Genomic DNA, 72,089 nt, shown 5'->3' with positions numbered 1-72,089 from the left:
CAGCAGTAGGACCCTCACCGATCTAATAGTTATCCTCTATACTGTGAATAGAGGATAACTTAATGTAAAAGGAATACCAGGGTTTCGTTGATCCAGGGAGTATTATCATTGCCTGATTGGAGTCAGTAAGGAATCCCCCTTCCCCCCTCCCTCTTAAAAATAAAATAAGGAAAATAGGCTTCCACCTCGTGTGGGTGTTTTTTTTTTTTTTGTTTTTTTTCTCCTTCCTCTGAATCAACTTGCAGGAGAACAGGCTGAACTGGATGGACAGAGGGCTTTTTTTCAGCCTTCTAAACCGTTACTATATTACCGCTTTAATTCCTGGAAAAACCCCTTTAAACCTTCTGCCTCTTAGATGCAGGCACATATATTGTGCTGTGATGCTTGGCTCTTCCCCATTTTCTGCGTAGAAAGTCTTTAAATGGATCTTATTTTGCAGAGGGCCCGTCAAGAAGCTGAGAAGACGGAGAGACTGCGACGACAGGGTCTGTTCCAGCTGAAGTCCATCCAGACCTCTCTGAAGTCCAGACAAGATGAGCTCTTAAGACGCAAGAAGCTGCGCGAGAAGACTCAAAAAGCAAAGGCCTTACAACCCAAGAGACTGGGCCGTCTAAAGTGAGTGGGCTGTGACTGGTGGTTTCATAGTGGAGTAAAGGTTCATACTTGGCAATCATGTACCCATTGAGCTGGTCCCCGTCTGTGAATTCACACGTAGCCCTTCTGGTTTTTTGTTTTTGGAGAAACTTCTGTGACTCCCTTCCAGATAAGTGGGAGAGAGTCACAGAAATCCCTGCAATGAATCTGTGTGGGTTTGCCCTTATTGAGGTGAGGTTTATTGGATTGTATCTTAAATTCAGAGAGGCGTTTATAAGAAGCTACATTATGAAAAGTAAAGTCTCCTCGTGAAGATCTGGGGCTTTCAAGACTACAGTATTGATGACCTACTGTCCTATCGGGTGATCGGTGATGGTAGGGGCAATGTGCTCCAGCAAACGGTGTCCCATTCGTCCTGTACTTTTAGTCCTGAAACCCCCTTTGCTCACACTTGATAAACATGGCTGCTTTCTTAAGGACAAAACCGTCCACAAGGTATCGCAGCTCAGGCCCATTCACGTCAGTGAAGCCAGGTTGCAGTACCAGGCACAGCCCATGGACAGGCGTGGCACTGTTCTTGAAGAAAGCAGCAGAGTTTTTCTAGTACTTGACCGTAGGATCAGAGCTCTGCCCAATGATGAGACACATCCTTGCGCTGCGAGAATTTTCGGCTTTGCTGGAAATGTGATGCCAACACTGGGTGCCCTGGAGGCGGGTGTGTTTACCTATTCTGGGGCCTGAGGGCAGAGGACTGATTTATAGCAAAACCTTTAAGATACAAGCCTAGCTATTAGATAACGAACCCCTCGGATAGGCGTACTTTCGTGTCTTGGCTCCCTTTTTTCTTCCTGTGTGAGTTGACCTATAGCTTCTTATTTAAAGGTATCAAGAACCCGACGTGGATGTCCTGCTAAGTGAAGAGCTAACAGAGTCGCTGAGGAAACTCAAGGTAAAACTTCCACCCAGGCTTCTTAGACTACTGTCTGCAGTAAAATCACGTCCTCCAGTCTTAAAGCCTGCTGATGGTTTCGGGAGCAGGGAATTTGGAAATGGATTATATTTTGTAAGCACTTGACGTGCTCAGCTAACCACTAGAGTAACACGGGAATGTTGTCTGCTTACAGCCGCAGGGGAACGTTACCAAAGACAGGTTTAAGAGTTTCCAGAAGAGAAACCTCATTGAGCCAAGGGAGCGTGCAAAGTAAGTGTCGGGGACAGGTGGGCCGAATATTTTGAATGCATATGATGGTATCCCATTTAACCAGCAGCCAATTCTGTACCCTTGCTTCAGTAAAAGAGCTGACAATTTTTTTTTTTCCCCAACTTAAAGGGAACCTGTCACCAGTTTTATGGTGTCCTAACTAAGGACAACATAAATAAGTGACTTGACTCTCTTAGCAAAATGCTGGGTCACTTTCTTTAATTGACCCAGTCAATCTGCCAACATCTTGTATTGAAAAGCTCCAGCTGATAATGATGAGTCCTGAATATTCATGAGCTCCTGACTCTCCCCGCCCACCTGCTGCTGAATGACAGTTATTTTCCATATGAATCAGCAGCAGGGGAGTGGCTATAGCTCTGAATTAAATATATGCTGGACTCAATGACATCATGCTGGACTCAAATCAGCTCATTAGCATGCTGCATCTTTGTATGTATATTATGAGGTAACCATCTGTCACACCAGTAAGTGAGTATATCTAAGGCACTTTTTTGTAGTTAATGATTGTATATAATTAGATTATAATCAAATATCCACCTTTTTTAAAGGGGTTCTCTCACTTCAGCAATTGGTATTGATCACATATAGAAGTAGTTAATACATTAGTAAGTGGTTTGTATTGTGATTGTCAATATTGCATCGTTCGCTGACTGGATTCATTTTTCCATCACACTAGAACACTGCTTGTTTCCATGGTAACGACCACCTTGCAATCCTGTAGTGGTAGTCGTGCTTGTACACTATAGGAAAAAGCGTCGGGATCGTGGGAGCTCATAGACTGGCACTTTTTTCTATCACGTGCAATCACGACCACCCACCACTGATGGATTACAGGGTGGTCGTAACCATGGAAATGGGCAGTGTATAATGTGATGGAAAAATTAAGCCAGCCAGCAAAGGAGGCAATATGGAGAATCGCAATAAATTAGTGCCTTGTATTAGCATTTAACATGTAGATTAAGTTATTTGCCAACGTGAGACAACCCCTTGAAGTGGTGGCATGTCACTAGGATCTTGTGAAAAGGGACACGGTGCTGGTGTAGAGCTTTATCTTTTTCTCCGTTTTTCCTGTCAGTGCTTCCCCGACCACCTGCTAAGCAGCCTAGTGTTTAGAAGCACAGGGGAAAAATAGGGATTTAGTGCTATACCAGTGCTGCATTCCCGGGATCCGTGGGGGTTCCAGATCTCTGGCCACCACTGATCAAAAAGTGATGTTCAGTCTTGCCATCAGTACTCCCTTTAATAGTCCAGTCTACAATATTTGTAGTGTTATGTGAGATTCTAAGACTCGGGACCTCCGTCCAGAAACGGTACCACCCTTATCCATAGTTTCACTGGTATTGCAGCTCTTTTCTTCCCCCCCCCCCCCCTTACAACTGAATATGGATGAGTGTTGTATCTGAAAAGTCAACTTCTGGCTGTTAGCCATCGCAGATTTCTCATCTCCTACAACCCCGTTAGGTTCAAGCACCTGCTTTTGTCTTTTTGGGAAGTCCTTTTTGCAGACAATTCACCGGCCTTTGCTACCAATATTACCTTTGAGGCGTCTCTGCAAATATCCTGTCGGTAGTTTTCAGTTCCCTCTCGTGTAAACCAATCATTGCGTCCATTTCTTGTTACGGGAGGTCTGACCTGTTGGTTATTTTGTTATGCAGATTCAAGAGGAAGCTGAAGGTCAAATATGTGGAGAAACGAGCGTTCAGAGAAATCTCGTAAGTAACAGGAGGATTGTTTCCTTGTATACCACCAACGTATTGCTTGCAAAGGGACCTATTTCATCGAGCGATCTTTGGGTCAGTTTTTGGGAACACGCTCGTTCCTGATAATTTGCTCGTATAAACACGCCTTAGTAAACAAACGCACATTTGTAGGCCTATTGCATCTTTTATGCAGAATAAGAACACATCGCCCTGTGTAATCCTACAACTGAATGGGGGGAGAAGTCACTGCAGTAGCAATTGTGTGTCGTTTCCCCCCCCCCCCCCATCATACTTTTCTTGGCCAATGGAAACCCGCACATATCGGGCAGTATAATTGTACCCTTATAACAGTCCTAGTCCCCAGTGCATCTTAAGGACCATTTTCCTTATCTGGTGGAAAGAATATGTAGTCATACAAACCCTAGGAGATCCTATAAAGTGTGAATTCTGCATATAATATGTGGGGATTTGTGTCTGTGTGTGCATACTGTTAAAGGTTCTTGGCTGCAGCAGTGATGTGTCATGCACACCAGGTCACCATGCAGCCAGTTGGTGGCTTCAGTATACAGCACGTGACTGCTGAGACCATTGATTGGCTGTAATGGAAGGTGACGTGTACAGGAAACACCAGCGTGAAGGACTGGGGTGTGACTCTAGAAACTGCTGGGGAGAAAAGGGTGCAGTAGCATGTTCTAACATTTACTGCTGCTCTGCCATAGGCCGGGCCCCTCACACTGATTCTACTTACCTGGTTCCCGCAGCATCTGTTGTCAGGGGGGGGGGGGGGGGGGGGGGGAGAGAGAGAATAACCTCCCTAGCATTGATGGGGACTCTAGGAAGCTAGTCACTGCCCGCCATTGCCTTACAATTACGATAGAAAACCATGCAAGCTGCATCAGATTGGTTTGGTATTGGATCATTGTTAATGGCCATGCAGTTCCTGGTCATGAACAATGATGGTACGACCCCATGGCATGTTTGCAATGTAGCCCTGCTGTGATCCAGTACAGGTTGCACTAAGCTTTAATTAAACTACTGAGACCGCACTGTTCACGGTTTCTTTTTTTTTAATGGCCGCGTAGGATCAAAGGTCCCGTGTGGGCTTTAACAATACAGAATCGCTGAACAGTGCAGTCTCATAAGTTTTTATATAGAACCATGTCTCGAGTACCACGTGGCCATGCCATGTGGTCGTACCCTTAGGGCTGTTTCACATGAGCGGGTGCAGTCTGGAAATCGCACTCCACGTGTGAGCCTGATCCTCCGTCCTGGACACTGCTCGTCTTGCAGGGTCGCACAGCATTATCCTGATTTATAATGCTATGTTCTTCTGCTTGACCTTACTGTTACAGAATCAACGTGACATAGAGCGGTCAGTATTATTCTGTAGAAGTAAGGTCACGCAGAATCACATGGCATTATAAATCCGTATAATGCCAGCAGGGTCCAGAATGGAGGATCACGCTCGCATCGTGATTTCCGGCCAGCATACGCTCATGTGAAAGGGCCCTTAGAGACCAGCATGAAGTAACTAGGTTAACAATTTAAAGGGAATGTGTCACCACATAGTTTGGTAAGAAACCATTTGCACACTTCTCAGTACAGTCTAATGGTGTTGGTCCTATTGTGGAGAAATTAGGCTTTTAATTTTATGCTAATTGGCCTCCGGGTGCACTTGAGACTCCACTCCTTTTTCCTTCCCAGCTACACCCCATCTCCTTGACTAACAGTGCCAGGCAGTGAAGATGTGCTCATGTCTGGCCCTGTAGTCTCGCGATTGCTCATTCGCTGAACAGTGACCGATTCCCTTTTAGATGTCCTGTTAAAGGTGCATTTTGAAATAATGACAGAAGACCCCCTACAAGCCGTGCCAGGGATTGTAGATTTGGAGATGCTGCAGAGCTTTGCTTTGTCTGCTCAATCTCACCTGTTAATATTTCACACTATTTTAATTTTATAATGTTCTTTGCTCTTTTTAATCAGCGCCTAATTTGGACTTCCCACCCTGGACTGGATCTGCTCAGAGCTTTCATCTGGATGAAACCCCTCCATTATACTGCATCTTTGGTCTCCAGTCCCTTCACTTGCAGGCGGATCATTCTGCCTATTGGATTAACAGGATTCATCAGGTCACAGTCGGCACTTTCCAAGTTCATCCAAATTGAATTATTTCACTTCTGTCTGCCGGAGATCTGGTATAACAGCTCTGCATCTCATTCCAGTACCTGTAATCCTGCTAAATTATGGGTTCACACGCCATCTCTTAACCCCTGCAGCAAGCACTATGCTCCTCAGAGTGAGTGGGCGTTACTGTACTTGTCTTAAGCTGATGAGGAGACTCCGAAAATTTGCAAGAGACACACGACCTGAAAGGCGATTGAAGTCAAGCTGCATCTTTGGTTACGTCGGACATGAATACCTTTGTACACGGACTTCATTACGTACCTCCTGTGCAAATAAATTTATCTATTTTGGAGTTCAGAATATTTTCTGTTCCTCACTATGTAGCATGAGAAAAATACACTGACAGTGAGCACACAGTCGAAAAGTGAGATTTAAAAAAGATATTGATCAGACATTGATGGTCTATCATAAGGGTAGGCCATCCACTCTATAGTACTGGGATACTCCTTAAACTGACCCCAAATGTAGAGCATCATAGAGCCACGTGATGCTACCTGATGGATGCAGCTGTTTACTGCAGCACTGCCCCCACTGAAGTGAATGGGAGCAGTCCTGCAGTAACTATCTCCATCCAATACAGAAATGGACAGATCTGTAGTTTCGACACGGGAACAATTGCAGAACACCTGATTGGGGGGGGGGGGTGTCGGACCCCGCAGAGCTGATATTGATGGCTTATCCTGAGGATAGGCCATCAATATTAACCCCTTAGTGACCACTAATATGCCTTTTTACTGACGTAAACAAAGGGGTTTTAAGACAGCTGGTGTTAATTGATGATTATATGTACCCAAAATGGTGCAGTGGAAACTATAATTTGTCCTGCAAAAAATAAGGCCTCATAAAGGTATATTGATAAAAAAAAAAAAGTTATAGCTCTTGGAATGCAATTTTGAAAAAATTTGTGTTCACTAAGGGGTTAAAGTCCCAGAAAATTCCTTTACACCTACTGGTTGCGGCTGCATAATGCACCTGTACTACACACGTGTGGACCTGACCTCAAGACAAGGGTTCCATGGAGACTTTTTGAAGAGCTACTAATCTTTTATCTATTGTGACCCCCTGCAGTCCACCAGATTGCATGCGACTTTGGACTGCAGTTGTAGCATGTGGATTTTACCTACTAAGATACAGGTAGCCTGTGTATCCCTAGCCTAAGGTGTCAAACCCTGACAATGTAGTGACCTATAGGTGGCACTGGAGAGTTTTCTAGAAAACACCTATTTTGCACATTTTTCCCCAGGATGCACGGTGGCAAATCTTCTAACCTGCTCAATTACGTTAGACACTGGTTGTGGAAATAGTGCACCGCCAAGCTGTTTTTCTAAATTGCTTGGCGCCAACGTGTGTAGTGCAGTACTGCGGCATGGCCATGTGCTTGCAGGAACGGCTGGGTGTTATATGAGCCATCGCTGCGCCATATGGCACATTACTAGGTTGGTCGGGAAAAGGAAGTGCTCTGATTAAATTACAGTGTGGCAGGTATCGGGAGAATCCCAATGGAGTCTGTAGAAGTTCACGGTCTCTGCTTAATGCAGTAATGTCCTTTTTTTTTTTTTTTTCCCCTCTAATCCCCCGGCTGCTCATTCACTGCGCGTCTGTCTGCTGATGTGAGGCATTCTGGCTTTTCTCCATGTATTATTCAAGGGATTAATGCGTTTTCTATGTCTTCCATTCGGTTTTGCTTCCTTCTTTCCTGCTGATGCCTCAGAAATAGAAACACTGAATTTGTAATTTTATTTTTTTTCCCAGTCCCCCCTTCCCTTGTCCTTTCTACATTCTAAATTTAGCTGTGAGGCTGCCCTGCGGTTCTAGCAGCGGAGAGCAAGATGGGGGCTTGCGTGTAGAGGAGCGAGCGTGCTGGTCTCCGAGGCTACCTTGCTCTGATCTGCTGATGCAATATTAACTATTGAGAGGCCGAAACTGGAAATAATCCTCCGCTCTCTAGTATCTTCCATTAGGGATAAGGGAATGAATTCTGCACCTACGTTATAGGCCAATCATTAGAATTAACGTGGTTCTCCGGGTTACAGATATTGATGACCTATCCTCAGGTTAGGTCATCAGTATCAGATTTATGGGGTCTGACACCTGGCACACCCACCGCTCAGCTGGTGCAGTGTATGAAGTGGAAGCAGAAGGCTGCCTGAAATATCGGAGTGTCAGACCCCCATCAATCTCATGTTGATGACCTGTCCTGAGGATAGGTTATTGAAAGCTATAGCCCAGGGAACCTCTTCAATATCTTTTATTGGACTGCTTAACAACTGGAGAATGAGCCCTACACAGATATTTGCTTAAATGGGTATTCCTATCTCAGACAATGGGGGCATATTGCTAGGATATGCCTTATTGTCTGATAGGTGCGGGTCCCACCTCTGGGACCCGCACCTACATAAAGAAAGGACCCCCTGCAAACACAGCCACCTGCCATTAAGTTACATGGGGCTGCCGAAAATAGCCGAGCACTGGCTCGGCTGTTTCCGTCGGTCCCATGGATATGAATGGGAGCCATGGCCAGACCCTGGGAGAGCTCTTAGTGGTGGCTGGACCCTGGAATACCTGGGCTCCTCCTTCCCCGCTCTATTCTCAGTGTAGCTATATGCCCCCATAGTCTAAGATGGGCATACCACTTTAAATCCATACTACATGTTGCATTACCATATTATGCTGAGTTCCCATCGAGATTATCATTCATGTAAAAAGTTTATGGTGTCAGTTAAAGGGGTTTTCCAAGACAAAGATCCAACCAGTTGACTGGATCTTCTGGACATGCAATGATCGACAGGAGCCGAAACCTTTTTGCTATGCACTCTACTTCCCCCCCCCCCCCCCCCCTCCTGACATAAGTGACATGAAGAAGACACATATCAGCATTTATTATATTATTTCATAGTTTCTCCATAGAATTCCTGAGACTTGTTCTTCTCGGAATATTGCACCTGTATTACAGCTGAATTCTGCATTGCATCATCTGTTCACCCCCATCCCATGACCCTGTGCCAGAAATGTGATGATAAGAAAGTCAATGTCTGGAACAGTTGGATAATTCTGTACATTTGGTTGATACAAGCACCGTTGAGTTTCTTCTGTTTGGCTGTGTCCTGAGTCTGACCTGAGGCGCACGTCTCAGGCCGGCTGACGTCACTGCGCTGCCTGCAGTTGAAGGCGGGTGTAGCATAGAAGAATGGTTTGACTCTTAGCGGAGAGTTCCCTATAGATCAGTTAGTTAAAGACGTCCATTGACTTGTCTCTCCTGAGGAAGAATTTACTAAATGGGAGGCAGTGATTCCTTCAAGGGAAATAAACATCAATTTAAAGAATAAAAACCCTCTGGATTTTCCCAGTTGCTGATCTGTGTAATAGTCATCAAACCACTAACATAACATTCTGTTACAATACTTTCCACTTTTTATAAAAATAAATAAAAAAACAAGCCATAGACAGGTATTAAACACATGCTTACATACCAACTCATGATATTAGAAAAGCGTAGTGATACATGACACTGAAGAGGGGGCACAAACATCTGGATGGTTGGAATCTACGCTGAAGGACAAGCATCTGTTTTAAGTTATTAAATGGGTTGTCTGACACCGATGACCTATCCTCAAGATCATCAATGTCCGATCAGCTGGGGACTGACTTTTTGTTTTTTGATACTGGGGTCTCTACTTAGGACAGTCATGTCACATTCATTGGTCACGTGGCCTGGGCTGCAATACCAAGCACAGCTGCTCAAAGGGAGTGCTAGGTATCAGACCCTCGCTGATCTAATATCGATGACCTACTCTGAAGATAGGTCCTCATTATCAGAATCTCAGAAAGCCCATTTAAAGAAATTCCTTTAAAAATGATCTCTAAGGGGGCAGAATAGGATGGAGGGGGAGACCGATTTGTTACAGTATTTCCATAAGGCTATTTAACTGATTTCAGGACTCAAAGCCTTTGAGTTCTGCTTCCCCGTCTGCTCATAAAGAGAGCCTGTGAGTCCTGCTTCCCCGACCATAGAGAAAGGCCTCATGCACACGGCTGTTCTGTGCATTGGGGACCGCAATTTGCAGTCCCCAATGCACGGGCAACGGATCGAGATCCATTCAACTTGAATAGGTCTGTGATCTGTACGCACTGCAAAAAAATAGAACATGTTCTATTTTTTGCGGTCTGGAGGCACGGACAGAAAAGCCACGGAAGCACTCTGTAGTGCTTCCGGGCCTCCATTCCTCACCGCAGCTCTGGATTGCAGACCCTTTCAAGTGAATGGGTCCGCATCCGTGATGCGGGGAGCACACAGCCGGTTCCTGCATATGCGGCCATGACAGGACAACAGCCGTGTGCATGAGGCCAAAGCCTGAGTCCTGTTTCCCCCGTCCACTCCTACAGGGAGCCTGTGAGTCCTGCTTCCCCCGTCCACTCATGGAGAGAGCCTGTGAGTCCTGCTTCCCCCGTCCACTCATGGATAGAGCCTGTGAGTCCTGCTTCCCCCGTCCACTCATGGATAGAGCCTGTGAGTCCTGCTTTCCCTGCCCACACAGTGATTGACAGCCCTCCTCCTGTGACATTTAAAATCTGGGGACCCAGGCCACACTCAGTCCATCCTTGGATCGATTCTATGATACTGATTGGTATAATACGTTAAGGTTCTCTACCCCTCCTTCAACTTGAAATCGGCCATCTTGAATACATCTTAAAAAAATAAAATTGAAAACGAATCATGGTCTTGACTTTTGATTCTGATATTGAAAACTTATTTTTAAAACTGGGCAGTGCCAACTCTTTATTACTGACACTTGTTTTAGTAGTATCCCTCTCAAGACCCTACCTCTTTATTGAGATTTAGCACCACAGTTGTTTTCTAGATCAGAAGGTTACCACTTTATCTGGACTTATATGATAATCGGAGACTATACAAAAAGTGCATTGAAAGAAAGTGTCTTTTGGGAGGTACTTATACTTTGCTAATGCAGGCACAGTATAGGATTGTAGCCTTAAAGAGGTTATGCCATGATTGATGTAAAAAATGAAAATCAGACATCATATAGTACATGCCAATCTCTTTCTAACAAAGCTAGAACCAGCCCTGTACCTCACATGGGTCCAGAGATCGCTCCATTCATTACTGCAATTGTTTGCCAGACTTGTTTTAGGCTGGCAGCTCAGGGGCGTCTTCTTTCTGCTGTAGCTCTTTCCCTGGAACAGACACAACACAGCTTCTAGCAGAATAAAGGGCTGAGCAGTGTACGACCACCTCAGTGAGGCGGACAAGAAATAAGGAAAAGAACAAACAGCAGGTGGCGCTATACATATACATTTTATCAAATAGCTTAGTGGCTATACTAAAATTTTAATTACAAAAGTATTCAGATCCAGGTTCTGGTTTAAAAAATATAGAATATGTTTTGTGGCACAACCCCTTTAAGGGTACATTGAGATCATTTCTTTGAGTTGGGAGATATGGTTTAGAAATGTTGAGAAACACTGGTCCAACACATGAAAAAGTAGATATCTTTCTCCTATTATCTGTGTATATCTAGAATGTTTCCCGTAGTAGATAGCTGTTGTGAATCCATAGCTGGTACTTTAGTCAGTTAGCACCAACTTTATTCCCCCACCTTCCCCAGTCAACAGTTACTGACACTTCATTGGGAAGTCATCTTGAGGAATTTTCAAATGACTGGATACCTTTATTACGAGATTGGCATCTTCATATAAAGAGCAACTGATTAAAGAATACTCTCCTTGTTTAACTGAGTTTTTGTAATACCTTCTTTAGAATTAGTATATTTAAAGTAGGTCAAACTAGGTGGATGTGCCAACTTTAAAGAGGTTGTCTACTCTGGATGTCCAGCTGTTGGAACCACCATCGATCATCTGTAATCTATAGAGCAACCTCCAACCCTCCACTGGGGGAATGAAGCATTACGTGGTGTCCATGGAAATGAATGGCTGTTTATGGAATGCACAGACATGCTGGGTCCTCCCAGAGCAAGAGACACTCTTTGTTGCCACTCTTCACTCTATTAATCCCAAATTCCCTACACGGTTTCTAAACCAGACAACCCTTTAAAACTTAGTATAGGTTAAAACCCCCCCAGTTCTTGATGTCCTCCATGCTAGTGCTGGTTGAAATCCCCACCTATGAATCTGGTGCCCTCAACCCATGCCAGGTACTCTGACAATTTGTCATTAATTGAAAAATGCAGATAATTTATATATAGATATCAAATGAAGATCGCACCACAACATGCCAAATTTACAACCACTAAATGCACTCCTGGTTTCCCCAAGCAAGACATTTGTGTCCTTGGAGGCATCATCAAATCTTGCAAATCTTAATATTAATCTTTAACATGCAAATTTACTTAAAAATTAGGTCGAGTCGTTTTTTTAAAATTGTCAATCGTCATGCTACTCGTACCGTCCGCCAGTCTATGAAATCTGCCCTGAAGCCTTGCGTCTCAACAGCTTGGTGTTTCGGTGCTCCCTCGTTGTGTATCATGTATCCTCATTCTGCTTGCTTAATGTTTGCTCTTGTTTAGGCCAGTAGACTTTGTGTGCCCTTTGTTTGCATGATGCACCCTCAACATTTTGGGAGCTGTAGTGCTCGATTTGTGAGGTTCTTGGCCCTTTCTGTGTTTCGCCTTGCAGGATTTTGAGTCTTTTCAGGGCACCCATTATATAAATTGCACTATGGTTTGTAATACCCCCCTCTCCACCCCCGCTTTCCTTCTCCCACTGTCTACAGACAGATATAACTGTAAATATTTCTATGAGTACGGCTTCACTATGGGATCACTACGCTGGCACTGAGAGGAGGAAGGGAGCAGAAGTAGAACCAGAAGGTGGACCAGAAGGAGAAACGGCAAAAGGCGCTACCAGAGAGGAAAATGTACATTAAAACCTTACAGTATTTTTATTGCATGTCTGTTGCACTTATTACCCCCTTTGAAATGCCCTGTTCATTGCATAGTTATACTTTTTCATGGGAGAGCCCCTCTAAGGTGGCCATAACCATTAAATTAAAGTTGGCCAAACTCGCTGATTTCAGCAGTACTGGCCAACCATGTAATGTGTTTTAGAAGTTCTTTTGGCAGATGTCGGGGAAAAAATGGATTGAGCAAGCTGAATTTTCACATACCAATCCTTTTTGCTCTAAGGGGAGCTTACTTGGCCAGCCCCTGAGCTTGTGACGACCCATTGTCCCTTGCTAAATGCAAAGAGATATCTCCCAAGGAAAGAGAACCATCTTGCTAGTGCCATCTTGTGGAAGTGGCTCCATATGAGTCAAAAAGCTTTGGGACATGACAAGGGAAAACAGCCAAGCCAAATGCCCCCTTTTACTTTGCCATGTCCCAGGGCTTGTTAAAAAGTTGGATTTTGGGATTTTCACTCGTAAGGAGCCACTTCAACAAAGTGGTGCAAGAAACATTGTTCTCTATCCTTGGGAGACACCTCTTCACATATTGTTTTCCCATGGAGCACTTCCAGTAAACCTCCATACAGGGCTGGTCTCTTTAAGGAGAGCCAGTACCCTATCTAAACTGCATCCCTTACTAAATCAAAGTGTTGAAATCATGAGGAGTGTTGGAGTGTTTCCTGCACCTGCCGGTTGGGAGTAGTGTCATTTACCCTGTATGTCTATGTCAAGATACAATGTTCCTTCATGATGTCTCCTTGACTTTGGTGTTTCCTCACCATTTCTTCTTGGCTATCTTGTGTTTGGACCTTCACTGGTTCTACCTTCGTGTGTGTAGGTCCTCTGCCATAATACCCATTGAGTTTCGGTCATTGCTCTTGCAGTGTTACGATATTTCCTTTACCCTGTTTGCTACATTATTCTCTCATCGTGCCTGCTGGGTGTTCTTGTGCCCTTCTGAGATACGTGTTAGCTTAAAAAAAGAAAAGCGAAGCGAAGAAATTCCTGGCTCCTTAACAGGTTTTGTAATTGGCAATTCTGTTTCGGGAGCAGGTGAGATGTAAATGAGGATTTTTTTTCGGAGGGAGTTTGCAGTGTGTGGGAGGTGAGAGGTATATAACAGTCGTGAGAGGTTGTTGAAACTCCTCTCTTAAAGAACCCCTATTCATCTTATTTGTCCTCCTCGTCTGTCGTTATGGCTTCTTATAAGTTAGTGCAGATTTTCTATATTTATACACACCCTGGAGAATACATATATATCACTTTCGATCATCATCAGTCCGTCAGTGGCTGGCATTATAAAAACGAGAAGTTGCAGAATATAGTAATACTAAGCAAAACTCATCAATGTACAGGCCCAGTTGTAGTTATTGTAAAAAAAAAAAAAAAAAAAAAAGCAATTGTTCATATTTGCATCTCCCACCCTTTACACGTGTCCCACCCGTCCTCCCCATTAAATTGAAACTTTTCTGCCCCCGATAAGCCAGCAGCCATCATTATTGACAGACTTGTTAACGCAGTTTTGAGGGTCTCCACTGGTGGTTGGAAGACTGGCACCGTTCTCTGCCATAATCATGTACCAGTTACATTCTCTATAGCATTGAGGAGATCTCTAAAGCACTAGTATTGACCAAACATGCGGTCAAACATAAGCCGACTCACTGGACTGTGTCCTCCCCAACGTTGGCACTTGAGCCAGGGTGGATGGCTCCTTTTTACGCACCTCGCACACTGACTTCCTGCGAGCCTGTACTCCCCTCATGGCCGTCTTGATCTTTCGCCAACCAAGGTGGTTTAGCTCGGCTAAGTTAAGAAGGACACAGATGCCACTGACGGCAAACATGAAGACCAGGAAGACTGTCTTCTCGGTTGGCCGAGATACATAGCACTCCACCTCCTTTAAGCAAGGGTAGCGGTCGCACTCAAAGATGGGTGGAACACTGAAGCCATAAAGGAAGTATTGTCCTGCAAGGAACCCAATCTCTAAAGCATTCCTAAAGAAGACCTGAATGATGTAGAAGCGGGAAATGCCCTCTTGACGTTTCACCTTGGGGCTTTTGGCTGCTTTCTTGGGAGTGTTCGGGATCTCTTTTACTTCCAAGCAGTCTGGTTCATCCTTGGAGGACAAGTCTGGGTTCTGCATTAAGATCCCATTGATATTTTTCATTCTCCTGTTTTCTCGTGGCAGTTCCTTCTCTAGCAGGGGGTAGAGAAAGGAATATCTCCGGTCCCTCTGCTTTGCAGACTGATGGACAGAGTATGTAATGAAGCAGAGGCTTGGTGTGCACACAAGGATTATCTGGAAGACCCAGTACCGGATGTGGGAGATTGGGAAAGCTCGATCGTAGCAGGCTTGGTTGCAGCCAGGCTGAAGAGTGTTGCACATGAACATAGTCTGCTCGTCTTCGTAGACCGTCTCGCCAACGATGGCCACAATTAATATGCGGAAAATGACCACTACAGTCAGCAGAATCCTACCGGGAAGAGAAGAAGATAATGAGTACTCAACATATGTTGCACTGCATAACCAAAGTCTACAATGTTCCTCTCTTGTCAAGCAGAAGCAAACCCTTACAAGTAAAAATTCACCATAAAACTCCTTATGAAAACTTGAAATAATTAGGGAAAATACTTAAAGATTTATAAATATTTTACTCAAATTAATCCGATAATTAAGCCCCATGTCAGCATGACCAGTGGCATTGCCTGGGACAATGAGTGGACGTTGAGATTTTTCTTTTGTTCCTGACATAAACACTGCATTTTCTTGCAGCCACCAATAGGGGGAACACGGTGCAAAGAGAATTTTACCAGTGGTTTTTGTATAAATTCCAATGTACTGAGCTCCCCCTAGTGGTGGCTTCAGGGAGACAATTTTATATAAACTGTATGAGTGAAGCAGCAGATATATGCCTGCATAGGGAGTTGTATCCATGTACTTATGCTAGTTGTAAGGTGTAAATGCATTGATAAATGAGATGTTCAGAACAAGTGCCATTTTGTCCACTTTTTCCAACATAGAAATAGGATAAAGTGAGTGAGGGTGACTTTTTTTATTATTACTTTTTTTTATTGAAATGTCTTCTAGTTAATAACAAAAATGGTAAATGCATAAGAAATCTGGGGGTTTGAGGCACACGTAGTGGGTCGAGCCCATACTAAGTTTTGGTATGGGACCCTATGAGATCTGTACAAGTTAAACATGTTCATGGTAATAACAGAATAGTAATAAGAACATCCAGATGGGACCATGTAATTGTCCCGGGACCTCAACCAGCTGGCCCCATAAAGGGACGATTGTGGACAGATAGAAGATCAATCCCTTCCCTATGGCGCTACCCTCTCCTTTAGCATGACACAGATTGGGCCGGTCAGAAGTATATTAAAGTTGCTTTGTCAGACGCATTTCAAGACTGAATCAGCCTCTTCTCCAGACTGGCTGCCCAATCTGCATATGTAGAAATAAGATTACTGAACACGAAGACTTCTGAATCTGCTTAATACCTCGTCATCTGCAGAGAATGTATCATTATCATGCGCCCTCATACGTCTTCGCGAAGAGCACTATGTACCGCACAGTCGTTTTGTCATTATAATTGTTGATTTGATTAAAATCTTTAAGTAATCCCGAACGTGAAACCACCCTGGCATATTTTAAATTGAGCACGATTTATCTAGCCGCCTGTGTCTTAAAACAAATGCGCTTATATATAATTACCTCTTCCTCTCCATTGCTTCGGCGGCAGGGGATTGCTTTATTAACCCTTGCTCTGCCATCAAACTAATCCAGTGCAGAAAATGAGAGTGCAGTGAGGGTGTGCTGTCTGAGAGGAAGACATTCCCTGCAAAATAGCGTATGAAGAAGCGGGGGCGACACGCGGTGACACTTGTCAGATTGTGATGTTTCCATAGCCGTAGGACAAGCTGTCGGCTACCGCACCCCTGACAAATTGGTTGTTACATTGCATTGTACCTTTCAATGTCACAGACGCCATGGAGGCATGTGCAATCATTGTGATATCTTTATGCAATATGCGTAGCATCTAACCAGTTTCACTGTAAAGGGATACTCTGCCCAAAATCAGTTTTGGGCAAAATATTTATTTTTTATTTTTAGATATTTCCAACCATCAAATATATACATTCATTGCCAGGACCGCCCATACAGCTACTATGGTGCCCTTGGTCAGCCTAAAGCCCATCTGTCAGCAGTTTTGTCCCTATGACACTGGCTGACCTGTTACATGTGCGCTCAGCAGCTGAAGACATCTGTGTTGGTCCCATGTTCATATGTGCCCGCATTGCTGAGAAAAATAATGTTTTAATATATGCAAATGAGCCACTAGGAGCAACGGGGGCGTTACCGTTACACCTACAGGCTCTGCTCTCTCTACAACTGCTGCACCTTCTCCACTCCAGCAGTTGCAGAGGAAGTGGAGCCTCTAGGTGTAATGGTAACGCCCCCGTTGCTCCTAGAGGCTCATTTGCATATATTAAAACATCATTTTTCTCAGCAATGCGAGCACATATGAACATTGGACCAACACAGATGCCCATTAACCACCTCAGGACCGCCGTACGCAGGATTGCGTCCTGCCGGCGGTCCTGCTCTTCTGGGTGGACGCATATACGCGTCCTCCCGCGAGAGCCGAGATTTCCTGTGAACAGGAACGGAAGGTAAGCGAGTGGATCTCCAGCCTGCCAGCGGCGATCGCTCGCTGGCAGGCTGGAGATCCAAATTATAATTATAACCCCTAACAGGTATATTAGACGCTGTTTTCATAACAGCGTCTAATATACCTCCTACCTGGTCCTCTGGTGGTCCCTTTTGTTAGGATCGACCACCAGAGGACTCAGGTAGGTCAGTACAGTAGCACCAAACACCACACTACACTACACCCCCCCCCCCCCCGTCACTTATTAACCCCTTATAAACCCCTGATCACCCATGATCACCCCCCTGTCATTGATCACCGCCCTGTCATTGATCACCCCCCTGTCAGGCTCCGTTCAGACGTCCGTATGATTTTTACGGATCCACGGATACATGGATCGGATCCGCAAAAAGCATACGGACGTCTGAATGGAGCCTTACAGGGGGGTGATCAATGACAGGCGGGTGATCACCCATATACACTCCCTGATCACCCCCTGTCATTGATCACCCCCTGTCATTGATCACTCCCCTGTAAGGCTCCATTCAGACGTCCGCATGATTTTTACGGATCCATGGATACATGGATCGGATCCGCAAAACACATGCGGACGTCTGAATGGAGCCTTACAGGGGGTGATCAATGACAGGCGGGTGATCACCCATATACACTCCCTGATCACCCCCCTGTCATTGATAACCCCCCTGTAAGGCTCCATTCAGACGTCCGCATGCGTTCTGTGGATCCAATCCATGTATCCATGGATCCGTAAAAAATCATGCGGATGTCTGAATGGAGCCTTACAGGGGGGGGTGATCAGTGACAGGGGGGTGATTACCCTGATCACCCCCTGTCATTGATAACCCCCCTGTAAGGCTCCATTCAGACGTCCGCATGCGTTCTGTGGATCCGATCCATGTATCCATGGATCCGTAAAAAATCATGCGGATGTCTGAATGGAGCCTTACAGGGGGGGTGATCAGTGACAGGGGGGTGATCACCCTGATTACCCTGATCACCCCCTGTCATTGATAACCCCCCTGTAAGGCTCCATTCAGACGTCCGCATGCGTTCTGTGGATCCGATCCATGTATCCATGGATCCGTAAAAAATCATGCGGATGTCTGAATGGAGCCTTACAGGGGGGGTGATCAGTGACAGGGGGGTGATCACCCTGATTACCCTGATCACCCCCTGTCATTGATAACCCCCCTGTAAGGCTCCATTCAGACGTCCGCATGCGTTCTGTGGATCCGATCCATGTATCCATGGATCCGTAAAAAATCATGCGGATGTCTGAATGGAGCCTTACAGGGGGGGTGATCAGTGACAGGGGGGTGATCACCCTGATTACCCTGATCACCCCCTGTCTTTGATAACCCCCCTGTAAGGCTCCATTCAGACGTCCGCATGCGTTCTGTGGATCCGATCCATGGATCCGTAAAAAATCATGCGGATGTCTGAATGGAGCCTTACAGGGGGGGTGATCAATGACAGGGGGGTGATCAGGGAGTCTATATGGGTGATCACCCCCCTGTCATTGATCACCCCCCTGTCATTGATCACCCCCCCCCTGTAAGGCTCCATTCAGACATTTTTTTTTGCACAAGTTAGCGGAAATTTTTTGTTTGTTTTTGTTTTTGTTTTTGTTTTTTCTTACAAAGTCTCATATTCCACTAACTTGTGTCAAAAAATAAAATCTCCCATGAACTCACCATACCCCTCACGGAATCCAAATGCGTAAACATTTTTAGACATTTATATTCCAGACTTCTTCTCACGCTTTAGGGCCCCTAAAAAGCCAGGGCAGTATAAATACCCCACATGTGACCCCATTTCGGAAAGAAGACACCCCAAGGTATTCTGTGAGGGGCATATTGAGTCCATGAAAGATTGAAATTTTTGTCCTAAGTTAGCGGAAAGTGAGACTTTGTGAGAAAAAAACAAACAAAAAAATCAATATCCGCTAACTTATGCAAAAAAAAAAAAATTCTAGGAACTCTCCATGCCCCTCATTGAATACCTTGGGGTGTCTTCTTTCCAAAGTGGGGTCACATGTGGGGTATTTATACTGCCCTGGCTTTTTAGGGGCCCGAAAGTGTGAGAAGAAGTCTGGGATCCAAATGTCTAAAAATGCCCTCCTAAAAGGAATTTGGGCCCCTTTGCGCATCTAGGCTGCAAAAAAGTGTCACACATGTGGTATCGCCGTACTCAGGAGAAGTTGGGGAATGTGTTTTGGGGTGTCATTTTACATATACCCATGCTGGGTGAGAAAAATATCTTGGTCAAATGCCAACTTTGTATAAAAAAATGGGAAAAGTTGTCTTTTGCCAAGATATTTCTCTCACCCAGCATGGGTATATGTAAAATGACCCCCCAAAACACATTACCCAACTTCTCCTGAGTACGGCGATACCACATGTGTGACACTTTGTTGCAGCCAAGGTGGGCAAAGGGGCACCTTTCGGATTTCGCAGGCCATTTTTTACACATTTTGATTGCAAGGTACTTCTTACACATTTGGGCCCCTAAATTGCCAGGGCAGTATAACTACGCCACAAGTGACCCCATTTTGGAAAGAAGACACCCCAAGGTATTCCGTGAGGGGCACGGCGAGTTCCTAGAATTTTTTATTTTTTGTCACAAGTTAGCGGAAAATGATGATTTTTCTTTTTTTTTCTTTTTTCCTTACAAAGTCTCATATTCCACTAACTTGCGACAAAAAATAAAAAATTCTAGGAACTCGCCATGCCCCTCACGGAATACCTTGGGGTGTCTTCTTTCCAAAATGGGGTCACTTGTGGGGTAGTTATACTGCCCTGGCAATTTAGGGGCCCAAATGTGTGAGAAGAACTTTGCAATCAAAATGTGTAAAAAATGCCCTGCAAAATCCGAAAGGTGCACTTTGGAATATGTGCCCCTTTGCCCACCTTGGCAGCAAAAAAGTGTGACACATCTGGTATCGCCGTACTCAGGAGAAGTTGGGCAATGTGTTTTGGGGTGTCATTTTACATATACCCATGCTGGGTGAGAAAAATATCTTGGTCAAATGCCAACTTTGTATAAAGAAATGGGAAAAGTTGTCTTTTGCCAAGATATTTCTCTCACCCAGCATGGGTATATGTAAAATGACACCCCAAAACACATTCCCCAACTTCTCCTGAGTACGGCGATACCAGATGTGTGACACTTTTTTGATGCCAAGGTGGGCAAAGGGGCACATATTCCAAAGTGCACCTTTCGGATTTCACCGGTCATTTTTTACAGATTTTGATTGCAAAGTACTTCTCACACATTTGGGCCCCTAAATTGCCAGGGCAGTATAACTACGCCACAAGTGACCCCATTTTGGAAAGAAGACACCCCAAGGTATTCCGTGAGGGGCATGGCGAGTTCCTAGAATTTTTTATTTTTTGTCGCAAGTTAGTGGAATATGAGACTTTGTAAGGAAAAAAGAGAAGAAAAAAAAATCATCATTTTCCGCTAACTTGTGACAAAAAATAAAAAATTCTAGGAACTCGCCATGCCCCTCACGGAATACCTTGGGGTGTCTTCTTTCCAAAATGGGGTCACTTGTGGCGTAGTTATACTGCCCTGGCAATTTAGGGGCCCAAATGTGTGAGAAGTACCTTGCAATCAAAATGTGTAAAAAATGGCCTGCAAAATCTGAAAGGTGCACTTTGGAATATGTGCCCCTTTGCCCACCTTGGCAGCAAAAAAGTGTCACACATGTGGTATCGCCGTACTCAGGAGAAGTTGGGGAATGTGTTTTGGGGTGTCATTTTACATATACCCATGCTGGATGAGAGAAATATCTTGGCAAAAGACAACTTTTCCCATTTTTTTTATACAAAGTTGGCATTTGACCAAGATATTTTTCTCACCCAGCATGGGTATATGTAAAATGACACCCCAAAACACATTCCCCAACTTCTCCTGAGTACGGCGATACCAGATGTGTGACACTTTTTTGCTGCCAAGGTGGGCAAAGGGGCACATATTCCAAAGTGCACCTTTTGGATTTCACCGGTCATTTTTTACACATTTTGATTGCAAAGTTCTTCTCACACATTTGGGCCCCTAAATTGCCAGGGCAGTATAACTACGCCACAAGTGACCCCATTTTGGAAAGAAGACACCCCAAGGTATTCCGTGAGGGGCATGGCGAGTTCCTATTTTTTTTTATTTTTTGTCGCAAGTTAGTGGAATAAGAGACTTTGTAAGAAAAAAAGAAAAAAATAAAATCATCATCATTTTCCGCTAACTTGTGACAAAAAATAAAAAGTTCTATGAACTCACTATGCCCATCAGCGAATACCTTAGGGTGTCTACTTTCCGAAATGGGGTCATTTGTGGGGGTTTTCTACTGTTTGGGCATTGTAGAACCTCAGGAATCATGACAGGTGCTCAGAAAGTCAGAGCTGTTTCAAAAAGCGGAAATTCACATTTTTGTACCATAGTTTGTAAATGCTATAACTTTTACCCAAACCATTTTTTTTTTGCCCAAACATTTTTTTTTTATCAAAGACATGTAGAACAATAAATTTGGCGAAAAATTTATATATGGATGTCGTTTTTTTTGCAAAATTTTACAGCTAAAAGTGAAAAATGTCATTTTTTTGCAAAAAAATCGTTACATTTTGATTAATAACAAAAAAAGTAAAAATGTCAGCAGCAATAAAATACCACCAAATGAAAGCTCCATTAGTGAGAAGAAAAGGAGGTAAAATTCATTTGGGTGGTAAGTTGCATGACCGAGCGATAAACGGTGAAAGGAGTGTAGTGCCGAAGTGTAAAAAGTGCTCTGGTCATGAAGGGGGTTTCACCTAGCGGGGCTGAAGTGGTTAAGCTGACCATACACTTCAGATAGCTGTAAGCTATTTCTTCTGATGCCCATATACACATGCACAGTGATGGTGAGTTCGCAATGTTTGCCAGCGAACACATGCGGGCTGCCATCTTTAGTAAGGTAGACTCACCTGTCCGGCGATACACAGGTGAGCCCTTAAATGTGCCGGGAGCCGGTCTGAAATCAAGTGCAGTCACCGGGAGCAGGCAGTTCATAGAACAGCCGCCGGGGGCCTTCATCAGGCTGTTCTCGGAACTGCCTGCTCCCAGTGACTGCATTTGATTTCAGACCGGCACAGGCAGAGGTAAGGGCTCACCTGTGCATCGCCGGACGGGTGAGTCTACCTTACTAAAGATGGCAGCCCGCATGTGTTCGCTGGCAAACACTGCGAACTGACCATCACTGCACATGCTTGCTCAGCTTGGCAGTGCATGCATGTATTTTCAACATGGAGAGGACGAAATAAGCTTCTGCCAGGAACCTCTGGTTGTTGCCTATTTCCCTTGAGAACAAAAGGACTGGGTATCTTGATTTCCAGCCGATCCTTCTTTCCCCCCGAGTTAAGAGGCCGCCATACACATTACATGGTCGGTTACAGTAAGTGTTATCCATGTACTTATGGCAGTTGTAAGGTGTAAATGCATTGAGAAATAGGATGTTCAGAACAACATAGAAATTGGATAAAGTGGGTGAGGCGGAGGGTGACTTTTTTATCACATTTTTTTTATTGAAATGTCTTCCAGTTAATAACAAAATTGGTAATTAGCGGGCTAGGCCAACAATAATTTGCCACCATTCGTCCAATGTCCAATGTCATTTTCCCATGGCAATGGAAACCTGCTTCAGACTCCCTACATTTGCAAATAAAAAAGAAAGACATATCTTCGGGGGTTACGCTGTACCCCAATGAGAACTCTGACAAATGTACTATGCCTTTATTAATGTCTATCACTGAATTTTTCAATTGTCTGAATTTTAATAGCTGATTTAATTCCATTATATATTTGTAGAGAGGAGCTCGGTCTTTCTAACTTCATAAATTATTTAATTCTGACTGCATGCAGCCACCACTAGAGGGAGCTACTGTAAATTTATATCAACTGTTACAGCTAGTATTATGTTCCATGGGAAGTGTATAAAACCATATCCGCCACTAAGTAAACCTGTACAGTACCATGCCTCCTCTGTCTTGGACCTCCTTTATGGAAGGTACCTTATTGTACATCATACCTTTATACCTAGGCCTTGGAAACAATGGTTGTATTGTTTAATATATGAATAAGCTCAGAGTCTCATCCAGATGTTGTTGGACCCGGCACATATGTGGTGTCTGTCTCATGAGATCTCCAGACATTACAAGAACGCCTTCATGTCATGTCTCATTTGTGCTAGAATAGTACACAGCGGTACCTGCACCACCGGATGGCGGGGATGTGAGAAGAAGGGACAGAACATTTGTTTAATTTCCCCCTGATTTCATCAGCGCATATACAATATATATGTATTTTATATTCTGTAGCCTCATGGCCGCTATGTGTATATTCCAGCTGTACATACTATAATGTAACACGACAGGGGGTCTCTATATATACCATACATACTGCTGCCCCTGCATTATACAGTATATAGAATCATTACAGGGTGAATGTGTCAGTGATACCAGAGAAATAGAGTGGCCACAAGTGTCTGGTCTGGAGGCTGCATTTCTTTACGGTCTGTATTTATTTAGGGGGTCTGGAAAGATTTAGTAAGCTGTTTGGTCTGGGAAATGCATGTTGGGGTCTGTATTTAGTGAGTCTGGGCTGGGTTATGTATTCTGCTCCGTGGTTTATTTAGTTAGGGGGTCTGATCTGGGGTCTGTGTTTAGATAGGGAGTCTGGTCTGGGGTCTGTATTTAGTTAGGGGTTCTGGTCTGGGGTCTTTATTTAGTTAGGGAGTCTGGTCTGGGGTCTGTATTTAGTTAGGGGTTGTGGTCTGGGGTCTTTATTTAGTTATGGGATCTGGAAAGAGTAAGGTGTTTGGTCAGGGAACTGTATTTATTTTGGGGTCTGTATTTAGTTAGTGGGTGTGGCCTGGGTTATGTATTCTGCCCTGAGATTTGTATTTAATTAAGAGGTCTGCTCTGGGGTCTGTATTTAGTTAGGGGGTCTGGTCTGGGGTCTGTATATAATAGGGGCTTTGGTCTGGGTTGTGTATTCTGCTCTAAAGTCTGTATTTAGTTAGGGGGTCTGGGGTATATAATTAGTTACGGGCGCTGGTCTGAGTTATGTTTTCTGCTCTAGGGTCTGTATTTAGTTAGGGGGTATGGTCTGGGGTCTGTAAATAATAGGGGCATTGGTCTAGGTCTAGGATTAGGTTGTGTATTCTGCTCTGGCGTCTGTATTTAGTTAGGGGGTCTGGGGTATGTAATTAGGGGGGCTGGTCTGGGTTACGTTTTCCACTCTGGGGTCTGTATTTAGTTAGGGGGTCTGGAAAGAGTCAGTAAGATGTTTGGTCTGGGAACTGTATTTATTTTGGGATCTGTATTTGATTAGTGGGTTTGTCCTGGGTTGTGTATTCTGCTTAGGGGTCTGTATTTAGTTAGGGCGTCTGGATTTGGGGGTCTGTATTTAGTTAGGGCGTCTGGTCTGGGGTCTGTATTTAGTTAGGGCGTCTGGTCTGGGGTCTGTATTTAGTTAGGGCGTCTGGTCTGGGGTCTGTATTTAGTTAGGGCATCTGGTCTGGGGTCTGTATTTAGTTAGGGGGTCTGGTCTGGGGTCTGTATTTAGTTAGGGCGTCTGGTCTGGGGTCTGTATTTAGTTAGGAAAGCTGGGTTGTGTGTTCTGCTCGAAGCTCTGTATTTAGTCAGGTGGTCAGGTCTGTGATCTGTATTTAAGGGATCTCGACAAGGTTTGTATTAGTTTTTAAGAATACGGATGGTCTGTATATATTTAGTGGGGGTCTGTATTTGTGTGCATACTTTGCAGTGTAAGTTTGCGGTATGCAGCAGCTGGGGCAGTGTTCTCAATCTGCTTAAAGAGACCAGTCCTTTATGGAGACTTATTGGCAATGCTCCATACAAAGAAGTTTTTCCCAAGAAAGAGGACCATCTCACCAACACCACCTGTTGGAAGTGGCTTCCTATGAGTCGAGATCCAATTTAATTCAAAAGATAAAATATGTGTCTGTGGGACGACTCACCCCTTACTAAACGCGGAGTGGTGCTCCAAACTGTTGATGCACCTTAATCAATAATCGTGTTTGAAAAAATATCAGTATAGATGGGCACTCATACACCTGGTACCACCTGGAAGCAATGTCAATACACAATTTAATAAGCACTGAATGCAATAATCAATAACCTATAGCATATAAAACCGCTGATAAAATATAGCATAAAAAAAATTGCATAAAAAACATAGATAAAACACTATTGAAAAGCAAAAGTGGTCTGTAGTGTTCCAATGTATTACTAGAACTAGTGCTGACAGCTAGCCACCCGGGTAATATAAAGGATCAGCAGACAAAATGTCATACACTATGCAGTAGAATATCGAGGTCGATCCAGAATTTAACTAAAACAAAGTATCCAGAATTTAGATAAAGCCAAGGAATGGATAACAATGTCGCTTATTGAAGATACATCTTACGCCATAAAATGAGCACACATGTGGAATCGCGATATCACTTGAAGATAGACGTTTTCGTATCCAAATGTCTAGGGTTGTCTAATGATATATAGTAGTTATTATTGTCCGTGATGGAATAGAGTTGATGATATGACAATTGTGTAATGCCGATACTCCAACAGAGTTGATATAAATATGTATTCTAACAGTAAACGGTTCTGATTAGTTGCTTGTGAGATCCATTATTGGATAAATTGTTTATTGTGCTCTGGTCTACAGTGCACAGTGCCGTATTGTCTTCCATATACTATACTCACTGTTCTATGAAGTATATACCGTTCGTGGCGTCCCACGTGGTGGTTAAAATGGTAAACTTACTTCTATTGGTATAGTATAGATAGCGGAGATAGATACTGATCTTTTGAAGACATAGTTTCCCAGTCGGCTGTAAGGAGATGCGTTGTGCGCTGCCCAGTAGGTGCTCAGCATATTCTGTGTCCCGGCAAGTAGCTGAGGGACTATGGGTTGCAGAGTATAGGCAGTGCGCGCTCGGCGTCCCACGTGTCTCAGATCTTTTCTGGCGCGGTGATGGTGAGAATCAAATAGTTCGCGCCTCTTCCTGGATCCGGTGGATATTGCCTGAGGCTTCGTGCCTTCTCTTATCAGTATTTTCTGTGAAGCGCTTCACTAATCTTTGCATATAGGGTTATGAATCATATCTATGATTAATGGCCATAACTCCTATGGATGTGCAAGTGTATAAAGAACGCCATACGCGTTTCGGAGTGTCACCTTACTCCATCGGTGGCTACACTTGCGCAAAATGACTGCCGGTTTTATGTCCTTAATTTTCAGACTGTTTGGAAAAGCTGGACCGGATTTAGGAATGCAAAGACGCATATTTAATTACATTGCAGTTCCTATGCGATTCTTATGCGTTTTTTGGGTGTGTACCATTTGAGTCAACTATAGAACATTTCTGATAATTTAGTTAATGAAACATACTTTGCTTTTCTTGGAAATCAATCAAAACACATAAAAGGTTATACAAGACATATGTAAAATATATGAAATATAATATAATCATATAAATAAAATATTATGATCCGTTCCCGATGTTTATTTCAGGGAAAAAGAGGAGAAATAGATCTTAGTGTATTGTGTTGGTTTTCCATTCTTCTACGAAAATATAATTAAAGTAAATGTATTCAGGGTATGGCTAATCCAAACGAGGTTGAATTTATTCGCCCGAAGTGTAGGGGATGGGGGCCTCCACCGAGAAGGGATCGTGACTGCGATCCCTCGTCGGTAGGGGGCACCCACCCAATGAATCAGAGAAACCCGTCAAGATCTGCATTCAATCCATCTGGTAAAAGACTGCCAAAGTCAAAGATCCGTCTGGATTCTGCTCTTGTGGTCGCCCCCCCCCCCCCTCCAATGATGTTATATTTGTCCTTCCAATGTATTGTTTAGAACACGGGCATTGAATGATATAAATAACATTGGAGGAATTACATGTTAGAAAATATTTTATATCGAAAGTGAAGGAATTTTGTGTCGAATTGTTTTAATTTTTTTTTTTATAATGTGTTTCTGCAATTAATACATCTTTCGCAAACCACTCATATTTAGCCACTTATGTATGGATTGATTGTTCTTTGTAGGATATTTAATGGAGGGGGCTATCTTTAATCCCAGATTTCGGGTCTCCGTATAAACAATTTGCTGTAAGTCAGGTATTGTAGATCCTATTAGTTGATCTTTTTGAATGTAGTGCCAATGTTTTTTCATAATGCGTTCAATTGTCTTGAATTGTGCGTTATAAGGCAAGATTATACGGGGTTTCTCTTATTATTATTTTTTGTTAATTTTATCTGAATCTGTTGCAAAGAAGGTTGTTCTGTCCATCTCTCTTTTACTTTTTGTAACGCATTATATAACAATCTTTCTGGATATTTTTCTATCTTAAATTGTTCCTTCATTTGAATGGCTTCTTCCTCAAATTTTTCATTGTTGGTACAATTTCTTTTAATTTGACCAAGGGTAATGTTAATTAGCCATCTGGGTAAATGCAGCTTGAAAACAGAATAAAACTATTCCTTGCAACAGGTTTCTGATAGGTATTACAGATGTACTGATCTCCATGATTGACAATCTGCAAATCCAGAAATTCTGTACATTTGTTGGTAATATTTGATGAAAAGGATAAATTATATTGATTAATGTTAATTTCATCCAAAAATGTTTGTAATTTTGGTCTTCCATTTTGCCAAATAAAAATAATATCATCTATGTACCTGTGCCAGAGCACTAAATCCGCCCCCGGTATGGGCACAATGTAGTGGAGTTCCCACTGTGCCATGAATAAATTGGCATAGCTGGGGGCAAATCTAGTGCCCATTAGTGATGAGCGGCAGGGGTCATATTCGAATTCGCGATATTTTGCGAATATTTTGTAGAATATTCGTTGAATATTCGCAAATTCGAATATTCGTTATATTCTACGATTTTTTTTACTCGAAAAATCGGCAAGGTAATTATTGTGTAATATGCGAATTTTCGTAATTCGAATTTTCAGATTCGATTTTTTATTGCGAATTTTTCAACTTACAACTATTAGACAAAGAAGATTATAGCACTATATTAGCTAAATTGCTCTATATTAGTTTTTTTTTGAATATTCGCTATATTGCTATAACTTCGTTTTTTCGAATATTCGTAATATTCTAAAACAAGAATATATAGCAATATAGCAAATATTCGGAAAAAAACGAATATAGAGCAAAATTCGCAAACACTACTACTCCTAAAGTCAAGTATATTGCAGCCTTCTTATTGGCCCAGAGGGATCATGTGTACTGATTAAAAAACAAAAATCGAAAAAAAAGGAATTATTTGCGAATTTTCGAAGTACCTATATTCGCGATAAAAAAATCGAAATTCGAATATTCGTGATCAACACTAGTGGCCATGGCAGTACCGCGAGTTTGAAGGTCTTTCTCAAAATAAAAATAGTTGTGGGTCAGTATATAATTTACACCCTCTTTTTAGAAATTGTATTTGTTTCTCACCAAAATCTCCACTGAATTCCAGTTGAGACTTCATCGCTGCCATTCCCTGATTATGATCAATAATTATTGTAGAGTGATTGGACATCTAATGTTCCAATTATCCAGTGGGGTTGTACTTTAAAATTTGAAAAAATTTGGATAATTTGTGTTGTGTCCTGAATCTGTCACCTGGTTTGAGGATATTAAGCTGTCACCATTGCCACGTACAATAAACGACCTTATTTCCTGCAGTCGTCTTCTTTCTTCTCTTCATGGTTTAATTCTGATAAAAAAGTGTTTTTTGTGATATGCAAATAAACCTCGAAGGTGCCCAGAGGGGCGTCATTCTTCATCTCTTGAGCCCAGTAACGCCCCCTGCAGTGCGCATCTCGCCTTAATTTAAAGCCCAAGCACGCCTACTCATTAAGAAATATCGCCCCACAGCCGAGGTGAACGGCGCCGCCCCCTCCGCTGCGTCAACTAATACATTCAAGTAGTTTTGTGTTTGTAATTGTTTGATCGCACATATCTCCTGTTTTGTTAAATTATTTCCATATGAATCAGTTCTGTATCTTTGGTCGATTCATCCATATATTTTTTAGCATTTAAAGCGAACCTTTCACCTCATTTTCACTTTTTAAACTATCAACAGTACGTTATAGATTACCTTTAGTGTGTTGTTATCCATGTTAGGTGCGCTTTCCTGCGCTCTTTATTCATCCAGAAATCGGCTTATAAAGTTCAAATTTTGTGCTGTAACAGTCAAGCAACAAGTCAAGGGGGTAGCCCTTCCCTCTCCTCTGGCCGTACCGCCCCTGCCCTAACGCCGCCTCTATGCCATGTAATTGACAGCAGGCTCACTCGCAGGGACGGCGCTTCTGAATCCTGCGCATGCGCCGTCCTCCTCATTCGCCGCTCGCTCCCGTCTTTCTTGCGGACACAAGCTCCGCTCCCGATGATCACTGGCTTGCAATCTGGTTACAAGTCTACAGTGATCACGTGGGGCACTTGGAGCATGAAGATAGTGGAGCGCGCGCACGGGAGGTAGAGAAGAGAAGCAGGCAGGAATCGCGTACGGCGCATGCGCTATTCTCTTACATGGTCGCGCTTGTGTCCGCAAGAAAGACGGGAGCGAGCGGCGAATGAGGAGGACGGCGCATGCACAGGATTCAGAAGCGCCGTCCCTGCGAGTGAGCCTGCTGTCAATTACAAGGCATAGAGGCGGCGTTAGGGCAGGGGCGGTACGGCCAGAGGAGAGGGAAGGGCTACCCCCTTGACTTGTTGCTTGACTGTTACAGCACAAAATTTGAACTTTATAAGCCGATTTCTGGATGAATAAAGAGCGCAGGAAAGCGCACCTAACATGGATAACAACACACTAAAGGTAATCTATAACGTACTGTTGATAGTTTAAAAAGTGAAAATGAGGTGAAAGGTTCGCTTTAATGTCACGGGTACATCGCCAGAATGTCAAGAACAGAATCCAGACGGATCTTTGACTTTGGCAGTCTTTTACCAGATGGATTGAATGCCGATCTTGAGGGGTTTCTCTGATCCATTCGGTGTGTGCCCCCTACCGACGAGGGATCGCAGTCACGATCCCTTCTCGGTGGAGGCCCCCATCCCCTACACTTCGGGCAAACAAATTCAACCTTGTTTGGATTAGCCATAGCCTGAATACATTTACTTTAATTATATTTTCGTAGAAGAATGAAAAACTAACACAATACACTAAGATCTATTTTCCCTCTTTTTCCCTGAAATAAACATCGGGAATGGATCATAATATATGTCTTGTATAACCTTTTATGTGTTCTGATTGATTTCCAAGAAAAGCAAAGTATGTTTTATTAAGTAATTTATCAGAAATGTTCTATAGTTGACTCAAATATTACACACCAAAAAACGCACTAGCATCCAAAAAAACGCATAAGAATCGCAATGTCATTAACCACTTAAGGACCACAGGTTTATACCCCCCTAGTGACCAGGCCCTTTTTTACAAATCGGCACTCCACAACTTTAACGGTTTATTGCTCGGTCATGCAACTTGGCACCCAAATGAATTGTACCTCCTTTTCTTCTCACAAATACAGCTTTCTTTTGGTGGTATTTGATTGCTGCTGAGATTTTCAGTTTTTCTGATATTATTCAAAAAAGACAGCAATTTTCAAAAAAAATGTGTATTTTTTACTTTTCTGGTAAAATTGTTCAAATATAATTACATTTCTATACAAGTTTGTGTCAGAATTTATTGTGCTACATGTCTTTGATAAAAAAAAAATCCAATAAGTGTATATTTATTGGTTTGCGCAAGTTATAGCGTTTACAAACTATGGTACAAAAATTTTAATTTCCGCATTTTGAAGCAGCTCTGACTTTCTGAGCACCTGTCATGTTTCTTGAGGTGCTAGAATGCCAGGATAGTATAAATACCCCCCATTTTAGAAGGAAGACACCCCAAAGTATTCGCGGAGGGGCATGGTGAGTTCATGTATGATTTAATTTTTTTTCACAAGTTAGCGGAAAATGACACTTTCTGAGGAAAAAAATATATATATAAAGTTTCCATTTCTGCTAACGTCTGGCAAAAAAAAAAAATCTACCACGGACTCACTATGCCCCTCAGTGAATACCTTGGGGTGTCTACTTTACGAAATGGGGTCATTTGTGGGGTGTGTTTACTGTTCTGGCATTTTGGGCGAGGCTAAATTGTGAGCAACCCTGTAAAGCCTAAAGGTATTCGTTGGACTTTTGGCCCCGTTACGCATCTAGGCTGCAAAAAAGTGTCACACATGTGGTATCGCCGTACTCAGGAGAAGTAGGGCAATGTGTTTTGGGGTGTATTTTTACATATACCCATGCTGGGTGAGAGAAATATCTCTGTAAATTGACAACTTTGTATAAAAAAAATTAAAAAGTTGTAATTTACAGAGATATTTCTCACACACAGTATGGGTATATGTAAAAATACACCCCAAATCACATTGCCCTACTTCTCCTGAGTACGGCGATACCACATGTGTGACACTTTTTTTCAGCCTAGGTGCACAAAGGGGCCCAAATTCCAATGAGTACCTTTAGGGTTTCACAGGTTCATATTCTGAACCACTGGATTCAGCGGGTGAGGCGTCCCCATCGCTTTCATCCATCACGGCCAGAATCCTGTAGGCCTCTTCAGCGGAATACCCCTTTTTTGACATTTTGGGCTAACTAAATTTAGGGGGTATTCCTCTGAGACTACCCAGGAAAAAGAGCAAACCTACCTAGTAAAAAGGAGTGCTTGCGAAGTAAAGCTGCGATCGCTAATAAAGATCCAGAAAGCTCAAAAGTGATCTTTATAGCGCCGCAGCGATTTTACTGTGTTTTTGCAGTGATCAGAAAAAAAAAATTCTGTCACTGCGGTGGGGCGGACTGAACGCAAGTGTGCGCACAAGATCAGGCCTGATCGGGCGAACACTGCGTTTTTTGTAGAGCCTAAGGTGACCCTAATGTACTGATATAGATCTGATTGCGATCAGTCTTGATCACTTACAGATACTATATAGTACTAGTGCTGATTAGCGACAGCGATGACGCTAATCAGCCACTAATCAGTGACTGCGGTGCGGTGGGCTGGGTGCTAACTACCTAACAAGTAGCTAACTAACTGGCGGTGATAAGGGACCCTTACAGGGGGGTGATCAATGACAGGGGGTGACAGGGGGTTGATCAGGGAGTCTATATGGGGTGATCAGGGGTTAATAAGGGGTTAATAAGTGACGGGGGGTGTAGTGTAGTGGTGCTTGGTGCTACTTACAGAGCTGCCTGTGTCCTCTGGTGGTCGATCCAAGCAAAAGGGACCACCAGAGGACCAGGTAGCAGGTATATTAGACGCTGTTTACAAAATAGCGTCTGATATACCTATTTGATTGGTTCTTTTAAAAATCTACAGCCTGCCAGCCAATGATCAGCGCTGGCAGGCTGTAATTCAACTTGTGAACTGCGCAATCCTGTGAACGCGCGCTCCTGTGAGCGCGCATTCACAGGAAATCTCAGGTCTCACGAGATGACACCAATAGGCGTCACTGAGACCTGAGAGCGATGCCGTCCGGACGCCTATCAGCGTTACTGTGACGGCAAGCGGTTAAATATGCGTCTTTGCATTCCTGAATCCAGTCCAGCTTTTTCAAATAGTCTAAAAATTAAGGACATAAAACCGGCAGTCATTTTGCGCAAGTGTAGCCACTGATGAAGGCGTAAGGTGACACTCCGAAACGCGTATGGCGTTCTCTATACACTTGCACATCCATAGGAGTTATGGACATTATGGCCATTAATCATAGATATGATTCATTACCCTATATCCAAAGATTAGTGAAGCGTTTCACGGACAATACTGATAAGAGAAGGCACGAAGCCTCAGGCAATATCCACCGGATCCAGGAAGAGGCGCTAACTATTTGATTCTCACCATCACCGCGGCAGAAAAGACACGTGGGACGCCGAGCGCGCGCTGCCTATACTCACTCTGCAACCCATAGAATATGCTGAGCACCTACTGGGCAGCGCACAACGCATCTCCTTAGAGCCAATTGGGAAACTTTGTCTTCAAAAGATCAGTATCTATCTCCGCTATCTATACTATACCAATAGAAGTAAGTTTACCATTTTAACCACCACGTGGGACGCCACGAACGGTATATACTTCATAGAACAGTGAGTATAGTATATGGAAGACAATACGGCACTGTGCACTGTAGACCAGAGCACAATAAACAATTTATCCAATAATGGATCTCACAAGCAACTAATCAGAACCGTTTACTGTTAGAATACATATTTATATCAACTCTGTTGGAGTATCGGCATTACACAATTGTCATATCATCAACTCTATTCCATCACGGACAATAATAACTACTATATATCAATAGACAACCCTAGACATTTGGATACAAAAACGTCTATCTTCAAGTGATATCGCGATTCCACATGTGTGCTCATTTTATGATCGCGATTCCACATGTGTGCTCATTTTATGGCGTAAGATGTATCTTCAATAAGCGACATTGTTATCCATTCCTTGGCTTTATCTAAATTCTGGATACTTGGTTTTAGTTAAATTCTGGATCGACCTCGATATTCTACTGCATAGTGTATGACATTTTGTCTGCTGATCCTTTATATTACCCGGGTGGCTAGCTGTCAGCACTAGTTCTAGTAATACATTGGAACACTACAGACCACTTTTGCTTTTCAATAATGTTTTATCTATGTTTTTTATGATATTTTTTTATGCTATATTTTATCAGCGGTTTTATTTGCTATAGGTTATTGATTATTCCATTCAGTGCTTATTAAATTGTGTATTGACATTGCTTCCAGGTGGTACCAGGTGTATGATTGCCCATCTATACTGATATTTTTTCAAACACAATTTTTTATCAAGCCTTTGAATTTGGGAATATAGCCAAGCCAGATATCCATCCGTAGACAGCTGTTTTGGGGCGCATCAGTATGGAGTAGGATTCTGGCTGGCTTAGTGCAATGACTTGGAAGCAGCTTAGCCAGGGTGCTGAATCTCCTTAAAGAGACCAGTTCTGTCTGCAGACTTACTGGCAATGCACCATGGGAAATGAATATGCAAAGAGGTATCTTCCAAAAACGAGAACCATCTCGCCAGCTCCACATGTTGGAAGTGGCTTCCTATGCAGAAGGAAAGTCCAATGTATCCGTGGGCCCCACTCACCCAACAGTCCTTTTGGCCTCCATATTTGGTAAACCTCTATGGATTAGTGTTGTGACGTATGGTGCTGTATGTTGGAAGTAAACCTAGGGATATCCTCCCAATGTATACCTCTAACGTACACTTGCAAACACAGCTTGAATGTAGCCTTAGGGGGTCTTGTTTATGGTCTGCATTAGTTTACGGGGTCTTATCTAAGATCTGCATTCATTTTGTGGAGTGATGACGGGGGTCATATGTACTTCTCCATAATTCAAATACCCTACGTTGGCGGTGTAACCTATATAAATAGGCGCCACATAAGGGCACTTTTCAGAAACTCCCTGCTGTCAACACCCCATGTCAGATATTTCCAGCTAGCCCTCATATGTAAGATATATACAGTACAGACCAAAAGTTTGGACACACCTTCTCATTCAAAGAGTTTTCTTTATTTTTATGAAAATTGTAGATTCACACTGAAGGCATCAAAACTATGAATTAACACATGTGGAATTATATACATAACAAAAAAAGTGTGAAACAACTGAAAATATGTCATATTCTAGGTTCTTCAAAGTAGCCACCTTTTGCTTTGATTACTGCTTTGCACACTCTTGGCATTCTCTTGATGAGCTTCAAAAGGTAGTCACCTGAAATGGTTTTCACTTCACAGGTGTGCCCTGTCAGGTTTAATAAGTGGGATTTCTTGCCTTATAAATGGGGTTGGGACCATCAGTTGCGTTGTGGAGAAGTCAGGTGGATACACAGCTGATAGTCCTACTGAATAGACTGTTAGAATTTGTATTATGGCAAGAAAAAAGCAGCTAAGTAAAGAAAAACAAGTGGCCATCATTACTTTAAGAAATGAAGGTCAGTCAGTCCGAAAAATTGGGAAAACCTTGAAAGTGTCCCCAAGTGCAGTCACAAAAACCATAAAGCGCTACAAAGAAACTGGCTCACATGCGGACCGCCCCAGGAAAGGAAGACCAAGAGTCACCTCTGCTGCGGAGGATAAGTTCATCCGAGTCACTAGCCTCAGAAATCGCAGGTTAATAGCAGCTCAGATTAGAGACCAGGTCAATGCCACACAGAGTTCTAGCAGCAGACACATCTCTAGAACAACTGTTAAGAGGAGACTGTGTGAATCAGGCCTTCATGGTAGAATATCTGCTAGGAAACCACTGCTAAGGACAGGCAACAAGCAGAAGAGACTTGTTTGGGCTAAAGAACACACGGAATGGACATTAGACCAGTGGAAATCTGTGCTTTGGTCTGATGAGTCCAAATTTGAGATCTTTGGTTCCAACCACCGTGTCTTTGTGCGACGCAGAAAAGGTGAACGGATGGAATCTACATGCCTGGTTCCCACCGTGAAGCATGGAGGAGGAGGTGTGATGGTGTGGGGGTGCTTTGCTGGTGAGACAGTTGGGGATTTATTCAAAATTGAAGGCATACTGAACCAGCATGGCTACCACAGCATCTTGCAGCGGCATGCTATTCCATCCGGTTTGCGTTTAGTTGGACCATTGTCACGGCTGGCGATGGGGAAAACCCCCAGCCGTGCGGTGCCAGGAGATGGTAGGGTTACCCCTTGGCCGGGACCACAGAGTTAGGGAGCAGGTCAAGGGGTAACCCTACCATCTCCTGGCACCGCACGGCTGGGGGTTTTCCCCACCGCCAGCCGTGACAGTATGACCAGAAGGTTGGTCCTCACCAGGCAGATGGAGGAGACAGGAGGCTGCTCCAGCCAGCATGGCTGAGAGCAACCTACTGAAGCCTGCAAGAGTCTCAGGCTATATAGGCCGAAAGGCCACACCCACCAGTCAACCACACCCAGTGACAACACACACACTGGGAAAGGAGTTAACCCTTCCTACACCACAGAAGGGAAAACACCAACTTAAAGGGGAATAGCACACACTCACTCACCTGTCACCGCTGGCAACGGCATGCGTGGCCACCGTGTCCTGCAGAACAACCAGCAGGCAGAGACCCAGCCACCACATGCACAACACCAGACGTTGCCGCGGACAACCACAGGTGAAGGGAGGTGTCCAAGTGCATACAACCTCGTGCACAACAAACAGACCAGGAAGTGCACACAAACACAGACGAAGGACGTGCACACCAAAACACGATGCCAAGGGCAACCGCACGCATGCCTGTTATTCGCGGCAACCGCACCTGAGGCAAACCACTAAGTGCCCCCAGCTGCGGTTGCGACAACACCAGACCGCGGATAACTGCATGCGGCTCCCAAGGAGTCACGACCATGACCAGGGGTCGTGACAACCATCATTTATTTTTCAACAGGACAATGACCCCAAACACACCTCCAGGCTGTGTAAGGGCTATTTGACCATGAAGGAGAGTGATGGGGTGCTGCGCCAGATGACCTGGCCTCTACAGTCACCGGACCTGATCCCAATCAAGAAGGTTTGGGGTGAGCTGGACCGCAGAGTGAAGGCAAAGGGGCCAACAAGTGCTAAGCATCTCTGGGAACTCCTTCAAGACTGTTGGAAGACCATTTCAGGTGACTACCTCTTGAAGCTCATCAAGAGAATGCCAAGAGTGTGCAAAGCAGTAATCAAAGCAAAAGGTGGCTACTTGAAGAACCTAGAATATGACATATTTTCAGTTGTTTCACACTTTTTTGTTATGTATATAATTCCACATGTGTTAATTCATAGTTTTGATGCCTTCAGTGTGAATCTACAATTTTCATAGTCATGAAAATAAAGAAAACTCTTTGAATGAGAAGGTGTGTCCAAACTTTTGGTCTGTACTGTACATCGCTTAGAGCTCACATAGTCTGCAGTGTGAAGTACAGCCAGTGCACAACAGATGGGGCTTTGATGTGTCTCATATATTATAAAACAGCAGGAATACGAGGCCGCGGTCTGCAGTTCTGTCATGCAGAGAGCAATGGTCTGCGTGCAGCTCGGAGCAGATGGAAAAGCTGGTCACACATGTGCCAGCCTGCACCACAGGGCTCTAGACGCGCACTCAGGCAAACAATGGCCTGGAGTGTACAATGCCCTAGCGGGATGTTCCTCTTTTCTTCTACAGGCTTAGACCTTGCACGAAGGCGCAGCAAACAGCTGATATCTAAAAGAGTTTCTTCTCTTGACACAACTCAGGATCAACTAGACATACACTGGGGCAGGTTTCCTAACCCTTCTAATGTGTAGACAGGGCCGGCGCAACCATATAGGCGAACTAGGCGTTCGCCTAGGGTGCCGGCCTGCTGGGGGCGCCCTGGTAGGCTCCCCCTGACTGGGGCTGCAGCCCTGGTTGACAGGGCGAGCGGCTCTTGAGCCGCCCCCAGCTCTGTTACAGGGGGGCCAGGAGGTGGAGGTCCTTCTTAAATATGGCAGAGCAGGCATCTGCTTACCCTGATGGCAGGTGCCTGCTCTGCCAGTAAATTACCGGAGGAGAGGAGGCGGGCGGCAAGGGAGGCTGTTCTAGCAGCTGCCCACTCCTCCCTCGTGCGCCCTCTGTGATGCCGGAATATGAAGTCATACTAAACGGCGCGCTGGAGGACTGAGGAGCTGGACCACACTGGACCCCAGGGAGGTGAGTGTTTAAGTGTTTGACTGAGTGAGTGTCTGCCTGTGTATTTATGTCAGTGAGTGAGTGAGTGTATGTATGTCTGTCTGTCTTTCTGTCAGCAAATGTATGTGTGTCTGTTATTGAGTGTCTGTCTGTGTGTGTGTGTATGTCAGTGAGTGAGTGTATGTCAGTGAGTGGGGATGTCTGTCGGTCAGTGAGTATGTGTATGTTTGTCAGTGAGTATATGTGTGTGTTTGTCTGCCAGTAAGTGAGTGTCTGTCAGTGAGTTTCCATGTGTGTGTGTGTGTGTTTCAGTGGGTAGGTGTATGTTTGTCAGTGAGCGTCTGTTAGTGAGTGAGTGTGTGTCTGTCTGTCAGTGAGTGTATGTGTGTCTGTCAGTAAGTTTCTGTGTACGTCATTCAGTGAGTGTCTGAGTGTGTGTCTGTCTGTCAGTGAGTGTGTGTCTGTCTGTCAGTGAGTGTATGTGTACGTCATTCAGTGAGTGTCTGAGTGCGTGTCCGTCTGTCAGTGTGTGTGTCTGTCAGTGAGTGAGTGACATGAGGGGGCGGCAAAAATCCTTGCACCGGCCCTGTGTGTAGACGCTGTAAATTTAGTCTAGACAGTCTAAAGCGCTTTTAGACTGTCTAGTCCAGGCCCTCATCAACCTCTGGCACTCCAGCTGTTGTGAAACTTACAACTCCCAGCAGGCTGTTCTTGGAACTTCCAGAAAAGCGAATGGAGCATGATAAAAATGTAGTGCTGAAGATTGCTGACCCTTGGTCTCGCCTAAGGTTACACCGCCTGCTAGTTGATTTTATGAACGAATTGTGCTCCGAAGTTTTGCACATTTATGACACACATCGTCTCATCAAAAACCACTCCCTAGTTCAGTCGGTCGTGCCAATTTCCTGCTAATCCGTTCAGTCATAGAATTCAATTCAAGGAGTAATCCCATCTCATAAAGTGATGGCATAATGGTAGGATATGCTTTTAAGAATCCTGTGGTCTTACCTCGGGGTCCCCTGAGAATTAAAGGGGTTGTTCCATGAAAAATATTCTACTTAAGCACCTGGATGTGAATATTATTAGAATAAATTTAGTATAGCCAATTACTTATTAAAATTAGATTCTCCACAAAGCCGAATTTCCTTGCTCTTTGTGGTAACAAATTATTTTCCCTAAAATGGCTGCTAGAGTTGTCTTAGAAAGAAGGAGGAAAAATACCTCAACCACTTGCTCACGCAGCGGCAGTCCGCTCCTCTCTTGAGAAGAGAGGACCCGCCAAAGGACCTACGCTGAGCTCCCAGGGTGATCACAAGGTGACGGTCCTCGTTTCCACTCAAGAGAGGAGCGGACTGCCTCTGGGGATGAGGTGAGTGATTTAAAAAATAATAATAATTAAACTCAAAAGGCCATATTGCACAAGCATATTACCGTTTTTAACGGGTGTACTTGTGTCTAAGCAGCCGTTAAAAACAGTCTCATTGATTGATAGGCTGAATAGGGTTTCAACATAGCGATTCGTGACAAGTGAATTTGTAACCAATCGAATTTCTTGTCAAACTTTGGTGAAGCTGCCAAATCAATTTTTCAAAACTTCTCTAATAAAACATATATATATATTCTTTACAAAATCTTTCTGCTACCTTTTATGTCCAAGTATAAAAACTTCTTAAAGGTGAATTTGAAGGATACGGTGCTCAAAAACTGGTCAGACGTACCCCCTGACCTCCAAGAACCGGATCATTTATAGTCATCATACAAGCCGGCATTTGACCTAATAAACATGACAGGGCTTAGTTGACGGATTACATAATTGGAAGAAAACAGATTAGAGCTGAACAGATAGATTATAATGGATTTAACATATTCTCTTGTAATAGATGTTATGCAGATACCCTTTGCCGTTATCTAGTGTCCCAATGGATCTGCTTTTAAAAGGGGACTTTTAGGCAAGTTCATTGGGGGGGTGGGGTTTTAGGCAAGTTCATTGGGGGCCACTGGGACCTCATCGCTGTCATGGGATACCCAATAAGTGCATTAGTTTGGAATGCTCCCCAGGTTACCTGTTATAGAGACTGACTTCAAGGTACCAGCCACAAATGCCCTCATGTAGGGCCTCTAATACCATCAATGTGTCTGCCATAGAATTGGCTCCCAGAAAACTCTGTTAAAGATGCCTCCAGATGGCCAACCACTGATGATTTTTATTAAAATGCTACCATGGTAGATGCCCCCAAAAATGCAATAAACAGGGTCCCCCAACACACTTCCTCAGTTGACATCATCATACAAAATGCCATTGAGGGGGCTACGTCAAACAACAGATTTTCTTCTCTCTCCTATAAAAATGATACATTTTTGAAACTTTATTGTGATGGTGGCCAGCTGGCCTCACAAGGTTCTGACTTTTTTATATTCCAGATCGAATTGTTTTCATTCTCCCCATGGAATTATCTAATAGACAGAGAGCTTGTAAAGCTCCTGACCACGGTGAAGACCACGGCTTTTGGAAATCTGGAATTCTACATGCAAACCTGGAATGTCGTCATAAAGGGTTAATTATGGGATTAGCATAAGCTGTCACTGGGTCCTCCTCAGCATCTTGTAAAGGTGCCAGCACGTGGTGAGACTTCTAGCGCTAGTTGGATGCGATGCCTTCGAGGTGTTAATGAGCTAAAAGCTATTGTTAGCAAGTTCCACCACCTCCTGTATGCCATCATGAACCTTGGGGACTAGGGAAACAGCAGAGTCTGCCAACCCGGCATCCACTAGTGGACAGTTTCCCAAGCTCTAGTGTGTCCATCAGCTGTAACGTGTTCATAGGCAGGACACTACCCAAAATTACATTTCCCTCGAGAGGTATATTAGAGGTGGCTCCTGTATAGCTCCTATAGAGAGGTGGTCTCTAGCAAGAAGGTTGGATAAAGATGCACTGATGGTAAAAGAGCTAATTTGATCAGTAGTTTGAAGGACTCTAGGGATTACCTCTCTCTAGTTGTGGCATATGGATCTGATGGAGAACAGTGAATCCCCACTAAAGACTGGTGTACCCATACACAGATGTAGACTGCACCCATAGAAGTGGAGGGCCCTGTGCCAAGCTGCTTGTCCTTTAAGTGTTACATTTTGGAAGCAGGAACTTGGATGGGGTAATGTTTGGCCCATCTCAATACCGCCTCTCTCTGTTCTATGGACCTCAGGGGCAGGAGTACTCATATCACCTGAGCAGTAGCACATAGTCCCTGCAGAACAGGGGACCATCCAGCAGTATAATTTAAAGTTCCTGGGTGAAAAATATGTAGCAGTGCCCCAAATGTACTGTGTGCCATTCATAATACTGGCAGTTATTTTGGCCCTCCTCAGGCACCAGTTGCGACTGCTATCTGTGCTGCCAGTGTCCGACTGTACAGTGACACACACCAACTGGTAACACCCAGCTGGACCTTCTTTGCAAAATGCTAGTAATTCATTCATAACTTCTCGCAAAAATAATAAAGGAATGGCACATCGTAGACTCAAAAAAATAGATACTCTATTTACATGGGGAATGCAAGTAGTTACTTAAAAGGGTTCTCCAGGAATTATGGAAAATGAAAATACTTAAATATTACTTTATGATATATACACTGACCAAAAATATAAACGCAACACTTTCGGTTTTGCTCCCATTTTGCATGAGCTGAACTCAAAGATCTGAAACATTTTCTACATACACAAAAGACCCATTACTCTCAAATGTTGTTCACAAATCTGTCTAGATCTGTGTTAGTGAGCACTTCTCCTTTGCCGAGAAAATCCATCCCACCTCACAGGTGTGGCAAAACAAGGTGCTGATTAGACAGCATGAATATTGCAGAGGTGAGCCTTAGACTGCCCACAATAAAAGTACACTCTGAAATGTGCACAGTTTTGCCTTACTGGGGAGGGATCAGAAAACCAGCAAGTATCTGGTGTGGCCACCACTTGCCTCAAGCAGTGCAACACATCTCCGTCACATAGAGTTGATCAGGTCGCTGATTGTGGCCTGTGGAATGGTGGTCCACTCCTCTTCAATACCTGTGCAAAGTTGCAGAAAATTGGCAGGAACTGGAACACTCTGTCGTATACGCCGATCCAGAGCATCCCAAACATACTCAATGGGTGACATGTCCGGTGAGTATGCTGGCCATGCAAGAACTGGGATGTTTTCAGCTTCCAGGAATTGTGTACAGATCCTTGCAATATGGGGCCGTGCATTATCATGCTGCCACATGAGGTGATGGTCGTGGATGAATGGCACAACAATGGGACTCGTCACAGTATCTCTGTGCATTCAAAATGTCATCAATAAAATGCACCTGGGTTCGTTGTCCATAACATACGCCTGCCCATACCATAACCCCACCGCCACCATGGGCCACTCGATCCACAACGTTGACGTCAGCAAACCGCCAACCCACACAAGGCCACACATGCTGTCTGCCATCTGCCCTGAATAGTGAAAACCGGGACTCATCCGTGAACAGAACGCCTCTCCAACGTGCCAGACGGCATCGAATGTGAGCATTTGCCCACTGAAGTCGGTTACGTTGACGAACTGCAGTCCGGTCCGGACCCCGATGAGGACGACAAGCATGCAGAGGAGCTTCCCTGAGACGGTTTCTGACAGTTTGTGCAGAAATTCTTTGGTTATGCAAACCGATTGTTGCTGCAGCTGTCCGGGTGGCTGGTCTCAGGTGATCATGGAGGTGAACATGCTGGATGTGGAGGTCCTGGGTTGGTGTGGCTACACGTGGTCTGCGGTTGTGAGGCCGGTTGGATGTACTGCCAAATTCTCTGAAACGCCTTTGGAGACGGCTTATGGTAGAGAAATGAACATTCATTGCACGGGCAACAGCTCTAATAGACATTCCTGCAGTCAGCATGCCAATTGCACGCTCCCTCAAATGTTGCAACATCTGTGGCACTGTGCTGTGTGATCAAACTGCACATTTCAGAGTAGCCTTATATTGTGGGCAGTCTAAGGCACCCTGTGCAATATTCATGCTGTCTAATCAGCACCTTGATTTGCCACACCTGTGAGGTGATATGGATTATCTCGGCAAAAGAGAAGTGCTCACTAACACAGATTTAGACAGATTTGTGAACAATATTTGAGAGTAATGTTTTTTTTGTGTATGTAGAAAATGTTTCAGATCTTTGAGTTCATCTCATATAAAATGGGAGCAAAACCGAAAGTGTTGCGTTTATATTTTTGGTCAGTGTATATATTCCCAAATGCCTTTCATTTGTTATAGTCAGTGGCGGATTATAATAGGGTCGTTCGGCATCCCTGGGGGGCCCAACGCCGCCCCGAACACCCACATATTGCGGCGGGGCACGGGAGCGAATAGTTCCCTGCCCCGCCGCCGATCACCGCCATAGGCTTCAGGCCTAGTAGGCCTGAGGCATATGCGGTAGTGTGGGGGCAAATTACTTCATGGGGTGCAGTGTGGGGGAAAATTATTTAATGGGAGTGCAGTGTGAGGGCAAATTATTTCATGGGAATGCAGTGTGGGGGCAAATTACTTAATGGGGCAGTGTGGGGGAAATTACTATATGGGGGTAGTGTGGGGGAAATTACTATATGGGGGCAGTGTTGGACATTATTTTGGGGGACACTATACAGGCATTATTACCTGGAGCACAATATAGGGTGTTATTATTACTGGGGGCACTCTAGCAGACATTATAATTGCTGTAGACACTATAGGGACCTTTGGGGTAATTTATCAAACTGGTGTAAAGTAGAACTGGGTTAGTTACCCATAGCAACAGATTCCACCTTACATTTTTCACAGCTCTTTTGGAAAATGAAAGGTGGAATCTGATGGTTGCTATGTGCACCCAAGCCAGTTGTAATTTACACCAGTTTGATAAATGACCCCAATTATGAGAAATCTAACGTGTCTGTGTAACAAACTCTGTAGAGACGAGATGCGGCTGAAAGAATTTGTCATGGCGGTCTGGGTCAAACGGAGGAGAAGAGGAAAGAGAAGATCTACATGACAGGAGATGTCACTTGATTGGGTTATTGGTTATTCCCCAGGGCCTCTCACCAATCTTAGGAAGATAAATTATACCCCAACCCTCCTACCCAAAGAACACTCACAGCCTGGGTTGGATTAAATTGGCCACAGCAGCCGTTTTATTATAAAATAAATAAATACATAACATGTATATAACAATGACATTGACATACCCCCTGACGAGGGAGGTCATAGAAGCCCCAAATTCCTAATCATATATGTATAAACACCCCAACACGGCAATTCCATCTTGCCTCCAGCCGCAAACTCCAGCTTGGAGACACCAACTAATGGACGCCTCTCTGAACCAACCAAAAAAGCCTCAACTATGAGAGTCCAGCCCCCATCCTGGAGGCCCTCCCATTTTCCATACCATCCAATACCACCAGCTTCTATGACCTTCCCCCGCCTCGACTGCCGCAACATCCCTATGAACACTTCCCTGGCCCGTCAACCTTCTCTATTTTTTTATATATTTTTTTTACTTAAAAAACCAAACAACACCACTCACCACCCCTAAATACAAAATAGAGGGAGATGCCCGCTCCTCACTGCTTCCTCTAAAAATGGCGCTGTCCCGCATGCGCCCGCCCCCTTTATAATCTATACCCCGCCCTTCCTTACATCTCGCCCCGCTAGCTCCCTGTTGACCCCTTACCTCCCGGCCCTGTCTCCCAAAACCCATCATGTCGGCCTCCCCTGATATGTCCAGCCTCACTGGATGTAACAGGTATGTGGTGCTGTATTCCCCTGTATGTAGAGCTGGTTCACTACTGTGAACTGCGTCTCATCTTCTCCTCCAAGTCTTTTTTTTTTTTATCATAATCATATGTATTTTAAATTTGGCAACTAAAATTTTAATTTGTCACCTGCAGTCCTATGTAACAGCCTAGATAACAGTGATAGCCTTCTGTGTGCAGATAATGTAGTAGATGTTCCATGCAGTCCTATGTAACACCCCACATAACACAATAGTTCACTGTGTTATGTGGGGTGTTACATAGTACTGCAGGTAACATCTATGACATCTGTACTCAGAGAGTTATGAGATGGTGGGGGTCAGACTCCTGGCACCCCACCAATCAACTGTTTGAGGATACCGCGATGTCCCAGTGAGCGCCACAGCCTCTTTGCTCCTTACCAAGCACAGCTCTGTCCATTTGATAGCACTGTGCTTGGTATTACAGATCAGACCCAATCACTCAGATGGGACAGAGCTACACCTAGACTATGGGCGAGTTGGGTAGACAGCCCTGGGCCTATCATGCACTTAATCCGCCCCTGGTTATAGTGTCTCATTTTGTCTGGGGAGCAATCATCAGCAGAAATAAAATGGCCGCCATCCTACTAGTCCACACAAAACCTGTCCTAATTACACAGGAGGACAAGTTACTTTAGAACACTGAGCTAAAGAGCTGCCTCTTCCTCCTCTCTGCTCTGCTTGTCTGGGATTATGATCCTGTATACAGCTAATAAGATCTTGATCTAAATCTCTGTAGGAATGGAGTTCATGAGGAGACATGAAGTACAGAGACGATGGTGGGAGTAATGAGCAGCAGCATTTGTATCATTCTCCATTATCACAGCCTGTCTTGTCTGCCCTCTCTGTACTTCATGAACTCCATTCTACAGAGATTCAGCTGAAGATCTTATCTGTATTTAGGATCATAATTCCTGACAAGCAGAGCAGAGAGGAGGAGGAGGCTGTGCTTTACCTCAGTTTTCTGAAATAACTTGTCCTCCTGTGTGATTAGGACAGGTTTTGTGTGTACTACTAGGATAGCGTCCATTTTTATTTCTCCTAATGATTGCTCCCGAGACAAAACGAGCCATTATAACTAATGAAAGGTATATGGGAATATAGTTATAATAAAGTAATATTTAAGTATTTTCATTTTCCTAATTCCTAGAGAACCCCTTGAAGTAGACATTTAATGTGATAGGTTCTCTTTAAGTTGGGACCCAGGAGCTTCAAGTTACGCTTCTGTTTGGGGGTCCTCTGAATGACAGGGGAGTTTAATACAATGGGAGTTGTAGTCTATTGTCCGTCATACTTTGCAGCGTCCCATAGTGGAGTAGTAAACATTCACCTACCCCTTTGGCTTTAACCCTCAGCCTCCTCTTCTTGAGACATTATGTCTATGATTATATGGAGACCTTTTCGGTAGATAAGAGCAGAATCATCACTGCTCTGTTTCCTTGCTGAGGGCGGCATTTACCTCCACCTCGTAATGAGTTTTTTTTTAATGAAGTTTCCATAATGGATTGTTCTAATTGGGCGGCCTAGTATTGGCCTGTGCAGTGATTAATTACCAGAAAAGCTGGGTCTGAGCTGGCGAGGTGCAGAAATTTAAGCTGAGGATGCGAAGAGAAATGACATGCGATGCTTTGTATTTACAGTTCATTCAGACCGGACGGTCCGTCCGCATCCGCATGCTATCTGTAGGTCAGCACACGGATCCGCTGGGGCCTACGGCATCAATATAACATTAGACAAGCATCTCTTGTTACATTTTATTTGGCTTTAAAGTGATTGTCCACCATTTTAAGGGCACATTTATGAAAGCGGACTGTGTTGCCCATAGCAACCAATCACAGCACAGCTTTTATTTTACAAGGGGACTGTAAGAAATGAAAGCTGCGTTGTGATTGGTTGCTATAGGCAGCTTTTTTATTTAGACAGTTTCTCTTCATTTACTCAATTCCTTACTTTCTTCATATTTCTTTTTCTCTGATAAAGAGCTACAAATCCCCTGCCTAGACCTAAAGCTGGATGACAAAACTCAGTCTGCTTGCAGCTTACACTAGGGGGAGCTCAATTAGAGAATACTGAGTCCATCATTGAATTCAATGTATAAACAGTATACAGTAGACTCCTAGGCTCCCTCTAGTGGTGTCTGCAGGCTTAGCTGTAAAACTGGCTATACAGATAAGACGCGGTGGGAGATTTATCAAAACTGGTGTAAGTGAAAACTGGCTTAGTTGTCCATAGCAACCATTCAAATTCCACTTTTTTTTCCCCCTCTGATTGGCTGCTATAGGCAACTAAGGCTTGTTTCACACTAGCATTAGACATCTCCGGAAGGCTGTTCCGGCAGGGAGCAGCCAGCCGGAGATTTATGGATCCGGCATTACCGGACGCTACCTGATACCCGCCGTGCAGCTGTTTTTTTCTGGCTGATTCTCTGCATATTTGCTAGGTTGCGGCCGTAACTTCGCCATTCCCCATTATAGTTAAATCCAATAGTCCAAACCCTAATTGATTCTTATCAGCAGCCAGGCCACTTCTTCGTGAGGCAGTTTTGACAATTGGGGTCTGATATGCATTGATGGTCAGTGTTAGATAGAGTCCCTAATGGGGACAGGATATGTCATAAATGTCTGAGAGGATGGAGGTCCATCTCAGTCGCAGAGACTATTGGGAGAAAGAGGGTCCCTTGAAAGGGGCAGCTGCTCCACAGAGGATGAAACTATATGGAAGTGTGCAGCTCTCTTCATCGAAGTGTATGGGACATATGGAAACAGTTGAGCAATGGCATCCACCAATCCACCCAGTATCTTCTTCCTATGGATATGCCCTGAAAGTGTGAAAACCACTAGTAGAGGGTCATCCACCCAAGACATAGTGGATGTACAGTATGTTACCAGAGGCCAAACTTGAAATTCTTAATCCTAAATGCAAAATCTGCCTGACCACACAGATATTACAGGGACCTGATCTTACAAAGGCCTAGGTACAATGTGACAGAGGGACCCTTTGGGCCTAGGTACAATGTGACCGAGGGACTCTTTAGGCCTAGGTACAGTGTAAAAGAGGGACCCTTTCGGCCTAGGTACAGTGGACAGAGTGACGCTTTTGGCCTAAGTATAATGTGACAGAGAGACACTTTGGGCCTAGGTACAATGTGAGAGAGGGACCCTTTTGTTCTAGGTACAATGTGACCGTTGAGCAGTTTGGACTTGGTACAATGTAACAAAGGGACCCTTTGGGCCTAGGTACAATGTGACAGAGGGACCCTTTGGGCCTAGATACAGTGTGTCTGAGGGACCCTTTGGGCCTAGGTATAATGTAATCGAGTGACCCTTTTGGCCTAGGTACAATGTGATAGAGGAACCCTTTATGCCTAAAGAAAAAAAAAAATGCAACAGCACTCTGAAGTAAAGTAAAGTGTTAGGTTCCCGTCTTATTGAGAAGGGTATGAATAATTTTGAACTGGACACCTTTTGCTCAAATGTAAATAAAAGCCAAGATTATTATTTTTTTTCCACAATAATGCCTCTTGTACATCGTCTTATTATCTTTTGGGAGACACCTATGTCATTTCCCGTCAAAAAATTACTTGCTGGTTGAATAAAAGTAACTTTAAGTCAAAATTTGCCAGGGGTATGAATAATTATGGGCAGCACTGTATATTTCATCATATAATAGTGCAGTTGAGAAAGGCTGGACCGGCCGAAACGCGTCCTGTGATGTGAATTATATGATGAAATAAAGCATACCTTAAAAACAGAAACAAGTACACCTCTGGTACAAACTGCAAAGATTTAATGGAGGCCATTTTGGCACCAAAAATGACAAAAATTAAGGTGGGCCAGCATGCATGTGAAACCTACACTCCCTGAATTGTATGGTGGCCGTCATGGCACATAACAGGTAGAACTTAGTGTTAGATTCCCGTCTTACAGAGATCGCCTTGACGTGTGGCAGATGGGCCCAAATAATTATGTACAAAATGTATTTGCCAAGAATCTCAAATTTACTTAATAAGCGTAGCATTAGCATTAGAATACTCTATTGTACTTTTTTTGGTTTGCAGAGAGCTGTTGCATTGTATTTTTTTCTTTGTGTTTTCAGCAATAGCAGCATGCACCAGCGCATTGGGATGTGCTGACTGACCCCCTTTTTTCTTCACCCTTTGGGCCTAGGTACAATGTGACAGAGGGATCCTTTGGGCCTTGGTATAATGTGACAGAGGGACCCATTAGGCCTAGGTAGAATGTGACAGAGGGACCCTTTGGGCCTAGGTAGAATGTGACAGAGGGACCCTTTGTGCCTAGGTACAATGTGACAGAGGGACCCTTTGGGCCTAGGTACAATGTGACAGAGGGACCCTTTGGTCCTAGGTACAATGTGACAGAGGGACCCTTTGGTCCTAGATATAATGTGACAGAGGGACTCTTTGGGCCTAGGTACAATGTGACAGAGGGACCCTTTGTGCCTAGGTACAATGTGACAGAGGGACTTTTTGGGCCTAGGTACAATGTGACAGAGGGACCCTTTGTGCCTAGGTACAATGTGACAGAGGGACCCTTTGGGCCTAGGTACAATGTGACAGAGGGACCCTTTGGTCCTAGGTACAATGTGACAGAGGGACCCTTTGGTCCTAGATATAATGTGACAGAGGGACTCTTTGGGCCTAGGTACAATGTGACAGAGGGACCCTTTGTGCCTAGGTACAATGTGACAGAGGGACCCTTTGGGCCTAGGTACAATGTGACAGAGGGACCCTTTGGGCCTAGGTACAATGTGACAGAGGGACTTTTTGGGCCTAGGTACAATGTGACAGAGGGACCCTTTGGGCCTAGATACAATGTGACAGAGGGATACTATGGCTGCCTCTGCACTCTCTATAGCTTCACCCCTGTAGGTGAATGATTGTTTTACAGGCATGATGTGACTTTGCATGTCTTCTTTGCAGGTTAAACTGTTATTGTAATATTTTGTATGGAAATGATGTCTACTATGTTTTGGCCATTTTACTTTGAACCGGCTAATGAGAAAAAATTACCTGGTTCCTGACTTTATAGTCTAAGCATTCTTCACAGATAGGACGGCATAATTTACCATAACTAGCTGCTAGGCTTTGATGGATTTTGTGGGTCATGCATAATGTCAGGGCTATGATAATGTCCTCATTATTCACTATATGGTGCCATAGCAGCAAACAAGTAATCTGAAGAGAGCACAGTCTTATTAGAAGGTAAGCCACAGTGTGTATATATATATATATATGTGTAGAAAAATAAGGCAGCATAGAGGAATCAATCAATGGAAGTGTGCACGGCCCAAAGGATAAGCAGTCCTTTCAATACAAAAATATCAAAAATAGGCAGCACTCCAGGAGATAAATGAATTAACAATCACCTTTTATTCACCCATGTGGGCAGCGCAACGTTTCGACTCAGCACTAGAGCCTTTCTCAAGGCTCTAGTGCTGAGCCGAAACGTTGCGCTGCCCACATGGGTGAATAAAAGGTGATTGTTAATTCATTTATTTCCTGGAGTGCTGCCTATTTTTGATATATATATCTAAGAGAATGGGACTGGGCATCAATACCATAAATTTCTATAGCCTTCTTCAATCAGCCTAATTCAATTGTCAGTAATAGCGCTAATTGCAGGCAATGTAGATCTGATCGATGGGTGGAAGATGAAGAGAAGAGGCACCTGTTTTGTGGCGCATGCAGTTTATGGTATAATGAAGCTGTCTATCACAAGGGTCTAAGAGGACAGTGTTATAATCTCAGTAAAGGTGCCCATACACATTATGGGGGGTGCCGACCTCTGCTGTCGGGTGGAAAGAAAGATCGGGGATAGTGAGGTTCAGCTTGACTGATGCGTTTTCTTTTTCACAAAAGATAAGCCCCTGCCAGATAAATAAATCGGTGGCTTTATCAGCTCTCCCTATTGAGAACACATGCATGCTTGGGAGGGATAGCGGTCAGCTAATGGCTATATGTCCACCTTTAGGCTCTGTACGCCATTCAATGACTAATAAGGTCCTACAATGCAAACTGGTCAATGGATGATGCAATGTGTGCTGGACCTGGCCCACAATTCTCACTTTAAAAGGGTTTATGCTTTGGACAATCTTTGGAAGACTTTTGTTAAAAAAAAAAACCTCAGAGATCAGCTGTAATCTGCAAGAGAACCTGTCAGTAAGTGTTTAGTTTCCCTGCAGGCGCCACCACAGAGGAAATGAAGTATTACATGGTGCCTGTGGAAATAAATGGTCTGTATGTGTAATTATTAGATAGACTGGGTCTTCCATAAAGAGGGATCTACCTCTATTAATTCAGAATTCACTAAGAGGATACATGTATTTGTCATATTATTTATCAAACCAGTTGACCCCCTTTACCTATTATCACAAGGTACCCCTCCCATGTACCCCATGTAAATGATGGCTCATAGCAGTGACCATCAGCAGTGATCTAACAGCTTCTGTCTTTGGTGGGGTATCTCACCCTACGTGATGTCATCACAGTGACATCAGTTCCAGGTTACGGGTCCAGAGCTGTCTCACCACCCTCCCAGCACACATCAGGAAAGGCTTTATCACTGGTTTCATTACATATTTTCATCAGTAGGTGTGTAGATACAAGGGTCTCACCGGTGCTAAGCAATGAGTCATAGTCCATGAGTCATTCTGCACATTAAATGATTGGTTTCCCTTTCTAACTTTACAATCCTGAAGTATATCGAATAAAGCTTTTCAGTTAACAGAAGTGTTATATGAAATCTGGGAAGGTGTGAATTATATCAGGCTGGAGACGAATAATGATGCGGGATAAGGAGTAGAACGGCTGTGGGCTGCTGTGGAGAAGATGGTGAACTTCAGAGAAGGCATCTAGGGTACAATATTGTTGGGTTGCTAGAAGCTTGCGGCTGTGACATGAATGAGAAGTAGACAACTGAGCAGTACAATATGTAAGCTTAAAATAAGGCTGCAGAACAGGCACTCTGTAGATTACAGGTCCTTCTCAAAAAATTAGCATATTGTGATAAAGTTCATTATTTTCTGTAATGTACTGATAAACATTAGACTTTCATATATTTTAGATTCATTACACACAACTGAAGTAGTTCAAGCCTTTTATTGTTTTAATATTGATGATTTTGGCATACAGCTCATGAAAACCCAAATTTCCTATCTAAAAAAATTAGCATATTTCATCCGACCAATAAAAGAAAAGTGTTTTTAATACAAAAAAAGTCAACCTTCAAATAATTATGTTCAGTTCTGCCCTCAATACTTGGTCGGGAATCCTTTTGCAGAAATGACTGCTTCAATGCGGCGCGGCATGGAGGCAATCAGCCTGTGGCACTGCTGAGGTGTTATGGAGGCCCAGGATGCTTCGATAGCGGCCTTAAGCTCATCCAGAGTGTTGGGTCTTGCGTCTCTCAACTTTCTCTTTCCAATATCCCACAGATTCTCTATGGGGTTCAGGTCAGGAGAGTTGGCAGGCCAATTGAGCACAGTAATACCATGGTCAGTAAACCATTGGTTTTGGCACTGTGAGCAGGTGCTAGGTCGTGCTGAAAAATGAAATCTTCATCTCCATAAAGCTTTTCAGCGGATGGAAGCATGAAGTGCTCCAAAATCTCCTGATAGCTAGCTGCATTGACCCTGCCCTTGATAAAACACAGTGGACCAACACCAGCAGCTGACATGGCACCCCAGACCATCACTGACTGTGGGTACTTGACACTGGACTTCAGGCATTTTGGCATTTCCCTCTCCCCAGTCTTCCTCCAGACTCTGGCACCTTGATTTCCGAATGACTTGCAAAATTTGCTTTCATCCGAAAAAAGTACTTTGGACCACTGAGCAACAGTCCAGTGCTGCTTCTCTGTAGCCCAGGTCAGGCGCTTCTGCCGCTGTTTCTGGGGAATGCGGCACCTGTAGCCCATTTCCTGCACACGCCTGTACACGGTGGCTCTGGATGTTTCTACTCCAGACTCAGTCCACTGCTTCCGCAGGTCCCCCAAGGTCTGGAATCGGTCCTTCTCCACAATCTTCCTCAGGGTCCGGTCACCTCTTCTCGTTGTGCAGCGTTTTCTGCCACACTTTTTCCTTCCCACAGACTTCCCACTGAGGTGCCTTGATACAGCACTCTGGGAACAGCCTATTCCTTCAGAAATTTATTTCTGTGTCTTACCCTCTTGTTTGAGGGTGTCAGAGATGGCCTTCTGGACAGCAGTCAGGTCGGCAGTCTTACCCATGATTACGGTTTTGAGTAATGAACAAGGCTGGGAGTTTTTAAAAGCCTCAGGAATCTTTTGCAGGTGTTTAGAGTTAATTAGTTGATTCAGATGATTAGGTTAATAGCTCGTTTAGAGAACCTTTTCATGATATGCTAATTTTTTGAGATAGGAATTTTGGGTTTTCATGAGCTGTATGCCAAAATCATCAATATTAAAACAATAAAAGGCTTGAACTACTTCAGTTGGTGTGTAATGAATCTAAAATATATGAAAGTCTAATGTTTATCAGTACATTACAGAAAATAATGAACTTTATCACAATATGCTAATTTTTTTAGAAGGACCTGTATATATGCAAAAGCCAGTGGCTTTGATTGAGCTAGTTGAAGGTAGACACTAAAGGTCACTTATGGTTCATGTATTTGGCAATTCTACTTTCTTTGACGTTCTCATGGGCATCTGTACTGGAATGGGACAGGGTGTAGTATTATGAACGTACCAACTTCTGCAGATCCATCCATGCTACACAAGGTGACTACGGCGCCACCTCAAGGTACCTATCATCAGAAAAACTGTCTTTCCGGCGGCTTTGATGGAATTCAAGACGTTTGCCTATTTCTACCTGTCTACCCTTCATAGCTTATTGCCAACTCATACAATATATTTAACCTCTGCAACAAGATATTTGAACCAAAAACACAGTACGGTCATAGGTAAGATCTAGATTTAGGAAACATAGGAATACAATAGCTGTTAACTTGGAATAATTGCACATAACACAACCTAATTCAGGGCCAACATTTAATTTTAGGGCCAAAATGCTGTTCTGATTAATTTCATACAACATACGAATAGGGACCTGTTTTTTCTGCCTTGACTAAATTCATATAATTTTGGATGCTTGCAGCGACCACTAGGGGGAGCTAACGGTATATGATTTTTCTTTCAACCTTTTGTATTGAATTCAGCGGGGGCTGTATACATCTGTATGCAGTGAGCTCCCCTAGTGGTGGCTGGAGGTAATATTACCAGTTTGAAGACACTAGCTAGCGATTAGGATATACTGGGCCCTATATAAACTTCTGTAGCACTAAGATGTTCCTACACAGCTGGATATTACATGGTAATAAAGACATCTGCCTGTTCTTTGATTGCTGCCCCTGGATAAGCAATTAAGTGCCCAGTGGTAGTTTTATATGAATACAGCAGATTTTCTGCCGCTCTGAATATAAACCACAGTTATTATCTCCCCATTCATTTGGCTCATTTCTGATATCGGGCCAAAAAGTGTGTGTGACCAGCTGTAGACATTACAATGTTAGGATAATGGCATAAATCCAAACGAATGCATCAGACACGTCCCCATATTATCGATGTGTTGTACGGATCCTATAATACAATGCCTATAGGAACCTATGAGCCCACACAGTAACAAATATGATTTTATATGAAGGCACATGGAGATTTTCTTCTTACGGGATCTGAATGAGAAAGAAAATTGTGGTATGATCCATCACATGCTGTATTATGGAAATATTCGCCCCTCGACACATTGCATCCTGGGTACAACATGGTAACCCAAGGTGCTACCATCCAACCGTACACAGAATGCCTATGTTTGCAGTGGCTCATCCTCGACTAGACTCCTACTTTAAAGGGGTTCTCCAGGAATTAAGGAAATTTTAATAGTTAAATATTATTTTATAATAAATATATTCACAAATACATTTCATCACTTAGAATGGCTTGTTTTGTCTAGGGAGCAATCATTAGGAGAAATAAAATGGCCGCCGTCCTATCAGTACACACAAAACCTGTGCTAATCACACAGGAGGACAAATTACTTCAGAACACTTAGTTAATGAGCTGCCTCATCCTCCTCTCTGCTCTGCTTGTCAGGAATCATGATCCAGAATACAGGGGAATCTCTGTGGAAATGGAGATGACGAGGAGACATGAGGGGAGGGTGGAGATGTGACTGATGAGCAGCAGCACCTGTATGCAGTCTCCATTACCACAGCCTGTCCTGTCTGTACTTCATGTCTCCTCATGAACTAAATTCCCCAGAGATTCAGCTAAAGTTCTTATCATCTGTATTCAGGATCATGATCCCTGACAAGTAGAGAGGAGGAGGATGAGGCAGCTCTTTACCTCAGTGTTGTAAAGTAACTTGTCATCATGTGTGATCAGGACAGATTTTGTGTGAACTAATGGAACAGCGGCCATTTTGTTTCCTCTGATGATTGCCCCCAGACAAAACGAGCCATTTTAAATAATGAAAGGTATTTGAGAATATATTTATAATAAAGTAATATTTAAGTATTTTCATTTTCTTAATTCCCGAAGAACCGCTTTAAAGGGCATCTGTCAGCAGATTTGTACCTATGACACTGACTGACCTGTTACATGTGCATTTGGCAGCTGAAGGCATTTGTGTTGGTCCCATGTTCCTACGTGTCCACATGGCTGAGAAAAATGATGTTTTATTAAATGGAAATGAGCCTCTAGGACCAACGGGGGCAATTGCCGTTACTCCTAGAGGCTCCACTTTCTCTGCAACTTCCATGCCATCTCCACAGGCGTGATGATGTATAGAGCCCTTTAATACTGGAAATCTGTGATGTTCCCAGATCTGAAACCTGTAACCAACATGATCTTCTCAAATGTGTTTATGACAAATGAGAAGAGTATTTTGACAGAATTTCCCCTATAAAGGGGTTATCCCATGAAAAATATTTACTTATCTACAGGAAATATAATATGATCACTGTAGCCCCTTTGACTGAGGAGCCCCTATTCCAGAGGACGTTGAATGGAGAAGTGATCACGCATGTCTGTAGCTCCAGTCCATCTCTTTGGGACTGAGAGTGATAACTGAGAGCAGTCTATCTTCACATGTGTGACCACCTTTCCATCCCAACTCCTCCAGAAAGGGAGCTTAGGATCTCCAACCTAATGATCAGTGGTGGTCCAAGCAGTGGAGCCCCTAACGATCATATAATTTCTCCTATCCTGTGGATAGTTCATAAATGCTTTTCGTGGGATAACCTATTCATACCTTGTCTAGCTTAAAACCAGACTAGATGTAGTCAGTCACACACATCCTAATAGGCCATGCTGAGCTAAGGAGGGCATCATTAAGTTCTCCAGTCAGGCTGGTCCCACCAATGGAAAAGATCCTCAAAGCCTTCCATCAGCCTATACAGAACATCTGAACATCAACTGATGGACCTTTGGAGCCTATTATTGTGTCAGAAACTTGGTATCCATTGGTACTTGGGTGAGCCAGTCCATGACCGTACTTCTCCCCGTTCTGTTAGAACAATGGATGACCATTGAGAAAGCATTGTTCAGTGGGGGGGGGGGGGGGCAAGCTAAGACGGGTCTGTATACAATCCACTGAAACTAAAACCTCGTCAGCTTAGAACTAAAACTCACTGGAATGAAACGTGACATTTTTAGGATACTATAGGTGGTTTTACAAGCAGCATTTTTTTTGCAGAGGTGCCACCACAGATTTGGTTGCAGTTTTTTGGGGCATTCCAAAGGAATATGAAACAGCAAGGAAGAACTTACATTTCTCTTTAATGCTGGATCCACGCCACAACCTTTTGCACATCTCACACTTAGTAACGTGAAAGGGGGTGGAGCTAAGTGGTAGGGGCGTCACCCGCTAGGTTTACTATAATTTACGCTAGAAACCATCATAAATTATGACAGAAATCTACCCCAGCTCATAGCTGGTATAGATTTTTAATTCTGGTGATTGGACTGCCGATAGATGCGCCAAATTTATTAAGAGGCCTGTGCTTAATAACTTTGGTGCATTTTGTGACCACTGACTTTAGACTAAGGGCTTGTTCACATCAGTGCTATTATTTTCCGTTCTTCTGCTCTGTTATAGAAGCAGAAGAATGGCAATAATGTAAGTGCTGGATATGGCACATAATTGACACAAACGGAACCTAACAGATCTCAATGGGATACGTTCGATTTCCCTTCTGGATAACATTTTTTAGCGGAGAAAAAAAGTCCTGCATGGACTTTTTGCTCCCAGATTTTTGATAATTTCTGTGACGGAGGCTCTGAACGGAGCCTCCAACGCAGACGTGAACATACCCTAAGACTAGCATATGTAGTATATCTGCCCTTGTGTGTGAAGCCAGCCTTAGGCTTCCTTGGGTAGTGTTTATTCATACATTTTACCTGCCGGGGTTTTTTAATGCATTTTCCAGTCCAACAGAAAATGTGATACCAAGAGAATGTTGAATATAAAAAAAATATGACACTGACCCGATGCATGTTTGTAGCTCGTTATATATTTCTTTATTGATTGCAGGCTAACAAAATTAACAAACTGCAAGAAAAATGCTGTGCCACACCTGTCCATGGGCTACGTCTTACATAGAAACATAGAATTAAAGTGAATGAAGCTGAAATTTAATACCACTCACAACCTGTGGACAGGCGTGGCACTATTTCTAGAAGAAACCAGACAGTCCTGGAAACCCCTGTAAAAGAGACACTAGCCTAGAATTAGGACACATTGGCATGATGCATGGTGGTACTCAGAAACAAGGTGAAGACCACGGATGTCTGAGACGAATCGGTATACAATATTAAGAGTCTTCTTCAGGCCTCAAAGTGAAGAAGATTACTCAATGTAAATCCTTAGTGGGTATGCTTGTACATCTGATCGGCAGAAGATGTATGGTTGGTCATCTGCTGACCTAGGGCCTACCACCAATCCAGCCAACTAGCTGCCATTTTTAAGACTCCTTGGGCCTACCACTGAGAAACACTGAAGAGAATGGAACGTATAGTCACTGCTGGTCGACCCACACAAGATCCTATGTCTCCCTTAAGATGGACCAGTGTTTAGAGTTGATTGGACGGCACTCCTCTGGTTCTTCAGTACGGTGCTCAATGGTAGTTATGATCAATATAGTGGGAATAAACCACGGCACTCGTTATATATAGTTGAATCAATTATGCTTTTTTATTTTTTATCCATCCAGGAATTAATTGTATAAACTGGCCAACGTTGACCAGTTTATACAATTAATTCCTGGATGGATAAAAAATAGAAAAGCATAATTGATTTAACTATATATAACGAGTGCCGTGGTTTATTCCCACTCCCTTAAGATGGAGGCCAAAATTAAGCAGATGTACATAGACCCCCAAGACCTAAAATAATGGGTATTGATCATCACTTCTAGACAGATAGCCGCTGGCTACAGCTACACCACCAGGAACATGAAGGAACCCGTCATGCATTGCTAAGGACATAGTTTTTTTGGGAGTATACTCAAAGCTAGCAATATTTCCAGCGAAGTCCGCCATATGCATCAGACATGAGGTGACCAAGCGAGAACCTCCTCACCATGACCGACACCAAAGTGATTCTACTCTACAAAATCAGGCCGGTGCCCTAATGTCTTCTGTTATATGGAAGGATGATGGTTCCTCGCACCATGAAGGGTTACAGGACAGCCAGAGAAAACTGCAAATCGCGTGTGACATTTCAGGCGGGGAGAAGGAAAAGACTGCAGGGAACAAGTGATCTTTATGAGTTCGCAATTAGTGCACATACACGGCAGTACATGGGAGCATCCATACATCCATCACGCAGAGACAGGTTTGCATGGTTACACGAGCACTCCGACGGTGACCTAGCAACACACATATAGTAAATAGTGAGAATGACGATAGGCACACCTAGCACATTCACATCTCTGCTCCACTGTGCCGGCTTCTAAGGGTTAAATGGAGAGCGTTCAGATTTTTTTAAAGCCCAATACATGGGGCAAGGTTATGAATATCAGACGAGACCAGTCTTGTGAATCGCTCCTATAGATGCCTTTAACCCATTCATGTCCAAAACATGTCGGGGGAGGGGGGGGGGGACTGAAAATATATATGGGTTCACCTCATCTATGGAAACGACTCACCACACCTACTCATTAACCTACCTTCCCTCTACCCTGATGTGAGGACATCTGCATTGACTTCAATGTAATATTGAGCATTGCAAACCCATATCTCGTTGAATGATCTCTTTCCCATGTTTTAAAGCCGTCGGGCCCCCAGCCCACCCCTTCCATTGCAGTCCATCGGCTTACCTTCCTATCATGGTGGAGTGCTGCTGTACTGCAGCCTCCAGCAGGCGCTCCAGTATGGTCCACTCGCCCATCACGTCTGCCTCTTGCCCCGCCGTGCTCAGCTTGGACACCGGGGAGGAACGAGCTGGCCTCCCTCTCCAACCACCTTTTTCCCACTTTCGGATTTCAAAGTCCTAATTATTTTTTTTTTCTACCGATGGCTCCTGGAAAACATCCTCAGTGGGAGATGGGGAGAGAGACACAACTCCCTCACCCCCCTTCTCCTTGGTTGCCTAAAGTCCTGTCCTCAGCTTACCCCCAAATCTTGGGGTAGGTAGTAGCATTTCCTTGACACTGGTCGCCTAGTCCTGGAGATGGCCGGATGGTTAGTCCTAGGTGGAAAACACCCGCCTCTTTCTACAACGATGCCCCCAACGGCTAGGATCAATAACTCTAGGATGATTATAAATGATGGTCTGTTGGGTACGCCGCCAACCCTTAACGAGCACCTGTTTAATGAGTTAGCGTAGAAGCGCCTCTTCTTTGCCACCCCCTCTACGCTCGCATCTTACGTCTCCCTCGCGTCCACCTTGCTCATCCAGGTCGCTGTCCAGGTGCTGAAATAGCTGCTGGTCCAGAGGAGATGCTTTACTGCCAGCAATCAGCATCAGTTCCAGGTTCTCTCTCACTCTCTGCCTTCTCGCTCTTCTTCTCTCGCCTTCTCGCCGCCTGCCCCCCATTCTTTTTCCTGAGACTACCTGCTATCCCCCTCCTCTCCCTGTGTCATTGCATCCCTCTGTCTTCTACCTTTCTCTGCCCTCCCTCGCCTCTTCTCCCTTTGTCTCCCCCTCACTCCTTGCCGTAGATCCCTCCCCTTCTGAATCTCGCACACGCTGTGATCCCTCTCTGTCACTTTCCCCTGCACACGCTCTCTTTCCAGTACCCCGTCTGTCTCTCGCTCTCTCTCCCACATGCCGCCGTCTCGCTTAATCCGGATAAATGACTCTTTCTCTATTGGATGGGAGGAGATTTTCTGCCATATTATAAGCTGATTTCATTCTGCATCTTTCCCCAGTCAGTGCAATGGCTTGTGTGCAGGAATGCAGGCGAGTGATGGATGGAGCCCACATTTCCCGGCTGTCTCGGATACCACGAGGCTGCTGGATGTCTCCTATTCTCTGCACGGCCTTCTCTTTTCGCACCCATCGCCTTTGCACATTCCATTGTCTTACCATATGCAGCAGACCAGCCTTTTGTTCTGTCATTGCTTGGTTTAGGAGCTGCCCCTCACCCTTTCCTCTGCATTTACATCACCCTCTCGCTCCCTTGTCTCCATTTCATCACTGTCACTCCGCATCCTTCCCCTTCCATCTCACTGGTGGATTCCGACCCTTTGTTCTGATTTAATTACTAAGAGGTTTAGGTAGAGGTCATAGGAATGAGAGCCGGGCAATATGGAGCAAGGATTTGCTGCCCCTGGGGCAAATATTCAGTTCAGCCCTGGATTTAAATGCGGTAGTCATTGCAGAGTGACTGGTAACCCCGTCCAGCACCGGGGCCACCTGCCTTACCAGCCCATCCCAGTCTATGCCCCCAGCATGCATGTTAGGTCACACATATACTGGTATTATGAGCTGAGATTGACTGACTTATAGCCGAATGATGATAGTTAAAGGGAACCCGTCACATGGAACATGGCGTCTGATCTGCAGGCAGCAGGCTATAGAGCAGGAGGAGCTGAGCAGATTGATATATAGATTTATGGGAAAAGATTCAGTAGAACTTGTATTTTATTCATCTGGTCCTATCAGTGACTGACAGCCTCCCATGCATACAAAGATAGCTGTCAATCACTGAGTAGGACCGCCCACTGGACTCCTAAGCATAGAAATAACAGGGATTTAAAGTAAAATACAAATATGGCAGGCAATCACTGAGTAGGACGGCCCATAGGAAAACAAGTATTTAGCGTTAGAAATATAAAGTTAGCTGTCAATCACTGAGTAGGACCGCCCACTGGGCACCTAAGTATAAGAAGAACAGGGATTTAAAGTTATAGATTATAAATCTTCCCCCACAATCCATCGATCTGCTCAGCTCCTCCTGCTCTATAATATGGTAATATGGCATTACACCGGTGGCAGGTTCTGCAGCTATTTATGGACATAGACTGTGGGAATGCAGAGGGATTACCAGTTACATATGGATGGATGTGAGCGAATGTTATGTTTTAATTAGCAACAACTGCATGTGAATTATTGATAAGAAGATGACATCGGCTTACCCCAGTCTGACACAGTCCGCTTCTAGTCCACTAGTAAGGGCTATGTAACAGTATGTGTAACTTACTGTATGCCTGCATCATACATACCATGGAGTATCAAGGGAAATGAAGAAAAAGGAGACTTCTCGTGGGCGCTGCTTGTCGAAGAAACTGTATAGTCTGAGTCTATCCGTTTATTTGTGTAAAATAGCAAAGCGTTTCAGGGCTGGACCGGCCCCTTCCTCAGGCATCAGACAATAATAAGGGTGCATTCACACGACCGTATTATGCGGAACAGGTGCCTACCCATTCATTTCAATGGGGCCGCAAAAGATGCGGACAGCACACCGTGTGCTGTCCGCATCCGTTGTTCCGTTCCGCGGCCCCGCAAAAAATATGGAGCATGTCCTATTCTCCGCGGACAAGAATGGGCATTCTCTATATAGCGCCGGCCATGTGCGGTCCGCAAAATGCGGAACGCACACGGCCGGTATCTGTGTTTTGCGGATCCGCAATTTGCGGACCGCAAAACACTTCCGGTCGTGTGAATGCACCCTAAATAGAAAAAAAACACACTGAAATATCTGCTGAAAGTGTGATTGTTATCTGTCTTGTTACTGAGTGATGCCTGAGGAAGGGGCTGGTCCTGCCGCGAAACGCGTTTCTATTTTACAGAAATAAACGGATATACTTAGACTATGCAGTTGAAAGTTTCTTCGACAAGCAGCGCTCACGAGAAGTCTCCTTTTTCTTCATTTCCCTTGATACTCTGCAACTGGATTGTGTCTGGTGAGACAGCGAGGCAGCAGATTCAAGCACCGCTTTCCGACACGCCCCAAGGAGAGTGGTTTTCATATCCCCCCCCCCCCCCCGTGTATTTTGTTTCATATATTTAGAAGAGTACATGCCATGGAGACAGATAAAGTGGTTGCTAATAGGCCACTGGAAAAATAGGTTCTTAATGTTAAAGAGGACCTCTCACCTCTCCTGACAGGACTATTTTAGTAACTAACTGCATTCCCCATGTAATAACAATTCTGGAACATCTATTCTTATGACTCTATGTTGTGCCATTCCTTTATTATTCCTGCTAGACGTTATGAAAGAATTACTATCAGTTTGCAATGAAGATCCAGATGGGTGTCACCAACTGTGGGGGTGTCCTTGCACAGTCTGACACTATCTCATCAGTGCTGCCAGTGCCAGACTGTGCAGGGACACCCCCCCCAGTTGGTGACAACTGTGAAATGTGCTTACTGAGCCAATCAGATACCCTCTTTTCATTCTTCTCTCTCCACTGAGCACCAACCTGCAGCTACATCCGCCTCCTCCCCCTCTCCCAGTCTATTTACTATATTACACTACACAGATTGAATATTGTATCACGTCATTATGTTCATTTGTAGAAATGATTTACCAAAATGATTGTGCGTTATCAGTTTAGTTGAATCCTCACTCAATCTTTAAAAGGCCTTGTCACCTCTCCTGACATGTCTGTTTCAGTAAAGACTCCCCCTATTAATTCCTCTATTATTCCTACTAGAAGCTTGTGAATGAATCCTCAACTGGGTGTTATCAGTTGGGAGGGTGTCCCTGGACAGTCTGATACTGGTAGCACTGATTGGAGGTGATGGGTCCTCTTTAACCTGAAAAAATTGAATGAATGCTAAACTACACTACTGGAAAATGAATAAAGAACACCTGGAAAACGTAATGCAATTAACTGCTACTAGTGGTGCTCGGTTAATGATCACACAAGGTGGTGCCCCTTTATTTTGGGCTCTGCAGCAGGGTACCTGGGGAGGTAACACTAATACTGGGTGGCATCTCCCCTTGCTGTGATACCGGCGGCCTCTCATGGTGATGTTCATACAGATGCAGGATGTCCTCCTGGAGTCATTCCAAGCTCTTTCCACTTGGACCCGTAGTTCAGCCAAGGTACCCTGCTGCAGAGCCCAAAATAAAGGGGCACCAACCCCCTTGTGCGATCATTGACCGAGCACCACTAGTGGTCTATACTTTGTCAGTCTCAGCATTTCCAGGCGTTCTATATTCATTTTCCGGTAGTGTATGTACAGTGGCACACTAATAGTAAAGTAGGAACATTGCCAAAACCTTCCAATTTCCACCCGATCACCCAACTACATTATGTGTATGGGGGTCTCCTTACCCTTCCTCGATAGCAGATGTTGAGGAGAAGAAGGACCCTTTGTTTCCATGGGAGATTAAGTGCTGCCATTTGGTCTTACTGAATACGCATGCTTGTGTATGGGGGAGTTGGGAAGAATATCTGTAGGGGTATGACCCCACTCTCCAGCTGGTCACCCACAGCAGACAATAGCCGCATGATGTTACTGCAAAATCATGCAGCCATTGGCTGTCATATGTGAGTGTGGCTTGGTCACACGTGGCCAGCTGCACTGTGAGGCGGCACCCTAATGAGCATTTGGCCGACAGCTATCTGCTATGGAGCCCTTGGAGAGATGGAGCCCAGCCCTGGCTGTTCCGTCCCTTTTGCTATAGGGTGCTATTACTGGCATCTATTATGTTATGAATACAAGCCAAAAAGTAAGTGTGAATAGAGCCTAAGGCATCGTTCACATTTCCGTGTCCGCTTGACGTCCGTGAAAAATTCAGTGTGCGTTTCATCCATGAAGCTGTCTGTGAAGGATCCATGTTTGGTCCATGTGTCCGACTTTTGCCCTCCGTGTGTCACCTGTATTTTACAGACACTGCTAGGCTGAAAATTAATTTCAAAAGCATCTCCTCTATCAGTGGTCAGTGAAAAACGGACTAAACACGGATTTTCATAGATCCATAGACTTCAATGGGCATGTTTGGTCCACAATACGGATCACAGAAGTAGTGCACTTCTTTGTGATATTTTTACTGACTTAGGCCTCATGCACATGACCGCATGTATTTTGCGCAAAAAATACGGATGACGTCCGTGTGCATTCCATATTTTGCGGAATGGAGCAGCTGACCCCTGATAGAACAGTACTATCCTTGTCCATAATGCAGACAATAATAGGACATGTTCTATTTTTTTGCGGAACGGAAATACAGACACACGGAGTAACTTCAGTTTTTTTTGCAGACCCATTGTGATGAATGGTTCCGCAAAAAAAAAACTGAACGGACACTGAAAGAATATATACATTCGCGTGCATGAGCTCTCAGTGTGCCGGCCGTGCCCATATTACAATATACGGGCCCCAGATGTTTTTGCACCGCATCACAGATGTGGACCCATTCACCCCACTTTCTTGGGGTTTCTCTCCATGGCTCCGCACCCCAAAAAAATAGAACATGTTCTATTTTTTTGCAGTGCGGACGGATCACAGACAAATTCTAGTTGAATAGGTCTGGATCCACTTGCAGAAACCGCACAGATGTTGCCTGTGGATTGGGGACCGCAAATCGCTGTCCCCAATGCACGGAACGGACGGGCAGTCGGCATGAACCCTTACAGTCAGTAAGAAAATACCGAGGTGTGAACAGACATATTAAAATCAATGGATACTTGTGCTGTCCGTGGAAAATGCGGACAGCACACGTCAGTAAAAAATGGAAATGTGAATGAGGCCCACCGTAAATGGTAGATATTCCGTAACGTGTAACAACACTCTGTGCTGTAGCTCTAGGGTCTTACAAAGGGAGTTTGTGCTGTCATTTATTTTCTCCATTTTGGGAAACGATTTATCCCAGTGCCATCCCAAGGTCAGCAGATGTCTTCTCCTCGGTTCTAAAAAAAGTGACTATTCCCGGGATATAAATGACGATACTGATTGGTCGAGGAGAGGAGCCTTTTTTTTTAAGACGTTTTCTAATTTTAGTACCAAATTTGCAATTCTTCCGCTCTGTCGAGATGCCAAAGCTGATTCACTGCATCCAGAGAGATTATTAAAGGAGGGTTTTAGCAGGGAAGTCTGTTTTTGGTCAGAATCCATCTTATCAGAATTTGCACTGATTGTCACCATTCACAGACAGCAGCTTGTTCTCGGAGCGTGTGCCATATTCTCAGATTATACTTACTAAGCTTTTTACATTAATATGTGAAAACTTTGCTGTCAAGCCGAAGGATCTTAGCTTCCATGCGAAAAATCACTCTAGACACATATGTCTACTTAAAAATAATCTGCACATTCTATGCACGTTCATGGCTTTATAGCCTTTGAGCTTTATTCCTCTGATAAAGATCTCCTACCGCCCAACTGTGATAAAATGCAAAGTGCCCCCATCCCATTATGCTGCATGGGGGCACTAAGGAGGCAACATACTGCATAGTCGGCACTAAGAGGGAATCATGCTACTGAATACCCCCTTAGTTCCCCGGTGCAGCATGATGCCCCTTGTGCACCCGAGCAATATTGTAGTGCCCTGGAGTAAGAGTACTTTGGACTATTGCCCTGGAGTAAGAGTACTTTGGACTATACGCAAAGCAATCAACTGACTACTTTAGTGCACTCGGAAGGGTTAACTTGCACTATGAAATATGCCATTGTATACATTTATACTGTTTTATGTTGTTGAACTACATGTCGTATGTTTATTGTAACATATCCTGTTCATCTGCAATGTTATTGCACTACAGCTGCACTGCGGAAAGGGTTAATCCACAGCCACCTAATACATAGAGACTTTAGGACATTCCATTCTGTGCACTGAGAAGTTAGAAATCTTCCACGGTTACTATAAGGGACTATGCAAAGTTTTGGAGGGAACAAAAACACACTGACCTTTTGACTGTCTGGTTTAGCTCTGTTGTTGCTGTTCTGAAGACTTGTTTATGTCTTCAGAAGTACTAAGTCATTCCCATAGACTTGTATTTAAAATCTATAAAAGTCTATGGCAGACTAGAATTGCAACAGTGTTTCTGGTTAGGCTATGCTTCACCACTCCACGCCTCCTACTTGAAAGTTCTTGTTCAGATACTGAAAAAATAGAGAGCAGCCAGAGACCCTAGTTATCTGCAGATAGGAACCAGTGTTTAGTAAAAAAGAGACTTGTGAGCGCATGAGTGACTAGAAGAAGATGCTGAGACAGTGATACTCTGTCACAGACCCTTGGTCACCAACCCTTTGACCTGAGGGCTAGCAGGACAACTGATCCAGAGACCCTGGGCCACCAGCCTTGGGACCAGGGAGCCAGCTGGAAGATAGAGCCACAGACCCTAGGCTGCCAACCTTTGGCCAGGATCAGGGGCATTGCTAGGTTAAAACATTTGGGGCCTGGGCCCCTGATGTTTTGTCCCAGGCCCCGAATTTCCTGCCTGCCAGCTAGATACAACTGTATTGCCCTCCTATTGACAGAAATACAATTTAATCTAATGCACTGGAAGAGCTGAAGGACTTGTGGTGATATCACAGGTCATGTGACCAGCAAAACAGGCAGTGGTTGAGAAGGACCTGTGATGATGTCACCATCATGTGACCAGTGCAGGAGAGGAAGGCAGTGAAGAGGTGACTCTGTGGTGATGTCTTCTACATGGGAGAGGTAAGTGAAGGGAGAGTCAGAGCAATGCTGGGAGTTGTGGTTATTTAACTGGGACTGTATGTTAGGGCTGAAGGGAGGGGTGTTATTTACATGGAACTGTATGTTGGAGGTGGCTTGGGAGGGGGTCATGTTATTTACATGGAGGAAGAGAAGTTGAACGGCACACCTCTTTTATGTACGGGTAGTGCTCAGTGGTATTTAGCGTTCATATAGTGGAAGATAGACCACGGCACTTAATTGCTGGTGTATCAAATATACTTTTTTTTATTAGTTGATCATTACGGCATATTTACATGGGGCTGTATGTTGGAGGGGGCTGTGGGAGGGAGTGATGTTATTTACATGGGACTGTATGTTGAAGGCAGCTGTGGGAGGGGATTATGTTAGTTACGTGGGACTGTATGTTGATGTCACGGGTAATGGGGAAGGGGAAAACACCAGGTACACACAAAAGAAATAGACAACAGTCTAGACCTCAAAAGCTAAGGAAGAGGGATGGTGACCTCCTAGTAATCCCTAGGCCTTTCCCTAACTCCTGCCAGTATGAGCAGATCCTGATGGTGGAAATGCTCATACGCCGGATACCTATGCCCTGCTAAAACTGACGAGCCCTAGGATAGGTAGCAGAAGACGAGACAGCTGGTTCCTTCCCAGATGAAGAAACCCGCGCCTCCCTGAGGCCTAGAACCAAAACATACCAGAGAACAACAAACAGAACAGGCAACAAGTACTTTGTTTTGAGACGAATGGAGAAGCAGGAGATCCAAGACAAACAAGCTCTAGCAACTCCAAGAGGAAATATCAACCACATGGTCAGCAGTGTGAGGCGGACCTAAATAGAGCCTCATCACTGATAATAAGCAGAACCTGAGGAGAGGTGAGATACTGCCAAACAACAACATACAAAGAGGAAAACAGAGAGACCTGTCAAATAGCCTCATGTGCAGCAAGTAGATCCGATCTTCTCACCTCTGTCACGGGAGGGACCGTGACAGTTGGAGGCGGCTGTGGGAGGGAGTGATGTTATTTACATTAGAATGTATGTTGGAGGGGGCTGGGGGAGGGAGTGATGTTATTTACATGGGACTGAATGTTACAGGGGTCTGAGGGAGGGAATGATGTTATTTACATGGGACTCTATTGCGAAGGGAGGGAAATAGTGTTATTTACATGGGACTATATATTGGAGGGGCTGAAGGGAGGGGAACGATGTTATTAACATAGGACTGTATCTTGGAGGGGGCAGGAGAGATGGTGTGATGGTTATTTACATGGGACTGTATTGTTGAGGGAGGAATATAACTGCAGGGGTCACTGCAGGGTGCAGTATAAATACTGGGGGCACTGTAGGGGTATTATAAATACTGGGGACATTATAGGCATTCTTATTACTACTGGGGGCTCTATAGGAGGGACTTATATATCTGCCTTATTTCTACTAAGAGCACTATGGGGGCCTTATTACTACTGAGGGGTCTGTAGAGAGCTTTATTACCATTGGGGGAACAATAGGGGGACTTATTTCTACTGGGGGCTCTGTGAGGGTATTATTAATACTGGAGTGCTCTTCTACTAGTGGGGGCACTCTTGGGGAGCGCTATTACGGTTGTGGGCACTGTAGGGACAGTATTACCAATGGAGGCATTCTTGGGGAGCATTATCACTGTTGGGGGCACTGTAGGGGGCAGTATTACTAATGAGGGCATTCTAGAAGGGAATTACTATTGGTGGGACTATGAGGAGCACTATTACTATGGGGGGGACAAATTTTTCTTCAGGATAGTATTTGGGGGTTGTGGTAATGTGAACAGTGCTGGAAGGTGTGTTGTCGCACTTCAGGTACCTCAGATGGGTGAGACAGATAAAATCCAGAGAGTGGCAGTAGTCTCAGCAAAGCATAGTTTGCTGAGACATTTCTGTATACATTTTCTGGGCTGGATTTTACTTGGACTGGTGGCTAGGCTTGGTAGAGGGAGTTCCCAGTCCACACCCTTCCAGTACGGGTTTTCCTTTCTACCTGAGGTGATCACAGGTGAGGTCTGCAGTAATCAGGCTGGCATGAGAGAAGATCTATAGACCAAATGGAGAAGATGATGACAGAGAAGATCTACATCAGAGGAGACGTCACCTGGAGGCACTGGATGTGAGAGGTATGTGCTGCTGTCAGTGGCGGATCCGGGGGGGGCAACGGGGCAATTGCCCCCCCCGAGCTGGCGGCGGGCGGCGGCGGCTGGGCACAGGGAGATGAGCGCTTCCATTGTGGAAGCGCTCATCTCCAGTCATCTGTATCGCCGTCCTCAGGACAGCGATACAGATGCCTGCCTGTGCTGCGGTAAGGGAGGGAGAGGCGTGTCCCTTTCCCTTCCTCTGATAGGCTGCCGGCCTAGTGCCTGCAGCCTATCAGAGGCCGGCGCAGGCGGCGTGATGACGTCATCGCGCCGCCTGAGCCATACAGCGTGGGACACAGGCCAGAAGAGGCCTGCATTGCATCACTGACATGGAGGTAAGTATGTGGTTTTTTTTTGTGTTTTTTTTATTATATACAATACTTTTACTGGCGGGGGCTGTTATTACTGGCAAAGGGGGGCTGTTATTACTGGCGGGGGCTGTTATTACTGGCACCTGGGGGCTGTTATTACTGGCAAAGGGGGGCTGTTATTACTGGCAAAGGGGGGCTGTTATTACTGGCAAAGGGGGGCTGTTATTACTGGGGGCTGTTATTACTGGCACAGAGGGGCTCTTATTACTGGGGGCTGTTATTACTGGCAAAGGGGGCTTTTATTACTGGGGGCTGTTATTACTGGCACAGAGGGGCTCTTATTACTGGGGGCTGTTATTACTGGCAAAGGGGGGCTGTTATTACTGGCACCTGGGGGCTGTTATTACTGGCAAAGGGGGGCTGTTATTACTGGCAAAGGGGGGCTCTTATTACTGGGGGCTGTTATTACTGGCAAAGAGGGGCTGTTATTACTGGCACAGAGGGGCTGTTATTACTGGGGGCTGTTATTACTGACACAGAGGGGCTCTTATTACTGGGGGCTGTTATTACTGGCACAGAGGGGCTGTTATTACTGGGGGCTGTTATTACTGGGGGGCTGTTATTACTGGGGGCTCTTATTACTGGGGGGCTGTTATTACTGGGGGCTCTTATTACTGGGGGCTGTTATTACTGGCACAGGGGGGCTGTTATTACTGGGGGCTGCTATTACTGGCACAGGGGGGCTGCTATTACTGGCATAGGGGGCTATTATTACTGGCACGGGGGGGCTGTTAATACTGGCACATGATTGGGGGCACTATAGGGGCATCTACTGAGGCCACAAAGAAGGGGTATTTTATATGGGCTCTCTGTACAGTACAATTTTATACTGGGACACATTATGGTGGGTACTATGGGGAAGGAGGGAGAGGAGTACTATGGGGTCATCTACGGGGGGCACTAAGAAGGGGTATTTTATACTTGCAAATTATGGGGGACACTGAGGGCATCTACTGGAGCATTTTATACTGGTACATTATGGGGGGTACTAGGAGGAAGGAGGGTGTGGAGCACTATGGGGTCATTTACTAGGGGCACTATATAGGGGTATTTTATACTGGCACATTATGGGGGCACTATGGGGACATTAGCTCAACTGGGGGCATTACAAGGGGGTATTTTTTGCACTGTCACATTATAAAGAGAATTATTACTACTGGGGGGGGCATTATGGTGGGCTTTATTACTCCCCCATGGTATGACCCCCTAGTAGCAGCACCAGCCTCTCCCTGCTCTGCTATCCCTCTGCCCCTTCTCCAAATCCTTATTATGAAATCTTTTTCATTAGGATAAAACATCAGCTCCGCCGAGCTCCCGGCCAAGTGTTGAAGTGGTGTCCGAGATCCCCAAGGGCCAAGCCAAGTAACTGTAAGTTTTCATGTGAAATATGTTTGTTATACACATATAGGATACACTGTGCCCCACAATATACAGTATACCGCTACACTGTGCCACACAATATACAGTATACCTCTACACTGTGCCCCACAATATACAGTATACCTCTACACTGTGCCACACAATATACAGTATACCTCTACACTGTGCCCCACAATATACAGTATACCTCTACACTGTATAGTCTGTTCTATAAGCACCATTGTTTTGTGGCGGCGGACAGAAAATAATCTGAAAGTGCCCCTCCCGAGACCAGGCTCTGGATCCGCCACTGGCTGCTGTATAGCAAGTACAGCAAAATGTGTGTGGGGGGAGGGGGGGTTGACTTAGAGAACTGGGCCATATGCATTGGGGCTTGGGCCCCGGATCTTTTAAAACCCTAGCAATGCGCCTGGCCAGGACACCAGAGAGAGAGAGAGGGACAGCTAGTTCAGGCCTTTCCTCAGCATCAAAGCCTTCTTCTGCCAGGGAAGAGACTGGAGAAGCCAGCCCTATGCCTCGCTTGTATTGTTTTGCGCTTGAATTCCTCCAGTAAAGAAGCACACTGGTTTACTGCAAACCCTGACTCTCTGGACTTATTCCCCATTGAGGTGCACTACGCCTTACCAACCCCATCTGTAGAGCAGCAACACGTGGTGACACCTTGGCCAACACAATATGATGCCTTTGATGCCTCCACATAGCATGATACCCCTTAGTGCCCCTCATGTAGTATAATGCTCCCTTGGCGCCTCCTTCCTCTTTATTATGTCTCTTAGTGCCCCCTATGTGCACCCCACACATTATGATGCCCCTTTATTCCAACCAACACTATGATGCCTCCATGCAACATTATGCCCCTTAGTGCCCCTATACAGCATGTTGTCTCCTATGTGCAACCCCAAAGCATGATGCCCCCTTTAGTCCCTCTCAGCAGTATGATGCCCCCTTTAGTCCCTCCCAGCAGTATGATGCCCCCTTGGTGCCACCTCATACTGTATTGTGCACCATTAGTGGCCCCATGCAGTATGATGCTCCCTTAGTGCCCTCCATGAGGCGAGATGCTCCTTTAGTGTCTCCCTTCTCTGTATTATGCCCCCATGCTCCTTTGGAGCCCTCCATGCAGCGGTGGTACTGGAGTTGTCAGCATTATGGGGGTACCATTCTCACTGTGTTATGGTGTACTGTAGTTGTCAGCATTATAGGGGTTCCATGGCTCTCTGTGTTAT

At 44.4% G+C, this 72,089-nt stretch overlaps 2 protein-coding genes across 2 annotated transcripts in view; one reads left to right on the top strand and one right to left on the bottom strand.

The window, feature by feature from the left end:
* The window catches only part of NOP53 (NOP53 ribosome biogenesis factor), a 21,254-nt gene extending 15,268 nt beyond the window's left edge, over positions 1–5,986 (top strand). Inside the window, exons 9-13 of the mRNA XM_044268408.1 lie at positions 440–615; positions 1,477–1,543; positions 1,719–1,795; positions 3,472–3,528; positions 5,500–5,986. Coding sequence (XP_044124343.1) covers positions 440–615; positions 1,477–1,543; positions 1,719–1,795; positions 3,472–3,528; positions 5,500–5,506 — 384 coding nt within the window. The 3' untranslated portion in view covers positions 5,507–5,986. The remainder of the gene's footprint in view (positions 1–439; positions 616–1,476; positions 1,544–1,718; positions 1,796–3,471; positions 3,529–5,499) is intronic.
* Positions 5,987–14,258: 8,272 nt separating this feature from the next.
* Positions 14,259–59,274, bottom strand: LOC122919596 (gap junction delta-2 protein-like). The gene is made up of 2 exons (XM_044268698.1): positions 59,204–59,274; positions 14,259–15,090 (listed from the first exon to the last, which is right to left on the bottom strand). Exons 1-2 carry the CDS (start codon positions 59,272–59,274, stop codon positions 14,259–14,261), a joined length of 903 nt encoding a protein of 300 aa, XP_044124633.1.
* Between the last annotated feature and the right edge of the window lie 12,815 nt (positions 59,275–72,089).

This window comes from Bufo gargarizans, chromosome 9 (assembly GCF_014858855.1).
Source record: "Bufo gargarizans isolate SCDJY-AF-19 chromosome 9, ASM1485885v1, whole genome shotgun sequence".
Classification (NCBI taxonomy): domain Eukaryota; kingdom Metazoa; phylum Chordata; class Amphibia; order Anura; family Bufonidae; genus Bufo; species Bufo gargarizans.
The sequence above is the reverse complement of the archived record's forward strand: the minus strand, read 5'-3'. Positions and strand labels throughout refer to the sequence as shown.

What these genes read in the sequence shown, in the direction of transcription:
- LOC122919596 (XM_044268698.1), bottom strand. Translation starts at nt 59,274, where the DNA reads ATGGGCGAGTGGACCATACTGGAGCGCCTGCTGGAGGCTGCAGTACAG. An exon ending in CACTCCACCATGATAGGAAG is followed by an intron (nt 15,091 to 59,203) that starts GTAAGCCGATGG and finishes TCTTCCCGGTAG; the next exon opens with GATTCTGCTGACTGTAGTGG.